This window comes from Arachis hypogaea, chromosome 17 (assembly GCF_003086295.3).
Source record: "Arachis hypogaea cultivar Tifrunner chromosome 17, arahy.Tifrunner.gnm2.J5K5, whole genome shotgun sequence".
In the NCBI taxonomy this organism is placed as follows: Eukaryota; Viridiplantae; Streptophyta; class Magnoliopsida; order Fabales; family Fabaceae; genus Arachis; species Arachis hypogaea.
Genome location: NC_092052.1, coordinates 588,982 through 650,079, shown reverse-complemented (window position 1 = coordinate 650,079; position 61,098 = coordinate 588,982). Strand labels below are relative to the sequence as shown.

Here is a 61,098-nt window from a genome sequence, read left to right as displayed (position 1 = left end):
AAAGTGTATTTAGTAAACGGAAATGTTTGGTAACCAAACATAATTAGCCAAAAAGTTCTTAAACTTAATTTTTGTCATACATATTCATTATATGTTTTTTTTTTTTTTTTCAAAACAAATTGCATTGAATAGATACTCTCACTCCAACTCTTTTTCTCCTTTGACTCATTCAAAGACTAAAATGAAATCATTTTCTAACCCATCCATAACGCTATGTATTTTTATATGTAGTTTCCATTCATTGCATGCATGGATCTCTTTTGTCCTATGCCCATTAATTTCCACATATAACATTTTTGTATTATACATTGAGTTAGGTTTCAGCTTGTATTATAATAATAATATTACCGTCTTATATAATTTATTCCTTAGTCTTTGGAAGAAACACAGGAAACAAACATACAACTATTAACGTGAATTCTTGGACAAAACGCTCATTCAGTCAACCAAATTAGATTAGCCACAAAATATCTTCTATATATATATTATGAAAAATTATCTTCTCATTTATTTTATTCTTCTTTCTCCCCATATTTCAAAATATAAATCTTTCCCATTAAGACAAACTTGTGTTTTAAAATGAAAGAAGCATATTTTTTATTAACTAATTTTATAACAAGACTTATTTCTTTGCGAAAAAACAAACTTAGTTAGTTGAGTAATTAATTTACATGTCATTTAAGTAAGTGTTTGGAGTTTAAGTCACGTCTTATCCATGCAGCAATTTATTGACTAATAAAAAATCTTTAAACAAAATTTCGATAGCCTATTGAGATGTGAGATACGGTGAAAAATATAAATTGTTATTAAGAATATAGATTTTGGTAGTCTCTTATCTAATTATGTGATAACTTTGTGAATTAAAATTTAAATAATATATTAAATTAATAAAATATCGTATTGTAAATATAAGAGTAAATATAGTTGCATAAAAAAATCTGAAAATTATGTAATTATTAAAAAAAATAAAAAAAATTTAATCTACTCTTTTCATCTCGCTAACAGAAAATGTATCAATTTTTTCTCCTCCATGTCCATTATCCACAAACACCATAGCTTCAAGTCCATCATCCTCTGTATCTTTATTCTTCTTCTTCAATATAACGCAGAGAACCAAGAACGGCTAAGCTAGTGAGTAAATAAGCCACCAAAGACAAACGATAAGTAGATTTAGGTTTTGATTTTTTAATTATTTTATTTTTAAATTTTGATTTGTTTTGATTTTAAAATATTTTAAAATTAAAAACAGAAAATCGGTTAATCGGGCTATAAAATCACAAAATCAATTGCAGATTTGCAGCCAACAAAAAGATTCGTTTCATAAACATCTAAATCGGGTCGGATTTGTTCGGATTCGTGACCGCTTTATTAAAATTCTGCATCGCAAGAAGACACGCCGTCGATACGCTTGTTTGACGTATCCATCGCGTGTTGGTATCGAATTCGCGTCCGACACGGATACGCTGGCACCATGAGCGAATTCGTGCTTCATAGATATTAAATAAGGGAATTAATTTTTTTTGTTAGTACCGGTTTGTTTGTTCAGCCCAAGACAAAAAATAATAATAATAACAGTAATAAATAAATTTAATTTACTTGATAATTTTTGATAATAAATTAACTTTAAAAAGTACTGCACTCCTTACTTTACCTAAAATGCACTAGCTTTTGCCATATATATGCGCCTTTGAATTCAAATTTCACTTAGTGAAACGCATGTATGATGTGCTTAGTGCTCACAATATTAATAATTTAATATTATATTATTGAAGTAAGTTTAAGCCTTAACCAGTTGCCTAAGCCTAAAAGTCAGCTACTTCTCATACACATCATGTTTGTTTGCCTTTTTCATATGCATGGACATCGTTATACTTTAGCATTACTACATATTAAACTCATTCATATAGGCCACATTTATTCAATTCAATCTATGCATATTTAATATGCATGGCAAATTTTGTAGTGCCTATAATTTTAATGTCAAAAATGTCGAATTTATTTTTTATGATAAATTTTAAATATTAAAAAATTATTTATTTTTATATTTTTTAATTTAAATATTAATTTTTATCTCTTTTTAATAAGTTAGATAAGTATACACCAAGAACATCGCATGCACCATTTAATATTTCATACACTAACTTTGGACTTTATTTCCGTCTTTTTTTGTTCGACAGCACGGTTAGCAACTTAGCATAGAGCAAAAATCGTGATACCCAAAACTATAACAGCGTGCACTTGCTAAGCCCAAGTTAAGCCCAAACATTGCATAGCCGAGCCCATCAAGCGTCTCATCTTTGATCTTTTCCATACCTATGGCTATTATGAACTTATGATATCTCTCTTCCTTTGCAACCCAGTAAGCCACTACACTAAGTCTATGTTTGGTTGAAAAGAAAGAAATAGAAATGAAAGAAAAGAAAAAAAAGAAATTAAATAAATTTTTATTTTTTTTAGATGTGTTTAGATGAAAAAAAAATAAGAAGATATATTATAAAAAGATAATTTTACCTTTATAATATAAAATACATTAAAAAAATGAAGAAGTAATATTGAAAGTGATGAGAGAAAAAAAGTTATTTCTCCCATTTCTTTCTAATATTGGAGAGAAAAAAAATTAATAGGTCCCACCAGTTTTTTTTCTATCCCTTTTCTTTCCTCTTTAATTTCTCTTCACAACCAAACAATGAAAAATAATCATTTTTCTTCCTCTTTTCTTTCTTCCTTTTTCTTTCCTTTCATTTTCTTTTCAAACAAATATAGCATAAGGTTTCCACAAGCATGTGTGAAATTTAGAAAAGAGGAAACCACCAAAAATTACGTTGAATTATCAAATTGTTGATAAAAACTAGTGTATATTTCCATATCCTGCACGGGATAATATATAAAATTATATAAAAAAATTTTATTAAAATTTAAATGAAAATTATATATATATATATATATTAATTATTAGTATTAATATTTATTTTAATCAATTTGAATTTATTAAATGGTCATCTTATTTGTCCGTTTAAAAAAGTATTTAGAGTTCGAATCTCGTCTTGTGTGTATAATAATTTATTAGTTAGTAATAAATAGAGCATCAATATGTGGTGAATTAGTCCTCGATTTGCCGAGTTAGAAAATTCGTAGAAAAAAATTGTATTTGTCTTTAAAATAGATTAATTTTTTATTAATAACAATACTTATAGACTTTTGTCTTTGTTAAAATTTACTTGAGACAATTTTATTTGTTGGTATCATATTCATTCTTGAAGTTAAAACAATATGATCAACATTGTTATTTGTTAAAACTTCACATTTTATGAAATGAATTTTAAATTTTTAAATTTATAAACCTATGTCATTACAAAAGTTATTAGATCGATTAATATTTTTTGGTAACATGGTGCACCGAAACACCATCGTTAAGTATTAGTTAGTGTGAAGAGAAATTAATAACAACTTTTATTATTCAATATATAATTTATTCTATTGAAAGATAAATTAATATTTCCTAAACTTGTAAATACATTTTCTTTTAATTTCTTACATAATTTTATTTGACAATATTTACCATTAAAAAAATAACGAATGACCATACTATCCTACAATATATATGATGTATAAAGTAATTTCTTATCTTGAAATTAATTTTAGTTAGTGAGATAAAATTTAAAGTTTTTTTCTATTTTCTTACTCAAATTTAAATTTAAATTTAAATTTGATTAACAACTCAACTTTTTTAATTTCAACAAAAAAATTAATTAGTTAGATACAAAATATTCATCATTTAATAATTTTAATCATTTAAATTTTAATTATAAAAAATTGGGTTAAAATTAATTATAAACTTAATATCCAATGTATTGATTTTTTTTTTGACAAAATTAATGTATAATGTATTGAGAATTGATTTATTATCCAAATTTTTTTTATAAACTTTGTAATATGTAAAAATAGTGATCTTATTTTTTATTATTATTTAAAAATTTCTTTATAATTTTTTAATTATGTAATTAACTTAATTAATAACCTTTATTATTGCTTTTATATTAAAATATATCAATTTATACTATTTATATATTTTTTCACTACTAATAAATAAATAAGTATTTGTACTATTATATTTATTATCCTAGATGATGACTTAAGTTATTTATTTTACATGTTAAATTTATTAAATATTAAGATGAAAAAATTATTCAATAAATTATATAAATAATCATTACAGAAAAGAAAAAAATATATATCATATATAATAATCCTTGATATATATAGTGTCATATATATATATATATATATATATATATATATATATATATATATATATATATATATATATATATATATATATATATATATATATATATATATTAAGATGATCTATTTTAATAATGTGAGTAATTATTGTTATTTTTATTTTTTCGTTACATTAGAAAATAATATTTAAAACTAAAAAGCGATAATTAATTTTTTAATTTGAATTAAAAAATGTCTTATAATATATCCAACTTTTACATATATTAAGTGTTATAATATTAAATAGTATAATATTTTCTATAACAATGACTCAAAATATTAATCTAAAATATATTTGGGTCTAGTAAGACCTCAATGCAAGCAAGATCAACTAAAATTCATTGTTAAGGTGCCTAATCCGACTTAGTTTCATTACCTTAAAGGCCGAATGCAGATGAAGTCCATGCGTCATCTCTTAAATCGGCTCAGATTAGATCTCCGTCGTTTGTTAGATATGGTAATGAGTACTTAGAGGAGAGTGAGAAGCCCCCTTCTCATCTCTTACTCCTATTTAAAAAAAAAATCTACATTCTTTTTCTGTCATTGCAAGTTCCTGTTTAATTACTGCTTAGGAAATGCAGATCTCCTCGGATATCTACAAATATTCTTTGAAATTTAAAAAAAAATTAACACAAAAAGACATAATATAATAATCATAAAATAATCAATTCATCAATATAATTTAACATAATTTATAACATATTCGTTATGAAAAATAATATTTCAAAAGGAGAAAACATAAAAACATATTCCAACATAATAACATATCATAATTTTTTAGATACTGAATGACGTAGTGACAGACTTGAGAGGCAAAGAAAGTGAGTTAGAGAGAGAGGATCTAGGCTGAGAATGAGTTTGAAAGAAAAAGGAATAATTCGAATTGAAGGCAGAAATTAGAGTTACTAAATTCAAGAAATGGATTTATGTATAAATAAATTAGGATAAATTAATAATTTTATATTCGCGTATATTTAATAGGTTTCATGGGGTGAATACTTATGTCCGTGTTTCCATTAGAGGTGGCAAACGAAAAAATCCACCTTGTCTTACCAAAAACCCACCATCTGGTAGGTTGGCCCACCCCCCGCCTAGTAAGACGATCTTGAATTTCTCTCCCGCTCCCCCTAATGGTAGGCTGACGGGTTGGCAGATTCTCCATTTTTTTATAAACCATTAAATATTAAATAATATATATAATTTCACAATAATTTCAATAAATTTATAATTTCTAAAAATATTAAAAAATTATAATTTTTAAATTCACGTACATTAAAGTTTTATAATTATAAATATGTAATAAACATAATTATAAACCAAATTTTTTGAAACAAAATAATAAAATCAATATTGTCCAAAACAAAACAAATATTATCTAAAATATATAGTTAAACATCTTCAAGTTTATAATTAATCAACCATAAAACATAATCCAAAATATAACTTAGAACATCTTCAATTATCATCTTTATCCTCTTGTAGATCAATAACATCATAGAAATTTATAAAAAAAAAATTGTCCTGACAAAATAAAAGTTTGGCCCAGCGGAGAAGTCTGCCCCGCCCCGCCAAAACTCATTTATTAGGCGGTGTAGGGTAGGCGAATTTTTTAAGTTTGACGGTTTCAAATTTCCAACCAAAGCCGTCTTTTTTTGGCTGATTATGCGGGCCAACCTGACGGATGTCGGCCTGTTTGCTATTTCTATAAGAATCTATTCTATTATTAATATATATTTAATAATTTACTTCTAATTTTTAATTATAGTAAAAATGTAAGATATGATACCAAAAAAACGGTTAAAGCGACATAAATTTTTTACTAATAAAAAAATATATCTTTTTTTATTTTTTAGACACGTATCTATTCTTTTAAGTTATACATTTTAATTTATATAAATTAATGTCAATTAAATATACAAAAATATACTAATTAATAAAGAAATAAAATTTAAGATAAACATGTCCTGAACAAATTGAAATAAAATAAAGGCTTTTAATTATGATCATTAATTATAATTACATATATTTATTTCAAAATTTATACTTCGAAAATTCAGTATATTAATATTTTGTATTTTTATTTCTTAATTTTAGACTATCACAAATATTAGTTACTCTCTAATAATGACAATGCTTAAAAAAAAACATAATTAAATAATCTTAAAATTATATAATAATCTTCAAAAAACAAAAAAATATACAATTACCTAAAATATAATATTTGTGTAGTAACTGAAATTTAATTTCTAATATAAAAGTAACATATAATATCATTTCATAATCAAATAAGTGTTTAATCAAATAGTTTAATATTTATATAATAATATGACAAAATAAATTAAAGTTTGAGTTTAACCATAACAAGTGCTCAAATTTAAATTTTTATAAATTAATTTATTTTTGTTAAAGTGAATTTTGCAATAAAAATTCATAAAAAAAATTTATATATTAAAGTAGAAAATAATTTATTTATAAATTCAAAATTAAAAATAATTATTCTTAAAAGTTAAATATGCAGATAAAAAAATAAACTATAACTTGCAAAAATTATCTCTAAAATTTATTACAATAAATAATAAAACTGTAAAAGTTATGTATCTATATAAATTAAATTATATTAAATTATAGGATATTTAGATATTTAATCAACCTAATTAATTAGTTTGTAATTGATTTAATTTAATCATTTAAAAAAATTTGAATAACCCTTTTTAGAAATATTACAATCTAAATAATATAGATTGAAGATTAGAAAAATATAACTAAATTATATAATACAACATAAGATTTCTAAAAATTTGTTTTATAGCAGATCTAATGTCAAGATATTTATCATCATTTGTGGTATAATCTAATTTCACAATTATTTAAACGTTATTTTTATGAAAAATTGCATTATTTATTTTGAACAAAAATATTTACTTACTATTATAATTTAAATAGAATATAAAATAGATATAAACCAATTTCTTTTAATAATTACTCAATCACAAATATCCATCAAGGACATGAGATTTAAGAGCATATAAAGTAAATATAATACCTATAACTTTTATAAATTAAACAGAACATATAATAATAAACAAATAATTAAATCAAAAAAAGTTATAGAACACCTATTATACACTACAACTGTTAGTATTGAGAAAGTTTTAACCATTTATTCTTTTTATTGGCTACCTTTTTATCTACTCTATACTTCATCTACGAATATGTTAAGGACTAAATTTATACTTCGCAAACTTTTAAAATCCTATATATTCTTACCAAATACAATATTATTATGCCTTTTTTTATAGAAATCATTGAGTGGAAGAACCGTTGATGAGAAAATGAGGTTCTCTTATAATATGTCTGACTTTTTATGATAATAAAATAAAAATAAAAGGCATGAAATAATATTGTGTATATTTAAGTTAATTTTAGTCTTTTTTAATAACTAAATTTGTCATAATGTAATGGATAAACGATGACAGTTAATACAGATTGGATATGTTTTAAGTATGCTATACATTTTATGATTTTGTACGAAACAATATTAATTTTAATTTATATATTTATTATTGGATATTAAAAAAAAGTATTTGTATTATTAGCATCTTTCAAATATTTCTCAACTCTGACCGTGATTAGGCCTAAAAGATCACCTATCTCGTTGGAAATAAATGTAATCTAATCAATTTTCATCTGATAGTACTATACATTCACATAATCATAGGAGAATTAACTTTAGCGAAATAACAATATGGTATTTAATTACCACATGAGTATTTTTATATATAGAATTATCAATCAATTATGTATGACTTCTATAAAAATAATATATTTAATATGAATATTGTTTGTTATGTCAAAGATAACAAATTGGCAAAAAAAATTAATTATAATGGATATATTCATTTTAAAAAATATTTTTTTATGTAATACTATAATAAAAAATATCATGGTCATCCTGAATTATTACAGGTTCAACTAGTGGTAGAATGCTTAAATTGAGCCATCTTCAGACTATAATATTTGTCAAACAAATACTTAATGAAACACTCATCCATACCTTCTCATTTTGAGTACATTTATAAATAAAAAAAAGAGTTAAAATAGAAAAAGCGATAAAAATGATAATTTTTATAATTTTGTGTGACTATCTATTTAAAGAAGACCATAAGACCATGATTGTCTACCAAAATTAATTTTATTTATTGCATTTAATTTGAATAAGTAAAAAATTATCTTATTTTAGTTTGGTCTTTAATTCACATGATTTAAATTTAGCTCAATATATATTATTTAATTTGATTTAATTATTAGTGAAAAAATTTTGAGAACCTATTTTATTCATATATTTATTATTTGAATGATTAATTAATCTAATTAATTAATTAATTAATTAATATAGATAATTATTATAATTAATTTGGTTTAATAAATTAAAAAAAATTAAAAAATACTAAGAGAACATTAAAAGAAATAAATTAAAAAATACTACCAAATCAAATTAATATAAATTATAATAAATTATGTGATATTTAAATATCTAATCAAATTAATTAGTTGATATAGTTAATTTATCATAATAAGTTGTATTTAATGAGTTAAAAGAAACAAATCGCTAAACAGTCTCATAAGTATGTCACGTCAACTCCATCATTAAGTGCAGAAATATGATTTTTATATAAGAATAGATAATAAATAGAATATATGAGAATATAATATGTGACATATTTTAATTATAAAATTAGTATTATATAATAGATTTTTTCTGAATCCCTATTCCTTGTTTGTTGCTAATTTTTACGTAATTACTTAATATATAATTTTTGCCTATAAAACTATCAACTCCTTAATATTATGATTTAATTAATAAGAATGATGACATTAATATTTTTACATAAGTCTTGTTATTATTTATAATTAGGAAATAGCTATAAATAAATTTATTTCCTTAACGAATGTTAATTTTATTATCAAATTCTATATTACCTTTAAAATTTTAGCGTAATTGAGTCTAATTTCTATATTTTAAAATGAATTTACTCAACAAAATTAATATGTAAATCACATTATTATTACAAAATTACCTTTTTAACATAATTAGTGGTGCTTGTTTGAACCATTAAATTTAGCTTCTAATGATATTAACGTCAACCTATTTTATTATCTTGTACCTTTAAAGAATTTACACGACTAATATAAAAGTATAACAATTGAAATTTTTTTTATTACAATAGGAATATTCATTTTAACAAATATTCTTCTATCTAATGCTATAAAAAAATACACCGGGCACTTTGAACTACTATTGGTCAACCTTCATTAGGATGCCTAAATTGAGATATACAAACAATCAATAACACACTCATCCTTACTTTTTTTATTTTGGATACATTTATACATAAAAGAAATTATATATAAAGAAACAAAGAAGAAGAAAAGAAGAGTTGAAATAGCAAGAGCGATACAAATCACAATTTTTATAATTTTGTGTGGCCATCTATATATAGTAGACTAGACAACTATGATTATCTAACAAAATTAATTTATATTTATTGCACTCAACTTGAATAAGTAAGAAATTATCTTATTTTAATTTAGTTCTTAATTCACATTATTTGAATTTAGCTCAATATATATGATTTAATTTGATTTGATTATTAGTTGAAAATATCTTAATTGTCTATTTTATTCATAAATTTATTATTTTATTGATTAATAAATTAATCAAATTAATTAATTAGTACACACAATAAATTTAGTTTAATAAATTAAAAGAAATAATTAAAAATACTAACAAATATTAAAATAAATAAATTAAAAAATACTAATAAATCAAGTTGATATAAATTATAATAAATTATACAATATTTAAATATCTAATCAAATCAATTAGTTGATATAATTAGTTTATCGTATAACTTATATTTAATGAGTTAAAAGAAATAAATTGGAAAATACTCTCAGAAACATGCCACATCAACTTCATCATTAAATACAGAAATTCGATTTTTATATAATAGAATAGATAGATAGATAGATATTATTCAAATTTGTTAACAATAAAAATAATCTAAAATAGGATAAGATAAATATATATATATTCAAAAAGACTTTAGTTATAAAATTTTGATCGGTTATTTTCCAAGTATAATAATAAAAAAAAAGATCATTTTAAAGGAAAGTACATATGATACCGTGCTAGGAACCCATCCAACGTGTGGACTTAGAATTGGAGAGATGAGGTGCACCGCCCAATGAAAGGGTGACACATAAGAAATACCTAAACTAGCTGAACGACGACGTTTTCAGTTCAACTTAAACAGTAACACGACACTTCACAACTCCGAGGTAGAATCGCAAGCTCAACGTTGTTGCCTCTCAAACAGAGACTAAAATCCTTCTTCTCTCTCTCTCTCTCTCTCTCTCTCTCTCTCTCTCTTCTCTCTCTCTCTCTTTCTCTCTAAGGTATATCGCTTTTTTCAACCCTCTCTCTTTTAAATGTATTTATATTTATTGTAGATTGGTGTTTTTGAAATCAAATTAGGATTATGAACTGATTGAAGGGGAACTTGATTGTTGGATGCAGATGGGGTTATGGCATGTAATGGTGTTGGCGCTAATTATGGCGTTTTGGAACCTAAAGGGTTCAGAAGGGATCCGATTCGTTATAGACAGGGAAGAGTGCTTCTCCCACGATGTCAAATACGAGGGTGACACCGTTCATGTTTCCTTCGTTGTTATTAAGGCTGATTCTCCCTGGCATTACGGTAACGACGGTGTTGATCTCGTGGTATGTTTCTTTTACTACCTCAATGTTTCTTAGGCATCAATTTCTCATTCGAATTCTCTCTAGTTTAGGGTTCTATTGGAACACATAGTCACTCATCACTAATGCTTTCTCTTAACTACGCCTGTTGATCCTAGTTAGCAGTTGATTTTCAGGGACTCAAACACTTTAACTTACTTTTATTAAGCAAATAAGGCATACTTTAGAGCATTATGTGTTGGACTTTTGATGTTAGATGGTGTATATTGAGGTAACTATATATGTTTTATAGGGTTTGAATCTTGTTACATATACCATAATGTTTGAATTTTCAGATAAAGGGACCTTCTGGTGAACAAATTCATGATTACCGTGACAAGATCAGTGAAAAGTTTGAGTTTGTGGCTCACAAATCAGGTGTCCACAAATTCTGCTTCAACAACAAGTCTCCTTATCACGAAACCATCGATTTCGATGTACATGTCGGACACTTCTCTTACTTTGAGCAACATGCCAAGGATGGTAAGTGCCTCTGCTATTGGGTTCACTCATTTTTACTTGTTAGTTGTAAAACGCCACTAGTTAAAAGCGAGGGATTTGTCATGGAAACTGCTGTGATTCCTTGCAGAACATTTCAACCCTTTGCTGGAGCAGATACAAAAGTTGGAGGAAGCTCTTTACAACATTCAGTTTGAACAGCATTGGTTGGAGGCACAGACTGACCGCCAAGCAATAGGTATTGTTTTCATTTTCAGTATATAACAAGCTTTGTAATTCCATTCAACAATCAAACCATAGTAGTTAGAATCTCGATTTAACTCTTAAAATCTTTCGATATTACTATTTTAAATGAGAGAATCGATTTTACAAAATTTGTACTAGGTCTGACGATTTTACGATTTAAATCTTGTTAAGATTTTACGACTTTACGTTTTACGTACTTAATATACTTTTTCGATTTCACGTAACATCTCGATTTTCTCTACCTTGAATCAAACCATAGAATAGACCACATTGTTATTTAGGCTAATGAATGAATGAGAACCACATTAATGTTGCTCTTTCCGTTCCCTCCTATGTTTATATCCATATGGCATCGATTCAACGATGTACTAGAAAGTGATCGCGAAAGATAATAATATTATGTTGGTGCAAGATATCATGTTCCCTGATGTTTTTTATTGGAATGTAGTGAATGATGCAATGAGCAGAAGAGCAGTACACAAAGCAATTTTTGAATCAGCAGCACTAATTGGGGCAAGTGCACTACAAGTCTACCTTCTGCAGCGATTATTTGAACGAAAGCTTGGAACCTCCAGAGTTTAAAACTAAGATAGGATATATCGTTTTGGACCCTGTAATATTAGAAATGAACACCTTTTATTTTGTTCCATCTTATGGATATTTCTATTTCTAGATATTCACTTCCTCTTAATACTTTGGAAACATGTTATTTATTTTTATCAATACAGTAGATTCTTTGCAAAATTACGAATGACAATCGTCGACGCTCCTTTCCAATACACAATAATACCCTTATCTATGTTCATCACTTGCTACTCACTTTCAGACTTGAGGTGTTCGTATTTTAACATTTGTTCTCTCCGAGTTGTTCAGAATGATATTACATCCTGACACTGCTATTAGTAATCAAATACTTCTCAACTTGTTTTTTGTTTTAATAAAGAAACTGATATTATTGTTATTGAAATAATAATAACCAAATGAATAACATTCAACAAGTAGTGTAACAATTGGAAATGGAAACTGATGAGAGGTTTATTGATAACTAAACATGAAACACAAAACAGAAGGGTTCAATAAATAAGGTTACACACACCACCAAGTATTGAACAGATACGATATATTATTGATTTGTTCTTATTGGTATTGTCTCTCAACCATAACATGCAGAGATGATGTTACTCTTATTCAGAAGAGTTTATGCAGCACAACCATTTTCTATTCTGCAAGGGGAAACAAAGAGAGTTAATGAAAGAAAGGAAATGAATGAGAGTATAGATAGGGAAGAAAACATACAGGATGGGGCTTTCCAAGAACAACATGATGAGGGGGTTTGGGAGAAGAGAGGGATTTGGGAGCAGTAGCAGCCTTCTTCTCGTTCCTTGCTTTGTTGAAGATAACAGTGAAACCATCGGCAGATGCTGGGTCGTTCACATCCCATTCTCCGAACTTGGGCAATGCCCTTCCACCTTCCTCTGAATCCTGGATATCAAATGTTATCAATTGGATCATCAAAACAACACCACAATAATAAGATCAAAGGGATAGCGTACCGCCATGCGTGAAAAATCTTGAAAGGAAGAAGAGGAGATTGACAAGAAATTGTTAATTGAGTAGTGGGTACCGTATACTATTAGTATTAGGATACCACACACTTTCCAGCTATTAAACACCCTTTTTTTTTATTTTATTTCATTTTTTCTATTATTTTTATCCAGCAATAAAATTTTAAGATAAGATGTTATTACTTTCATCATGGTTTGGCTTAATTAAAAAGGTGTTTTGATGATTCGATGGAAGGAACATATGCGTTGCTTAAACAGAAATGAGGTTTGTTCCCCACATTGACATTGACCGGTTATTGAATTGGGAGAGACGGATCCATGTGATAAGATTTTCATTTTAATTATGGCCGATGTTCAAAAGCGTTGCATAAATGAAAGTTGATTGAAAAGAGAGATAATTAAAGGAATGTGAGATGTTACGTTATTGGATCTCAAAATACAACATACATACAAGAAACAAGTACAATTATGAATAATAGTTACACCAAAACCAATAGTTTGAGTGTGCAACTTAACAAGCAAGCACAACACAAAGAAAAGAATGACGGATTATAAGCATTTCAAACGTCGGCAGAAGCATTGTCTGGCTTGAAGTAAGGCGGAGGAACTGCACCGGCAGCGGCACCGGGGGGTGGAGTAGGCATCCCATAGACTTGAGGGTTGGTCTGGACGTCACGCCTTCCCCTGTGCCTTCCGAAGAAGTAACATCCAAAGCCAAGAATGAAGCAGAACAGAATAAGAGGCAGAGAAATCACCACCACCATACCCATTGTGTTACTATTTCTTCCTTCAACAACAGCTGGATAGAGAACTGAGAGTATGTATGACTATTTATTCAGCCACACAAGTGCTGCCGTGCTGGCATCGATCCCCTTAACGTTCAAGTTTCTAACGGTCGCATCTTCTTTGTCCCCACCATCCTATAAACAAATATGTTCCCTTTCTCTAATTCGCATTGTTTAACACTTCCTTCACTTTATCACTTATAGCTTCTACCCATCCACCTGCACCGAATCATATTCCCTTGCATTTATCTTTTTCTATCCAATTTAGTATTTACATTTCTTTTATTTCGGAAACAGAACAACTCTACTAGGGCTGCGTTTGTTTACAGAGACAACAAGGGACACAACTTATTTTTTATTTTTTCTTTTATTATTCTTGTTAATTTTTCATAATTATATTTTTTATTATTATATTTTTCATCTCAAATTTTTTTTAATGAAAAAAATGAGAATAAATTGGATTTTCATATACAAGAACACAAAATTTTGTGTCTCTGTCCATCACTGTCTTGTCCTGTCTTGTTCTTAGTGTCTTATCCCGTCCTGTTCTCAGAAACAAACGTAGTATAGTTCATGTGAACTCTACTAGCCTTTACATTTTAAAATTCATGTAAATTGACTCGTCAAGCTTTTTTCAATTCTCAATTTGATTTAAACTAAACATAATATATTCTTTCATCTTTAAGCCATATAAGCTCGATATTCATATCCTAAACCTAAACTATCTTAGATACATGCAAAGTTCAATTTTTAAATCTTTCTAAATATTAAAGTATACATTACTTTTAATTTTGGGTAAAGTATACTTTTTGTCCCTAAAGTTTGGCAAAAGTTTTAAAAATACCTCTAAATTTTATTTTATTTCAATTTTGTCCCAAAAATTTTAAATTTGTATCAAATATACCCTTGATGACTAAATTTTCAAAAAAATTTAAGACCAATCTAACAATAATGCATAAAAATTATACTTGATTAGCTTGTATTAAAGGTTGTTCTTATGAAATTGTTGTTGAATTGGTCTTAAATTTTTTTAAAAAATTAGCTGTTAGGGGTATGTTTGATGCAAATCGAAAACTTTTGAGACAAAATTAAAACAAAATAAAACTTAAGGGTATTTTTAAAACTTTTGTCAAACTTCAGAGACAAAAAATATACTTTACCCTTTAATTTTTAAGGGGAATATATTGTTTGGGCTAACTTCATCAGCTCAAATACAAGATAAACCATAGTTTTTCTCTCTTCACCAATGGCATAGCCAAAGGATTAAAACCAATAAAAATAAAAGCATATTTGCTACACATATTTGCTACGTTTACTTGGAAATTAAAATGGACTGAAAACTTTACCACTATTTAGGAAATCCTTTCTCATCCGTGCCTAAGCGATATGACTCGACAGTTTTCAAGGTTAAGAATCAAGATAAACCATCAAGAATTTATAACTTTTCTCCCTCATTTGTTTATGTGGTTATGTCCATCCCGTTCCCGTGTTTAGGACATCATTCTGAATATCTTTTGATATTAGAGCCTCGTACGAGTTTCGGGGTAGCATTAGTTACCAAGTATGATAGAAGATAACTAGAACAAATTACTACACTTATCAGCCATTTCAGTTCCAAACACATTCATGAGAAGTAGAAGCATCCATTGAATCTTAGGTATGAAGAATGATCACCCTAAAGCAAGATACACCAGAAACTTATTGCAGGAAAACAAAAAAGGTGGATACTACAATGAAGATGGCAAAAATATCTTCTCATGAAGATGCTTTGGTTAAAAGTGTGGTTTATTTATTTAGCCACACTTTAAACAAAAACAACACTTTTATAAATATCAAAATCTAACCATACAATCCATCATCCAAAGGTCAAAAAGAAATATACTCATATGAAGACAATTATGCCATCTTCATTGTAGTATCCACCAACAAAAAATGTAGATAACGTTGCTCCCTATTCTACTTTGCCACAAACATAACTTAAATTTCACACTAAACAAACATTTTTTTAGCTAAATTTTGCTCCACTCTATGCTTTGTGTTCTGGTGGTCAGTTTGAAACTTGCGTGTACCCTTGCTAAAGAGGAAGTAATAGTTTGTAGAACTGTGCTCAAATGCTGGCTCTAAAAGGACATATACTGAACCTGCAAAATGGTTTATAGAAGCTCCACAACAAGGGCGGATCCACCACCACCTCCATTGCAAATGCCACCAACTCCGTATTTCCCATTTTTCTGCTTCAGTACCTGCATGCAGAGTGCATTTAGACCAACTGAATTCTGAAAAACAATATCAAATGATGTTATAAACAGAAGCATACCCCCAAAAGTGTCACCAGAATACGGGCACCACTGCAACCTAGAGGATGACCCAAAGCCACAGCTCCACCGTGAACATTTATCTTATCCTGCAAAATAGTAGTTACGTGAGCAACTGCAAGAAACATTCAGAGTTGGCTACAACGAAGGCAAATTATGGACTACAATGTATCATCTTCGACACTGTAAAGAGGGTGTGCTACAAAGACGTGAAAGAATTACTATCTTTACATTATAACAAGGGGTAATAAGTAATAACTCACCGAAGGAATCCCAAGAAGCTTCTGATTTGCAAGAGCCACAACCTAAACCCAACAACGTGAAGAATTAAATTTAAAGCAACAAGAGTTGGTAAGCATAATAAGATTGAATACAGTCATGAAATCCTACCGAGAAGGCTTCATTGATTTCATAAAAATCAATTTGTGATGCCTCCAACCCCGCTCTTGAAATAGCTTTGGGAATTGCAAGGGCAGGAGCTGTTGTAAACAACTCTGGTGCCTGCACAGATCAACCTCGTATGAGCATTAAGTTATACTCGTAATATACAAAATACAACAAGAGACAAAGTAAATACCACAAGTTTTTGGCCAAAAGGTCTAGTTCATATTTACAAATATATTTTTTTATGTACCTGAGCAGCATCAGCATATCCGGCTACCTTTGCAATAACTTGAAGTCCAAGCTTCAGTGCCTTCTCTCCACTAACCAAAACTAATGCAGCAGCACCATCACTGTAAGCAAGAGCAATCGCATTTTTATTAGGAACCAAGGCTCAAATCATACTAGAGCTTTCAAGACACGTATGTGATATTTCAGTTAAACAGTTAATAGCAACTGGTAGCTTAAGCTAGGGAAAAAATCAAGCTTTAGCGGATTAATACTCAAGGAAGCATATAATATTAAACAAGTCAGTATTACAACTTTGTAACAGGCTTCAAGCTTCAAACGGTAGTGTCCAATGGAATAACTTGTGGTTCAAAGATGATATAGGCAGAAAATTTTCTATATCAGTTTCTGGTTCCTTTATATTCCCTGCTATATATCACCTGAGTCTAAATGGCAATCAAATCATTACAGTAAACTTTCCTGAAGATAATGGATTTTTTCCCAAAATATAATTGGCAAGGAACCCAAATCATAGTACGTATAGGAAATGAAGCAGGAAAGAGTTCAAAAAAGAATTCAGATAATAATATTAACCTTATGCTGGAGGCATTTCCAGGGGTAACAGAACCTCCACTCTCCTTGAAACTTGGTCTGAGTTTGCGTAACTTGTCAGCATCAAACTGGCATCATAAGAGGAAATAAATAACGATATATTGGTTTACATTCAAATGAATATTGATGAAATTAATGACTAGATGATTAAATAGATTAGCAGCTAGAATGATCATGGACAGAAAGTGTTCTGTATGTGAGATAAAACAAAACTACAAATTCCAACCCTGACTTCTCTTGATGAATTGTTCACATGCATATCACTCTGCTTAGAAACCCTATATTCTTCTAACAAGATTTTAATGACAGGAAAATAAGAAATGTTTGCAGATACAAATATATCTACAGACATGTATTTCATAAGTTCCTATCAGTATACAAGGAATATTACCATTGCTCAAGTAATTTGGATAATTACCTTTCCTGGTCCTTCATCCTTATCGACAAGGGTTGATGGTTTCCCCCTTCCACCAGGGACTTCAACTGGAACAATTTCCCATGTAAAGGCACCACTTTGTTGGGAAGCAATTGCCCTTTCAAAACTCTGAACTGCATGGTTATCCTGAGGAAAAGACAAAGCCATCAGAACAAATAGAAAAGGCTCCTATAATTATGACCTGATGAAACCTGTCTGAAGAGTGATCGGCTATAAATTACCATTTCCTCTCTTGTTATTGAATGGTTCTCTGCACAGAGTTCGGCACAGGATCCCATGTGAACATCCTTATAGACATCCCATAAACCATCCTTTATCATTCCGTCAACAACTGTATCATGTCCAAGGCGGGACCCTTTCCTGAATTTACAGTATTGAATCAGTTGAATCCAGAGGCAAGAAAATTCAAATAAAAAGGCAATAGGTAGTACCTTGCTTCTGTCAAATACTTAGGTGCATTAGACATGCTTTCCATACCACCAGCTACAACAACATCGTTTAAGCCTAATTGAATACTCTGTGCAGCAAGCATTACAGCTGCAATAGGCAGAAGAATTTTTTTAATATCCATGTTGTATTGTCTTTGCATGTAGTTTGGACAGGGAAAGGAGAGCACAGAGACAAAGAAACAAACAGAATGCATGCACCTTTCATTCCGGAGGCACAAACTTTGTTGACAGCGGTGCAGACAACTGAATTGGGTATTCCTGCTCCTAAGGCTGCTTGTCTTGCAGGAGCTTGCCCCACATTAGCACTAATAACATTCCCAAAGAAGACTTCTTCCACAAGTGATGGATCAACATTGGCCCTTTTCAGAGCACCTACACATGTGTTGTTCCAATTCAGTTTCTAACAAGACAGATATAGAGAGAGAGGTTTTCCTTGCTACATACCTTGAATAGCAATCGAGCCAAGCTTGGTGGCAGAGAAAGAAGAGAGGTTACCAACAAAGGCGCCCATTGGTGTGCGAGCAACACCAACAATGCAAACATCTACACAGAGGAACCATATTCAATCAAATTCAGATCTCTCCATTATATCTATCAATCAATCAAATATATAAGTTAAACAGAGGCTGACCTCTGGCCTTTATAGACTCTGCAGATGCGGGAGCCATTTTTGATTGAACTGAAATATGCAACTGATAACATAAAGAGAAGAGAAAATAAATATGAATTTTTGTTTTGCGCAGATCTAATCCGATCTGATCTGAGCTAAAGAGGAATGGATGGATGGGTTACCTTGGTCAGTTACGGGGAAGAAAGAACCAGACGAGTGTTCACAGCACACAGCATGTCCCGGATTCTTCTCTCTTTCTCTCTCTTTATATATACATGGCACTTCCCTCAGCTGTATCAGCCACCGCACGAGGTGCACGCACATTCCTACCTCTATTTCATTTTTTCATTTTATATTCACACACTTTTCATGCCCAATCACTAGTAAATTAGATTATTTTTTTTACATTCCCGTATAATTAGGAACATTTTGCTATAATGAATATTAATTCGTTTTATAAAAGTGGTTAGACTTTGGTGAACATGAGCATTGAGCAGGTTTAGGCCTTTAGGGTACTGTGACAAAGAGTCAGAGAAATATAAATAAATAAATAATGCAAAGTCATGTGCATGCACAAGCATAATCCCAATCGATTTGTGATTTACACATCTAATCTAACTATTTCTAGCCCGTGAAGCAGGGAATTATTTTCTTAATAATTTATAATAATCTTTATATGACCAGCCGGCTGCTATATAGTATGGTCCTTTTTCTTTGGAGTCTGCTATGTTTATATATCATGTCGTATTAATTCATATCCATAGCCATTTACTCCTTATTTATTAGCTTTTAGTAAATTGGTTAACGGCAAAGATAGTTGGGGATGGTTGGATGTATCAACATTTTCAAAATATCTAATCTAATTTTTTTAAGAGTAAACAAACTCAACATACTAAGTAGAATATATAAGACACAAAACTAAAACAACACTTATGCTATTTTCGTCATAGTCATTAATAACATGGGTTATTTTTGCATTATTTCTTAGAATAATAAAACGATCTAGCAATATAATCCACTATATTTCTTAACTTGTTCTGAAAAATTAACTCGTTCTTACACAGTCAGATATTTCATATAACTGAGAAGAACTTTATTAACCATGTTTTCTGTGCGTCTTTCCTCAAAAGCATTGTTCTCCAGTTCTCAAAGTGCTCTTTTATGGACCTTGGGATACTCCATACACGATCCACATAAGTAATCCACGCGCACCACACTTGCTATGCATACTCACACATAAGTACATAACAAACAAATGTTGTACAGTTTCAATTTCTTTTTTACACATAATACAGATATTATCACTTTGTTAAATGATACCCAATCTACTCAATCAATCATTTGTATTAACTCGACCTACAAGTACAAACCAAGTAAACAACTCTACTCGAGGGGCACTAATCCTTTTCAGATTATATTTGTAAACTTGTTGCTGAGAATATCTTCTGTCACAGTCTGTACCTGCAACACCTGCACAAATGAGTTAGTAGTATAAACGCATTCCTTATCAAATTTTCACACCACTCTATCTTGTACGCCTTCTATCAATCTCACAGCTTGCAAGATATCTAGAAGTTGGTTCAAACTGTCAGTCTCCCATTGGCGGAGTTCCCTCCTCCACTGAAAGTTCCATTACCCACTCTATTGATAAACGATTTATCATGCCGATATAGAATTCAATAATGGATATAATCGTGAGTATAGTCTAATCGACATTCAAACTTCGCATCAAACAATCCTACAATCTATAACCGAGAGTACTAGTCTCCCGAGTCGTCCTCCCTTGGAATTGCTAGAGAATGCATCTTATTGATTAGGAAGCCTTATTATGATTTTTTGAAGGTTTAGCAAAATAGATGACAAACAATTTAGAAAGCTTGGCCTAGGGTTGGCATTAGAAATTCTATCCTTATAGTTCCTCAAAATGGGGTTTATCACTATCCCATCCTAAAATCCACAGTCCCCAATCACGGATCATTTGTTATTTGAAATCAAGTAGAGCCTCGGAAAGGAGTCTTTTAGCTTTTCCAACTGCAGCCAAGTATCTTCCCAAAATCTGGTTGATCTGCCATCACCTACTTCCATAGCCAGACCGTCAATCATCTTTTATCTGAAATGTTGCTCTTTAATTTGCAAGTGACAAATATCTCTCCACGGGCTTCTTTTTGCTGGTATAGTTCAAGTAGACAATAACTGTCCAATATTCAGATTATTGCAGGACTACACAACCTTCTTCCACAAAGGGCAATCCTCCTTAGAAAATCTCCACCACAACTTAAACAATAAAGCGGTATTACGAATCATCGCATCTCTCACACCCAACCCTCCTAATTTCTTCGGTGCCTGTATCAACTCCCACTTTACAAGAGCCAGCCTAGGGCGCCCATCATCCTTCCCCCAAAAGAACCTCCTTTGCAATGAAATTATTTTTTTGCCACCACAGCCGGCATTTTATACAAACTCAAATAGTAAGTAGGCAAACTATTGATCACTGATTTGATGAGGACCAACTTCCCTGTTCTGCTGAGCACCTTTGCTTTCCACAAACTAAGTTTCTCCTCTACTTTATCTATTACTGGCTTCCATGTTTTAACTAACCTGAACCTCGGGTTTGCTCCTAACTCAATGCCCAGGTACTTCACTGGTAGACTTGTCGCCTGGCACCCTAATAATTTGCACATCCGACCAACCCACTCTTGACTACAATTTACCGATATCAAACTGGACTTATCAAAGGTAATACTCAACCCGGACATCACTTCAAAGCACCTCAACAGTCTCTTGTAATTTCTGACTGTCTCTTCCTCCGGCAAACAGAACAACATAGTATCATCAGCAAATTGAAGGTGTGATAGTTCTATATTATCCTTATCGACTAAAAGAAGGGTTATTCTCCTATTTCTTATCGCCTCCCCGATCATCCTGTTCAATATGTCTACAACCAGCATGAATAGAAATGGTGATAACGGGTCACCTTGCCTGAGCCTCCTTTCCATCTTAAATGGTTTTGATGGTGTCCTGTTAACCATTATGGAGATAGATGCTGATCTAATGCATTCAGTGATCCATGCCCTCCATCTTGTACTAAATCCCATCTTTTCTAGCACCATATCAATAAAATTCCATTTGACTTTGTCATAGGCTTTCTGAAAGTCCAGTTTGATGATTGCCGATGCCTTCTTCTTCAGTTTTAGCCATTGTACAGTCTCACATGCTATTAGCACTCCATCATGTATCATTCTTTCCTTTGACAAATGCACTATGTGCTTCCCCAACTAACACTGGCATTACACGCCTCATCCTTCTTGTCAACACTTTTGATATGACCTTGTAGACGCACCTAACCATACTAATTGGTCTAAGATTTTTTATTTCCATTGCGCTCACAAACTTCGCTATTCAGGTAATATTGGAGTCTGTTGGTAACCTTGTTGTCTCAAAGAAACTCATCACAGTTTTAGTAAATTCCACTCCAATCTCATGCCAGCACTTTTTGTTGAAGTTCATGTTATATCTATCATTTCTCGGAGCCTTAGATGATTCGCATTCCTAAATTGCTTCCTTTATTTTTTTCCTCTGACGGTAACACCTTTAGTGCTTGAACTTCTTCTAACTCCAACCGATTTATTAGGCCGTCTAAAAAATTAATGTTTGGCGAGACTTCCTAGTAGTATAGGTTTTTGTAGAAATTTTTGATGGCTACCTTAATTTTTGTATGATTTTTTACTAACTTTTCATTGATCACTAAAGAGTCAATCCAATTGTTTTAATCTAATTAAACCTGATAAAGACTTGGTGTTGGTTATATGAACTGGTCCTGTGAGTAACAGGAGTATAAGACTCTTAAAGTTTTAAGGTTAAAAAAAAATAATACAAGTAAGAATAAAATAAAATAAAATGAAATGGGAAAAGAAAACGGCCATATTCGTTGCACCAAATCGAAACTTCGCAATCTTAACATTTTTGGAAGGGCAAACTTGATTTGGTATCATTCTCATTTCCAAAAAGCCCAATGACCTTTAAATTGATGCCCAATTTTAGTCTCCGTTTGGGTCTTGTAATGCCATTTGTTCATCCAATATTTCCGTATATCGTCAGGACAAGCATGAATTCGTACACGTTATCTTTCCATATAGCTGTCGAGGGTTAGTTTTTGCACACAAATTGTGCCAGTGTTTAAATTTTTTAATTATAATTACATTTTTTAAACACTCTTCAGGATATAGCTATTTTTTAAAATAGAAAATAAAACAGGATTATCATTTATCGTACATGAGAGATTTTGTCTATCAATTTTTTCCTATAATACCATTTATGATACATAATTCATGAAAAAAAATATGTTTCGCTTTCTTTATTATTGCTTAGAGAATAATATATTTATGATCTTGTTTAATCTCGTTTAATATTATTATTGTTAACGTTATTATTATTATTATATTTATTTTATAAAACGTGAATTAATAACCAATTTTTTTCAATATATAAATATTTATAATGAATAATAGAAAAATATTTAATATTTAATATTTTCATATTATTTTTTTATACGCTTTGCTATATGTATAAAAAAATTTTTATTATTCTCCTAAGCTATACATCTTCCTCCAGTGCTTTAAATTTTTGGATTTTTCGCTGTTCATTATCCTAATAAATTGATATTTCAGCTTCAGTCGAACCTTAAATTCTTCTAGTAATGCTATACCAAGATTAAAAAAATAATGAGAATTTATCTTGTTTAATATTTATTAGTTGTTAAAGGTAATTTTAATTATTAAAATCAATTAATAAAAACTAAAAAAAATAGTGTGGATTATTTTAGGTTAATTGTTTTTTTGGATACACTATGTTTCTAAAATTTCTCAAAACCCAAAAGGTCATTATCAACATATGAAAACTTAATTTCGACATGAGTCCATCGCGCCTCTTCCTACGCATCGCATGGAGCAGGGTGCTATCAAACTCATTTCAATTTACTGTTGCAGCGCACTAAATGCTACGATTTGCGCATTCAATATGGTCTTGGAGAATGTCACTCTTTCACTAATTAGAGTAAGGCAATAGCGTGATGAGGTATTACTTTGGAAAATATCAACTGTCAAGACTTTATCATTGTCACTGTTACAAGAGGCATTTAGCTGATAGATTAAGCTATGACATGATAGTGGTGCTAATCATCCAGGTGCATTAATTGCGCATATTTTACCATTCAAGATACAAACCATCCTCTTTAAGCATCGTATGAAGGCGGACTTGCAAAAACAACTGAGTTCCATGCTAAAATCATGAGCATCACTAACGTAGCGTTTGTTTTGAGGTACTAAGACTGAGAGATTGAGACTCAGTATTGTGTTTGTTAGTTCAGAGACTGATACTAAAATTTTTATTTTTGTCTCTAAAATTTCAGTATTTCAGTACCTCCAAAAAATAGGGACACAGGAGACTGAAATTTTTAGAGATGAAGACTGAAACTTTAATAATATTTTATACCTAAAATACTTTTATTTCAATTAATTAATTCCAATGTGCAAATTAAATTATAGTTTCATTCTTGTTTCAATTCCTGTCTCCCATTTTACACCAAACAGAATACTGAAATTTATTTTAATCCCTGTCTCTGTCTCTCAGTTTCAGTCTCAATCTTTCCATCTCTGTTTCTCCAAAGTCATTTTAATTACTCTCACAAGATCACCAATAGTTTGACACTAAATACGACATCAAATAAATTATTTTATTCAATAAATTATTGACAAAAAATTTTATTTACTTATTCAACTTATGTTACTTATTAACATAATAATTTATTTTTTTATTTTAATGTGTCTTAATTATCTTTCATCTAACCAATAACTATGAAGAAACACGAACTATATAAATCTCAAAACTCTAGTCTAATGATTTGTAACCAGTAACATATTTAAACGGAATAGCATCATAGTGATAGACATTACGTGAACAAAATAAATCACAAGAAAGGAAGATACATAAAAAGAATTTACCAAAAAAAGAAACATGTCGGTAGAGATTAATTATGTGTGAAATAGACGATATGAAATTCTCAGTACAATCGCAAGAACACGGGAAGGATTAACAAACGTATATTACAAAAATATTTAAATATGATAAAACAAATATAATGCTATTTTTCTTATGGCATATGAGAAGAAAACTGTTGCTCTAGAAATAAACGACTCATTTTTATTGTTTTATGTGTTGATCTTGTTTTTTTATATAATTTAAATAAAAAAATATTTTTTTGTTTTGTCCGAATAAACTTAAAAATATTTTTATATATAAATTATTTTTAAAAAATATATCCAAATATTAAATAATTTTTTTATTAAAAAAATCTAAAAAATTAATAAGTTAACATTTTTATTTTTAAAACTCAATTCAAACTGATTCTATAATTATTCTGATTAACAACAGATTTAGTGTGATATATATGCATTATTTATATAAATGAGTTGTGTTATTTATTTTTTATAACTGATTCGATTTAATTTTTTCTTTACAATAAATTTGTTGACGTATATTATATTCAATTGTGTTATAGGGTAGTACTCAAACTCTCAAAATATGAAATTAGTTGAGAGTTGAGACAATTAGGACAATTAATATTCAAAGTATCTTTTTCTCGTTCCTTTCATCTAGAACCAATCGCGTTTCAAGAATGGACAAGCAAACCAATCTGTTGCCATCACCGCTGCCGCAGCAGCCGCCGGTGGCAGAGAGGTATGAATGAGGTTGGGTTTTATAGAAGGGTAGAAATGAAAAGGCATACAAGATCGAATCACTCTAAATGCGAGGTATAGCTCATTTTTCTGATGATTGGACTCGTTTCTTTTTGGATAAGAAGGATGGATAAGAAGGATGATACACGCTTAAGTTAGTAAGAGTAGAAGATAAATATGAGTTATTTTTCAGAATGAATAACGTACCTCTTTTATGCCAGAAGTGAATGTATTTATAGAATTGTTGTGCTACATAACGATTACTTAATAGGTCTAATATTGTGGAGCTATTATTGAGTGGGTCTAATTATGTGATAACTGCTCTTTAGTGAGCTTGTTTAGAGAGATTTGCGGAGATATTTCTGTGTCTATCTAGGTTAACACGTAGTTATTTGATGTTATAGGATAAATCCGTTAAAAGAGCAAAACACATATTCTCTACGTACTCTCCACGTACTCCTCATATAATATGTGTGTTTTTAGTTTTAACCAGATTTCAATTTATAGTTTTACCTGAGTCGAATTATAGTTAACGGACAAATCAAGAAAAAAAAATCTTATTGTTCACGAATCAGAGGTAATTCTTTTATTTTCTTTTCCTTGCGATCCGAAAATTTTTTCTAATATTTTCTTTCTCTTATTTTACTTTTTTTCTCTTTCAGTGTATTTACATAGAAGAACTCCGATCGAGGCCTGTGGAAGAGAGACACAGATGTGTGTATCGTAAAGGCATATACAATCATAAGAAAAACTTAGAAGACCATGCACGAAAGAAGCACAGGACTGTAAATTTTCTTGCTGTTGCGGCAATGTATTTGAGAAGGCAAAGGATCTTAGTCATCATTAACGTAAGGTACTTTTCTTTATCTTCTTTTCGATGATTGAAAGTTTTATTTTTTAACTTCTTTTCTTTTTTCGCTTTTTAATTTAGATATAAAAGAGAGAATGGTGTATAAGCTAATTATGAAGTGTATGGATATTTTATGCAGTTGTGATGTCAAAAGTTAAAATCGGATCCTCTAATTTGTGTTTGAAAAATTTAAAAAATTTAGAGTACATAAATAAAAATGTACTCCAAATTTTTTTTATTTTTTTAATTGAAAGACCTGATTTATGTATTTTAAATTTTTAAAATTTTTTAAACACAAATTTAACTCTTTAATTTGTATATATTTTATAATTTTAAAAAATATCCAAAATTATAATAATAAAATATATCACACATATCATTTTTATATTTAAATTTTTTATCCTCTTTCTTTTAGTGTTTTTATTATGGCTTGCAAGAATCTCAAAGCAACACAAAAAGCGGAACTACTACTACACGGATTCAGAAGTTTCGGACATATAATTGGGTAGGTAGAAAGATAATTCATTGTTTCATATAATCTTGGGCATATAATTAGGAACATTTTGCCATAATGAATATTAGTTCGTTTTATAAAAGTTGTTAGATTTTGGTGAAAATGAGCATTGACCAAGTGGTCTAGGTACTGTGATGAAGAGTCCAAAAAATATATTTTTCCATATAAATAAATAAATAAATGCAAAGTCATGTGCATGCACGAGCATAATCCCAATCAATTTGTGAGTTAGACATTTAATCTAACTATTTCTAGCCTGCGAAGCAAGGGATTAGTTTTTTAATAATTTGCAATAATCTTTATATGACCAGTCGGCTGCTATATAGTATGGTCCTTTTTCTTTGGGATCTGCTATGTTATATATCATGTCATATTAATTTATATGTGTAGTCATATACTCTTTATTTATTAGCATTTTTTTTATGGATTGGACAACTCTTCATTTTAGGATACAATTTATTAGCTTTTAGTGAATTAGTTAACGCAAAAGTAGTTGGGAATGATTGGACATATCAACATTTTCAAAACATCTAATCTATGTTTTTTTTGTCATATCTAATCTTTTTTTTGGTATAAAGACGGGACTAGCAAAACCCAAACTAAAAGACAACTTATATACGGGAGTGGATCTTCTCCAGTGGAAAAAAAATTGGATGGTAACCAGTGGAAGATCTCACCATTTATTGCATTTTCTCTTTCATTTATTTCTGGTCCCACTTGTAGAATTGAAGGTAGGAGATTACACTTTATTCTCTCCAGTGACAAAAAAAATAAAGAGGATCCATTTTCACTTATATACAGATTGAGGTAATGAAGCTCCTGTATAATCCTTTTGGATGATTCTAGCTAACTCTGGAGATGGTGTATCCCAAAACAAAAAATCATCACCAGTTTCTAGACTTTTTCTAGCTAAATAGTCAACACATCTATTGGCCTCTCTGTAAATTTGTACAAAAAATATTCTCAAGTCATTCTTTTTCAGTGCAGCAATTCTTTTGACTAGAGAATTGAGATGTTTCTCCATATTTCTTTCACTATTGAACTGCTTAACAACAGCTGCACTCCACAATGATTCTCTTCATTCTCATAGCCCAGGCTAATTTCAAGCCTTCCATGACACCCCATAGCTCTGCTATGAAAGCTGTGCAGCTGCCAATCCTCCAGATAAATCCAGCAACCCATCTTCCGTCCTCATTTCTCACCAAACCGCCGCAGTCAGTGCATCTCATGTTCCCCTGTGAAGACCCGTCTGTGTTAAGTTTTACCCATCCTTCTGGCGGTGGCACCCTCTGACGTGAATCTTCTGTTTCATCTTCAATCCTTTAATCAGGTAATTCCTCTCCAGAGCTCGTTTAATTTCCTGAACTTGATTCATGATTTCGATATGAGGTTAGTACGATCTTTCTATAATTGTCATCTTTAATTTTCTTATTTCCCCAATACCACATTCTCCAACAGGCTACCATAAAAATATCTTTCCAATCATAATTCCTGATAAAGACTTGGTATTGGTTATATGAACTGGTCCTGTGAGCAACAGGAGTATAAGACTCTAGGTAAGTTTTAAGGTTAAAAAGCAAAAACAAATAATCCAAGTAAGAACAAAAAATAAAATGGGAATGGAAAACGGCCATATTCGTTGCACCAAATGGAAACTTCGCAATCTTAACCTTTTTGGAAGGGCAAACTTGATTTGGACATCATTCCAATTTCCAAAAAGCCCAATGACCTTTAAATTGATGCCCAATTTTAGTCTCCGTCTGGGTCTTGTAATGCCATTTGTTCATCCTTTAGGCTTTGTTTGGATATAGAAAAAAAAAATGAAAGGAAAGAAAATAAGAGAAAAGAAAATGAGTGGAAAGAAAATAGAAAGAAAAGTAGAGTTATTTATATGTTGTTTGGATTAAGAGAAAATGGATAGAAAGAAAATAGAGAGAAAATTTTCTTTTGTTTGGATGGAAAGAAAAGTGAGAAGAAAGAAAATCATAATAGTATAAAATTACATTAATACCCTTATATATATTATATGTAAATTATAATTTATTAATGATAAGGGTAAATGTGTAATTTTATTCATATTGCTCCTATTTCTCTTCATTTTCTTCTCATTTGTGGAGAGAAAATAATTTAATGGGTCCCACACTATTTTTTTCTTTCCTCTCTATTTTGTCTTCTCATCCAAACAACAAAAAACTTCTTTTTCCATTCATTTTCTTTCCTCCCATTTTCTTTCCCTTCAAAATCCCTCAATCCAAACAATGTGTTAATCAACGTTAATATTTTCGAATAGGAAAAGTATAGGTAACCAACAATATTTTTGAACAATGTGTAAACAATGTGAATTAATAGGGTTAAAATAATAAATTTAATTAATAACATTAAATTAAGGTGTAGTGTATTTTCATTTGATTGGTGGTTGTTCATGTTGTTCAAAATAGTCATTGTTTACCTAACATTTCCCGAATAGGAAAATCGTCAGGACAAGCATGACTTCGTACACGTTTTCTTTCCAAAAAGCAAAAATATATAGAAGCTCGTTTGCTTGATGAAGCTTTTATTATGAAGCTCTACTGCCAAGTTGTCCATGATCCCCTGCTCTTATTTCTTAAAATGCTTAGGTTGTGAGTTCCAAGTTCCAACCAAATGGCTGGAAATTTGAAAGTCAAAGATTGAACCTTATCAACAATATATTTGTTATACAAAGACTATTTGTGATGGTTCGTGTTATATAGCTTGGCAGGCATGCGTGTGTAAAATTTATTTGAAAGTTGAAAAAAATTGAATGTTGTATATAAGAAAATGGAGACCAAGCAAACTTTGCATTAGCCGAAAGAATGGAATGTGTTGGTAAAATAGGAAGCAGTAATCATATCATTTTCTCAAACTTTTCAAGCTTCTTCGCCCTCTGCATGGATCTCAGAAATAGTGTCATGAAAACACCTGCATAATATGAGAAAGTTGATACGAATCAGACACATGATTGATTTGGTGATTTGAACAATAATGTATAATATACAATGAAAGTGACCTGCACCGATGAATGATCCATTTGCAATAGCCCCATTGCCTTGGCTGCTTAAAGTGACTCCAAGGTTGAGCAGTGTACCTCCAAATACAGTATACATAGTAGCCATTTGTAAAATTGTTGCTTTCCTAGCTGCTCTTTCAGACTGCCATATCAAGTTTAAGAAATCAGCATAACCGTCTACCTCCTAATTACAAATACTTCTTCAAACTGTGTCATTAATTTGCTGACCTCGAGCACCCGCACTCGCAGTTTAAGATCCCCAGTCTCAAGTTGGTTTGTAAACTCTTCTATCTTTTGAACTCTGTATGGCATTGACATGGTGTAGGATCTTGCCTGCAGATATTTCAAAAGCCTCATCATTATCAATTTAAAACTGATGAACAATGGCATTATAAATTAAAATGCTTCACATCATATGAGAGTGGTTGCAAGTAAGATGTGATACATCATCTGCTTGCTTCCTTATCTGCTCCACGATTTGTGGCCCGGTTTGCCGCCTCTGCCTTAAATCTAGAAGTTCCTGTGCATAGGGTGCAGCAATCTTTGCAAACGAGAAATCTGGATTCAGTGTGTACCCTATGCCTGTCACAAACTTCCAAAGTGAACTAACTATTTAAAAAAACCAAAGCTATCATTCACTAAGGTCCAGTTTGGGTAACCAACTTAATTAAACTCCTTTTGATAGAATAACTTAAACAATAAATGACTCTGTTAAAAGTAACTTATAAATAAGTTATTTTGTATTTGGATTTTTAAAGTGTTTATTTTATAGAAATGTGATGAAAAGTAGAAGTATTATGAGAGAAGTCATTTTTTTTAACTTCTCTATAAACTCTTAAATAGCTTCTTAGAAAGTCACAATTTGGTTTTGAAAATTGTACCAGACATTAATACTACTACTTTTCATAAGTCAAAAGTTAAAAAAAATTACTTCTAAAATTTTCCAAACGGGCCTAAGAGATGTATGATTATAAAACAAAGGAAAAAAAAAAACCTTCAAGTGTTGAAAAGGCCCTGAGAACAAAGGTGAAGGTAGATGGAAAACGGAATGGCTGGTCTTGTGCTATAGCAAATAGATCCTGCCACAGAAATATAATTTTGATTTCGAATAACCGAGTAAGAACAATTATTTTTGCATCAATAAAACAATCAGCTGAAGGAATAATATAATATTGAGATACAAACCTCACCAATGGCAGAAAAAGTCTGTGCCTGATCTGGTGTCTGGTTAAGCAGATTGTTCAAGAAAAACTGGACAGATCTTCTTACCTGCAAGCCAAATGCAATTATATGAACCATAACGTACACCTCAATTGCTTGTTAAACTAAATAATCAACTTAAGGTTCTTACTGATGATAAGTCCCCTGTAGGTTGAAGTGCTCCTAGGTCTATGAGGCTTTGCATTACCTGCATCACATATATGTCAGATTCTATTTTCTTCTTGGTGAAGAAAGAGCATCACCGGACAACAAGTACAAGAGTTCAAGACCTTTTTGGCGTCTTTTTCGTAAACTGCATAGAAAAGTTCTAGCAGTCTCTCTCGAGTAAAGGATTTTATCTCCCCCATCATCCCAAAATCATAATAAATAAGTGCTTCATCCACATCAATAGCCAGATTTCCTGGATGAGGATCCGCATGGAAAAAACCAGTCTTCAGTATCTGCAACACAAAACTGATGATTCATTCCCTCATTAATCAAAGCCAGTTTAGAAAAAGGGTGAAGATTATGAACCTGAATTAAGTATGCCTCAATAGCACGTGATGAGATCCTTATCGGATCACAGCCACGCGAAGTTAACACATCCACTTGATTTATCTTGATGCCTGTCCCACAAGTAACAGTGTCATAAAAACCAATTTCATTTGACTTAAAGAAAAGAAGCCAGAGGTCAAGATAAAAACCTGGTACATACTCCAGTGTCAGCACCTTTTTGGCAGTGTAATCCCAATATACCAACTACAAAGGAGAAACGTGGTCAAGTTAAGAGAATTTGATTACTAGTTATTTTTAAGTCTTTAGTGTTGCTGCAAGAAACATACAGGTACTCGAACCCACTTCACGTTCCGAAAATCTCTGCGGAACTTGTCTGCATTCTTCCCTTCGTTTATGTAATCAATTTCTTGATACAGAATACTGCAAAGTTAACATGTTCTACAGATTATATGCATTACATAAAGTGATGAAGGAAAAAGGCAAAATGCTTCTTCTGTAATTGAAGCCGAGTATTTGTTGTACTAGGTGAAATATTGTTGATAATAATATCTGTCCCTCCAAGATTACTACTTACGTTGAACATTCTTCATATATACCAACCCAATCTCTAGTTGGACCCCCTAGAGTCTCACTTCTCTGAAAATACTCTGCTATCAGCTTCAAGTTTTCTGAACAGAACAAGAGAACTTATCAAAATAGAAAACTAAGCAATGCACTAGAGAGTAGAAACTCCATTACTGTGTTTTACCAATTGACATTGTACAAACAATTAAAATCAGGACAACTTACGCAAATCAATGTCGAAAAGCTTCTTCAGACCAGGCCTTTGAACTTTGATGACTACTTTTTCTCCATTATGCAGGATAGCACGATGAACCTAAACAGCATTAAGATCATTACTTGTTCATATCAATCCTCAGAGAAAGTAAGCAGCAGGCTGATCTTATGCTACCTGACCAAGACTAGCCGCGGCTATTGGCCGATCTTCAAACTCCCTAAACAGTAAGCTAATGGGAGCTCCCAATTCACTCTCAATGAAGATTTTTGCTTTCTTTGGAGAGAAGGCAGGGACCTTGTCCTGTCAACAACAATCTTATATTCAGAATACATTGATCTAAGCATCAACACTTACCATTTCTTATCAAAGAATCTATACCTGCAACTTTGCTAGCTCATCCACAAATTCACGTGGAAATAGATCTGACCTTGTTGATGATAACTGCCCAAGCTTGATGAAAGTTGGACCAAGCTGCAACACACGCTCCCTTAACCACGACGCTGTTTTCCTCCTTCTGCTTTTCTAAATAAAAATGTAACCAAACAAATTCCAATCAGCGAAAAACAGTCTTATGTCTGAATCTGAGTGCTGCAAGAAAGTTAAAATTGGTTTTCTAGGAGCACTGATTAATGAAGTGTAAGAACCAACCTGTTTATCTTCTGTGAAGCCTCCCACATATGCCCATTTTGCATTGTCCAATAGAACCCGAATACGCAAAGAAATCACAAAAGACCAAACATCAATAGATCTCTGCCAAGAACTGTAATTCTCATTAGCCCAACTGAAGCCTTCGTCAGAGGGCAAAACCTTGAGCTCCTCCAGGGGTGGAAGTTCTTGAGAGGTTCTTGATTTCACTGCCTTGGTCAAGGGTGGGCTAACATCTCTTTTTACAATAGTTGCTGCTCCATTAACTTTTTGTTTTGCACCATTCACTGTCTTCACCTTATTATCTGACAGTGTGCTTCTCTTCACTACCTCACTTGAGGGTACCATTCTAACAGCTTTTCCATTGGTACCATACTTTGAATTTGATGCAGGCAATTCTGTCTGACGCATTACAACCAGGAACCTAGGATATGCATCATTCTCTGATGAATCACGCTGTCCCCTTTTATTCTTTGGAAACTTGGGATTCGAAATGGAGGATGAGAAGCTGAAAGAGTCTGGTGTTCTTCTATGATTTGTCAACTTTATATGGTGACAATAGCAACCATGCAAAGCCATTCTTATTGATGAATTAACCCTTCAAGAAGCATCAGTATAAACAAACAAGACTTAAAGGATGATTAGGTGAATGCATCAAAATCAAAATCCAAAATAATTTAACAGGACAGAATTTATCATTAGCTGAATTTGGATAGCATATTTTTATTCAGTGTCGCAGCAACAAGCTTTGTACAATTTAATTGGGGTGAACATAATTTTGGGGTTATAAGATAGAACATGTAATCAAATAACAAAAAATAAAAACTGACTTATTACTTAACTAAACTAATATACCATTACTATTTGATAATAATAAAATAAGGTTACTCACGTTGACTAAAATGTTAACATAAGATACATGTGTCCACATCTTAATAACATGATACATAACAGCTATTGATTTATTTAGAATCAAGCAATGGTGTTTACCAGAACAGCCTTTGGATCTGAGTGAAGACGGGCTTAACAGGCAGGTGCAGAAAGGAAAAGGTTGCTCAATTTGCAGAATGGCACTGAAACTTGATCATTTGTGTTGACTGCTATATACGTGGGCAGAGGCAGACGAAGAAGAAACAGTGACAATTACTAGGAAGTTGTTGCTTCAAAGTTTCAACGCCAGCAACAAGAAGTGGGGGAACTGATATTATTTTTTCTCAAATTTCGGTGGTGAGTGGTAACGACAAAGAGGAAAGGTGGGGTCTCAACTACTACCAGTCATGACCCTTGCTGCGTGTAAAACTCTTACACCATTTCCTTCCACCGTCTTTCGTGCAAATCTAGCCACTCTTTTGCCAAATTATTCTATTTTCTTTTATTGACTCAGAAACAATATCAGCTCAGTTTTTTGTTTCATTTAAAATATGTATTATACTATTATTTATTTATATGGTTTTGCTAGAAACCTTTTTTTTTAATTAACAATCTGTCAATAAAATAATAAATAAATAAAAGTAAATATTAATTATTTAAAAAATATTCCTTTTTTTCTTTTTTGTACTACGTGGCCTGCAGTTAATCAGAGATTGAAGCAAATCCAAACAGGAGGTAAGAAGTTAAGAGAAACAGAAAACATAGGAAACAATTATCTAGTATGTAGTAGTACTAGGAATCTAAGATATTTTTGTTTGTCAGGGTATTACTATGACATTCTACTGACTACTAGCTCTAGCAGGGCCGAATCATGGGCCTGGGCTTTAAAAAGTGAACAGAGAGTGTAAGGCTGATATGCAAAGGGAAGTGGTTGTAAACTCCAGATTCCAGAAATCCACGTGCGGCTTAAAATGATTAGTATGAGTATTGTGTAGAAGAATACTAGAATGTGTTCATTGTGTTGTGAAGATAGATAGTCCTGACTCCTGAGCATTAGTCTCATGTTATGAATGGTATGCAATTGGAAACTCTCTGACTCAATGCTGTTGGTGTAGAGCTCTCAGGACTCAACCATGATTACCACTGCTGCACCAACCACTACTATTCCCCACCAGCAACCACCACCAAATTCCATACCCTTCAAACGCAAGAGACTGATACCTCTCACCTGCTTCTTTTCTCTTCTTACCCCTTCCAAATCCTCCTTTCCTTTCTCATTCTTTCATCCCATACTCTTTCAATATGCCAATGCTCACCCCATCTTTTCTCACTCTTTCCCTTCTCTTCCCCATCACAGCCCTTGCTCAAAACAATGCAGAAACTACCTGCCAGAATACAAATTATCAGATTTTCCTCCCTCCACCATACCAAAATATATCCTCTACCATATGCAAGCCTGTTTGGAATACCTATGAAATGAGGGTCAGTTCATCTTCCATTCCAATTTTAATTTTTTTTCTTTTTCTTTCTTTTTCATCTAACCAAGTATATATACTCGTTTATTTTACACCTTAGCTGTGATTCATGATGAGCCAATTCTTTTTACCTGATTTCAGAATGTAGCAATAATTTGTTTCATTTAAATGTTGACTGGGTTATACAGTACACCAAGAATGGTGATATCACAACTATCATACTATCTGCTCCCTACACCGTTGGGTGGGTGGGAATTGGATTTTCCAGAAATAGTTCCATGGTTGGTTCAAGCGCAATGGTGGGATGGATTAACAAGCATGGTCACACTAAAATCAAGCAGTTTTATCTAAAGGGTAAGAAGCAATCAGAAGTCATAGCAGGCAAAGGCGAACTACCTCTAAATACTGTGTCTCCTGCTGTTGCCACAAATGGAGCTGAAATTTATTTGGCATTTCAGCTTAAAACGGAGATTCCATATGGAAAGCAGCCGATTTTATTGGCCTTTAGTACTAAGACTCCACAAAATCACCACCTCTCAAACCATGATGACAGAACATCCATCATATTTGATTTTTCTTCAGGTGCAATACATTTCTCTTTCACTCTACCAGATAATCATACATTAGGAATCATAGTGAAGAACTATTTGACATAGAATTGAATTAGCCACTATCTTGATATGACCTATAAAATTGTGTAGCATATCCTGTGCAATAACTTTGAAGTAGAAACTTGATCAGAAACTATATATACTAGTGGCAGGTCCACAAGATCCAGCATCAGATGGGTTGATTCAGATGAGGAGGAACCATGGAATAGTGGGAATAATAGGATGGGGACTAATCCTTCCAGTAGGGGCAATTGTTGCCAGATACTTGAGGCACAAAGATCCCCTTTGGTTTTATCTCCATTCAGTTATTCAGTTTGTTGGATTTGCATTTACACTAGGCACAGTCCTTCTTGGAATACAGCTCTACAACAACATGCATGCTCACATACCAGCTCACAGAGGAATAGGCATCTTTGTCCTTGTGCTAACTATTCTTCAGGTCTGCTACTCATACACAATAATACTCAATGTTTAGTCCTCTGTATCTATTACTGTTACTAATTGCTATGTGAGTTCAGATACTGGCCTTCTTCTTGAGGCCAAACAAGGATTCCAAGTATCGGAATCTTTGGAATTTGTACCACAGTTGGTCTGGAAGAATGGCACTTTTCTTTGCATCCTTGAACATAGTACTGGGAATGCAAGCGGCTGGGGCAGGGAGTGATTGGAAGATAGGTTATGGATTCCTTGTTAGTATCATAATCATTGCAATTGTGGTTTTGGAAGTATTGGCATATTTGAAAAGGTCAGAGAAGCGTTCACTTCATGCGAGTTTCCAAATGGACTCAGTTCCAGATCCTTCCTTTCCAAATAACTTTTCCAAAGGTATGTTCTTCCCTTGCTTGAGACATGTAACTGAAATCTCTGCTAAAGAACAATCATGTTAGTTCTTTTGTTCTCTATATCTTATACCACTTTGATGAAGCAGGGTGAATGAATCCTTTACTTGCAGTGTCAAATGTTCCCATTCAAGCACAAGCAGGCTATGGAATATGATCAATGGTCTGTAATTGTTGACCTATTCTTGATGTATATATTCAAACAGCTACAAGTTTGACAAGGTGCAGCAATGTTAGGCTTCCTCACTTGAATTTGGTTTGTTTTTGTGATTGAGTTTTCTGCTATTGCTTGGTCAGAAATGTAATATTGTGTTTACAAAGATCTTTTGGCTTTTTTTGGGATGTAAACATAGTACAACTTAAGAAGCAGATTGGTCAGTGATAATGTATAATCATTGTTCGGAAGCAATAACATATATTGCTTTTGTTTTGTTGAAAACCTTTCCTCTAAACAATTGGGGAATTATGTAGTTCCGATGCTGCATTAAGAAATGACGAATTTGATTACCATGTATCATCCATCACACGGTGTGTATGTAAGATTATTAAACCGTTTGCTCCTTATAATTAACTAGTATTTTTACTTCTGAACTTATGATAAAAGAACACTATATGACGCATTTTAATTGTAAATTAGTATAATACAATAGATACAATGGATTTGAAGGTACCCACACACAAACATTTACCATTATATTTTCTTGAAAAGAAGCTACGGTACAAAAAAATGGTGTGTAAGCCGGCTATTTTTTTTTTCTATGGAAGTGGGATAAGAGATGTACTCAAACATTATAATTTTTGGTATTTTTAGGAGGAATCACTTAGATAAAAATATTGAAAACGTTTTTTTTTAAATATATTTTTATTAATTAAAATTTAGTACATATAATCGATTAAATTGTATTATTTTTATTAAAATTATAACACAAAAATTAATTTGATCAAAAAAATGGTGAATCAAATTTTGAACCGATTTAAATTAATATTATCTTTTTTATAAAAAAATAATTACAATGTCCTTGTTATAAAAAATTACTAAAATACTCCAATGATATATATATATATATATATATATATATATATATATATATATATATATATATATATATATATATATATATATAAATTTTGAAAATTCTAAATTCTAACTCTATAATAACAGATAAGTAAAGGACTAGAATTTAAGATTCTTAAAATTATATATATATATATATATATAAAATAAGAGTATTTTAATTATTTTTTATAATAAGGGTATTGTAGTAATTTTCTATAAAAAATATTAATTCAGATCCGTTTAAGATTTGATTTATTATCTTTTCGGTTAAATTAATTTGTTTGGCCTAATTTTGACAAAAATAACATGAATTAATTGGATTATATGTGTTAAATTTTAATTACTATAAAATATCTTTAAAAAAGACATTTTAGACATCTTTATTTGAGTGACTCTCTTCTTAAAATTGTGAAAAGCACACAAATTTAAAGAATTTAATTTCTATACCTTAAATTTTTTAATTTTTTAAAAATAAAAATTAGATAGTCTGATTTCAGAAGTCGAATGGTCTGATTTATGTACCTACAAAATTTAAACTTTCATATTTCTTTACTATCAAAAATGGAACCTCCAATTTCAAAAATAAAAAGTGGTATAAGCTAGGTGTGTTATAGATTTTACATTTAGATAAATAAATAAGTGTAATTATTCGTGCATGATAAAATTAAAATTATAATTTTAAGTTGTTTTGTTAAAATTAATTTAAATTATAATATTTTGACTAATAAAAAAAAGTAATGAGTTATGCATTGTTTGTTTTTTCTTAATTTAGTGTTAATTGTATTAACTCTAAAATAGTTATTAATCGGTTTTAGTAATTTACTTTTTTCAATAAATCAGACATATATATTGTATGTGACCATAAATAATCTAGTAATACTTAAATCCACCAACAAATTGTTATATGTATAAGAAGGAAGAACATATCAAAATCAGCTGAAAATAAACAACAAATTATTAGAGAATTCTAATACAAAAAGTTCTTCAATAAACAATAAATAATTTAATTAAACCCATTAAATAACAACTCAACACTATCATTTGATGCCTGCAAAATATATATCCGAAACAATACTATATCAATGTTAGTATACAAAATTATATAATTAACGTAATTATAAAATTGTTTATTAGGAAAATAAAATAATACGAATTTTCATGATAATTATAATATTTTCGAGTTATAAATGTACAATAAAAATGCATTATCCATTAGCATCTAGAATTTTTCTATTTTTTAAATTGATAATAATAAATTTTAATAAATTAATAAATTTAATTAAGAGATTTCGTTATTATCTTTTCATTATAAGTTCTAAAAAACTTTTCTATATACCACATTTATTTATCGTGCAGTTAAGTATCCGTGATCTTACAATAGCATTCGCAGATCATCTTTACTCGTGATAATCAACGTATGACTTATATATTTACTATTTCACATCATATGACTTATACAATGGTGCTCTTAATTATTGTAGTTAAAGAAGTCATTATTATTTTTGATTTGAAATTAAATGAGAATAAATTTAGAGATATTATTTTATTTGGGTTTTAGAGTTTAATGGGTGCCACACTCAAATATAAATAGTAACTTCAAGGCTTTAGTCTCTAACACATCAAAGTCGCCTCCGTAGCTTTTTTTTCCATCCTTATCAAGGATATAGAAGATTTTGATTAAAGAAAATTAAAGAACCAAATTATCTCAATTATACTCATAAATTCAGGTACTGTTCTGTGTTCTCAAGTATTTTTTTTTAATAATTTACCATAGATAGGCTTTGAGTTAAAGAAACCACAAATTTTGAATACTAGTTACTACTGCCAAAAAAAGACTTATATTTTTGTATTTTAATTAATATTTTTTTTGGAGCACTTCAACAAAATGAAAAATCCTAGATTTGAGGTTATCAAAAGTGACGGAACAAAAAAATTTTAATTTTTTAAGAGTGAGGACAAAAATATATACACTAAAATAAATTTTATCGAACATTATTAATTATATAAAAATATAAAAGTTAAAAAAATTAATAAATACTTTTATTTTTAAAATATTATTTATTATATATAATTTCTAAAAAATATATTTTTATTTTTAAATTTAAATTTAAAATATTTTAATTAAATTATAGGTAACTTGGAACAACCTACACAACCTTTATTATAAATTTATTGATTCAATAGTAAAGGAGTAATTCTTGCGAAATTCTCATTTTAGATGAAAATGGTGTATAAGACACAAATATAATATATATATATATTGATTTGGTAAAAAATGTAACGTGAGGGAAGCCATTTAAAAACTGAAAATGCATAGAAATTTGATTGGAGGTGGATGTGATAGTATTCATAAAATAAGAGAACAAAACGCGGGAGTATTGGGGTGTTGTATGAAGCTTGAGATTATTTAAGAAAGAAAGAGAGAGGCAGCTAAAATGAAACGGGAAAAGGCATTCAATTTCATTGATGATGGTAGCTCTTTTAATATTGTGGTTGGTGGTCATTCATTTCGACGCTGTTTCATCTTCATCTGTTCACCAAAACGTGTCCTTCTCTTCCTCTCCCCTTCATTCTAATCTTCAATTTCATTTACACGTAGATACACAGGTTTTTCACCAAATTACCCTTTCCTTATATGACTATCTCATCTTATAATAATAATATTCATTTTTTCAGCAACTTCAGTGCTTTTTCACCGCGCCTTCAATTCTTCCACCGAGGAACCTTCTTGGCTCTGAACCTCAACCACCAGCCCCCGGAGCAGGTTAGTCTTATTCAACTGTCGTGTCAACGGTCTTCATTTTCCATTATTCTTCATCGTATATAAAAAGGTAATTTTGCATTTAAGGTGTGTTCATTCCAACAACACAATCTCAGAAAATGGGAGAAGGAGGCATTGAATTGCTTAAAGCAGAAGAGGATAAACACGGCGGAGTTGTTGTCAACGTGGAAGTGGAGGACCCTATAGAGCCTCTGAATTTCAGTTCTTGGTTGCAAGCTTCAATCTCGAATTGGAGCCAACAGGGAAAGAAGGGCGTGTGGATTAAGCTTCCCATAAAACATTCAAATCTTGTTGACACTGCGGTCAAGGCTGGATTCAGATACCACCATGCTGAACCAGATCACCTCATGCTTGTATACTGGATTCCTCATTCTCCTGATACCATCCCACAGAATGCTTCACACCGTGTTGGTATTGGTGCTTTTGTCATCAACAACAACAGGGAGGTACTAACAATCTTTCTTTATCTTTCTTTTCCACTTTTGCATTTTCTGGATTCCTCTTGACTTGGTCCATTCAAACTTCAAACTTCTATCTAAAAGACCATAAATTATGTTGGTCCTTCTCCTTTCAATTATGTCACTACAAGCTGACACGTAAGCGTGTGTACTTGTCAAAATTATGCGGCAGGGTCTATCTAAGTCTTGTATTTGAAGTGGTAACCTATATATGTTGTACTTTATTTTCTGAATAAATTGTCCTGTTTCATTTGAATAGATGCTTGTGGTTCAAGAAACTGGTGGCAGATTCAAAGGCACCGGTATATGGAAGATGCCTACAGGAACTGTTAATGAAGTAAAACAAAATGATTATTCATGTAATCATGAAATTTTTTAAAGTGTGTTTGTACTTTTCTTAATACATTTTAATTTTATTTGCAGGGTGAGGACATATGTGCAGCTGCAATTAGAGAAGTGAAAGAAGAGACAGGGGTAAGCAACATAGCACACAAATTAAATTTGAGAAATGTTAGCATATAATTAGGATCAATTAGCATTATTTAGCATATCTGAATATTTATTATAGAATATTACGTTTTTATTATTTTGATTCTCTAGCACTTATATACACCCTTGTACATTGTACCTTTCCAAACAAAATCCTACAATAAATACACAAATATGCTATATAAATATAAGTAGTCACCAAAAAAAATTATAAGTGATACTAACGGATCCTAATTATACGCTAACAAGAAACAAAAGTACTCACTATTCAGTAATTTAATGTGGTTTACTAGCATACAAAAACTATGAGGCTTGCTTTTGCTTACCATGTCCATGTTGACAAACTTCAATGGAATCCTAATGCCACTGATTTTTATCATCCTTTCAGATAGAGACAGAATTTGTCGAAATCTTAGCATTCAGGTAAGAAAATTAGACTTCATCAACCAGCATCTGCATGTTCATACCATTTTGCTGTCCAAAAACTTAATTTGATGATATGTATGGCGGCCTTCTTATTCGCTGTGTTTTTCTTTTTGGAATGATTACCAGGCAAAGCCACAAATCGTTCTTCCAAAAGTCAAATATGTTCTTTGTTTCCATGTTACGTCCTCTCTCCTTTGACATCCATAGTCAGGCTTCAGAAATTGTGGCATCTAAGGTATATATATGCTTTGGTCAATTGAAATGAAATTCATTTTCAGTGGAGTTCACAATTTAAACACTCTAATGTTACTTTTCTTTCTTTGAATTCAGTGGATGCCTATTGAAGAATATGCAGCCCAGTCTTTTGTGCAAGAACATGATCTCTTTCGCTTTATTGCAGAGATATGTTTATCAAAGTTGGATGGAAAGTACACTGGTTTTTCTAACCTGCTTACTACTACATCCTCCGGTAAAAATACCTATCTGTACTTCAATGGCCATGATGCTAGCAACTTGGTAGATTCCAAGAATCAGCAAGCTTGATTAGCTTCAAATTACTCTCACATAATGACTTTAGCCTTCACTTATTAGTGACCTTTTACTTCAAGTTAGAGACGTGCCTGATACTTACAATGCAGACTTTCTGAATGTTCAAATCTAGCTTTAGTCATCATATTCAAAATATACATTTGTCCATCAATCTATATTCTTTCACGTTACTTTCTCTGCATTATTGTTTATGGTCTGTGGAGGATTGATTTGTTTGTTTACTTCTTAGATAAAGAAACAAATAATTGAAGTGGCAACCTTTTACGTACAACTTGGGATTTTTATAATTGAATGCATGTTATTATAGCCAAGAGCTCATTAATGCTAAAGAAAATTCATTGTAAGGCCAATTATGCACATAAATGGAACTTCAAATATACAATACATTCAAATTACTAAAAGAAAAAGTCTAGGGGTCAGCAATTTTATCAAATTCTGGCCAGCATGTAACCATCAAAGAAGAGTGAGCCATTGGATGAAATCTCACATTAATCTCACACCATTAAAAGCCTTATTGATGGCTATTTGATGGCTATAAATCCCAAATATTGCTGGCCCTCTAGTATTTTTCTTAATAAAATTAGTAACCTTAAAAGAGAGATGAAAAAATAAGTATTTTTGAAAAATTTTCAAGTGTACTAGTATATCGGTGTTTTAGTTATTTTTAACTGTTGATCTTAATTATAAAAGTTATATATAATATATATAATCAAGATCAACGATTAAAAATTACTGAAACACCAGTGTATCAGTATACTTGAAAACTTTTCGGTATTTTTATGTTGCATCACAACACAACACAATTCTAAGATTTCTACCCTGCAACAAAAAGCAGTACAAGTACGGCAGGTAGAATTGAATATGCTAGGCACAGAACATAACAAAATGGAAAGATTTTCAAGTGTATCGTCGTACTGGTGTATTAGTGATTTTTAACCGTTGATCTTAATTATATATTATATATATTTTTTATAATTAAGATCAACAGTTAAAAATTACTAAAACACCGGTATGACCGTACACTTAATTTTCCAACAGAATGCTGCAGTAATACATGGAGGCTACCTTATCAAGATTATTGTTTGCCTCAACTCATGTTCGCGTTCTTGGAACAACATTGGATTACAGTCCCAGTCATCTCCCTATTTTTTTTGTTTTCTTCCTGCCTAATAGATCACTTTCGTTATTTGAACTTGGCTAGAGCCTAAAAAGTTCACACCATTTCAGTTATCATTCTTCTGTACTTTTGTCTTTATTTACCTTCTATATTGTTTATCAATGCTTTGATTAATTATGATGCAGTTAAAGTCACTTAAAAGTCTAAAACTAAAAGAGATCCCAAAGTTCAAATGCATGAGAGGCCATGGAAAGTGACTACAATGACTCCTCATTAGTGTATGAAGGGTTTCATATACTAATTAATTAGTATACGCTTAATAACCCCTTCCAATAATGATAGCAAATTCTTAAGTTCTAGTAGAATATATTTTTGAATTTCTTTTTAAAAAAAGGAATACTTGTTAATCAATAATCGTGATGATTACTTTAACATAGCTGGAGTCTCCAAAGTCAAAAGCATGGGAGATCCTAATAATGATGATTGCTTGGTGTATCTAAAACGACATAATCACCTAATAATTTGACATTTTTTTATAGCGTTTAATTAACTACTCTGCTTTTCTATTTCTTTACTCCATATTATTTTTCTCCTTTTGTTATGAAATGGTAGAATATAATGCATGGCGTATTGGTATACTATGACGATGTCTTTTGACTATATTAGAATGAATTTATGGCAAAGCTAGAAGTTAGTGTTGTGTGCAAAGGCAACAGGTAAAAGGCATTAAAAATTAAAATAAAAAAAACTTTGTAAATGTTTATATTCATACATCCCAGCTGGCAGCTAGCACAAACTGGATCTACCCACACACAAAAGGACCAATTAAATAAAAATCATAAAAACAAACAAATATAAACCTAAGAAAAAAAAGAAGAAGAAAGAAAAGGAAAAGGACAGTGCCTCTCAAACATGTGGGTATCACTGTTTTATTTCCTTCACAAATAATATAAAATTAAAAAAAGAAAAAAGGAAAAGAAAAGAATCTTTCTCACATTGACATGGGGGCTTGGAAGCTGCCGACACTCCATTATGCAAAATGCAAATAATAATTAATTAATTAACTATAGAACCAAATTTGCAATAATTAAACTGAAAAACAGCATGCCGAATCTGGCAGCATTGCTGTCAGCAGCGTTATCATCGGCAGCCTTCTGATCTTCCGAATCGGACTCTGGCCCATCTGCCGGGGCATCAGCCGCCGGCGACGCCTTCTTCTTCTTGCCCTTCTTGGAGGCCTTAGGGGACTCTGCCGGCGCATCGCTCTCCTCCTCCTGAATCCCCTTGAAGAGTTCCCTCGGCATCAGAACCTTGCTGATCTTGTACGCAACAAAGGGATCTTGGTCAATCAGTGTCCCTACTATGCTCGCCGTATCAACCTTGGTCTCAAGCTTCACATCTTCGCCGTCATTCTGCACCGTGAAGTCGAACTTGTTCGCTCCTTCTGTCGCCAAAGTGTTCATAACCCCGTTGTTTGACTTCAGCATCTGCAGCGACTGGTACACGGGCACTCCGTGGTACAGCAGCACCGATATCTTCTGCGCATCCGTGAGGTTCTTGTACTTGGGCATGAAACCGCTGACGGCGGTGTCCGTGGGGCAGAACACGGTCAAGCCACCGTCCACGCTGTCCTGAAAAGTTGGAAGAGCCTTGGAAGGTCTGAGCAAGTCTGCGAATGACTTGCAACCTTGCTTGGACATGATGTTGATGATGTTGATCTGGCTGGGGGCGGCGGTGGGTGCTTCTGCTTCGGCGGAGCTCAATGCGCTGCTGATTTCGAGGATGGAGATGTTGTAGGGGATTTCTTGGACGGACTTCACGTAGAAGGAGTGGAGTCCGTCGTTGTCTTCGGAGGCGAAGCCTACTTTACCGCCCTTGAGGTTGGTGATGTTGACGTAGCCGGCAGTTCCGGCGGCAGTGCCAGTGGCCTGGAACATGGAGGAGACGAGGGTGGTGCCGTTGGTGATCTGGTGGAGCTTCTTGGCGCCGAAGTAGTCGACGAGGACGTGGAGGGAGAGGACATTCTTGAGGGTGCCGATGGAGAGGTGCTTGTCGAGGAGGGAGGACATGGCGGAATTGTCGAGGGCGAGGACGGTGATGGTCTGGCGGCGGTTGATCTCGGCGGCGAGGTGTGTGAGTGTGAGGTAGTGGTTGAATGTGGAGAGGCTGGGGTGGGATGCCAGAATGCGTGTGATGTTGTGGCCATTGGCCGTCGAAGAAAGCAGGGAGAAGAGCAGCACTGTGACTGTGAGGGAGAAGAAGAACACTCTTCCTTGCTTCTCCATTTTGGAAGTGAAGAAGATTCAGGAATTGAAGTGGTGTGTGGTGTATATAAGAAATAAAGAAGCTAAGATTAGTGATGACTGATGAGTGAGTGACTATGTACTGACAAGCATTGCCAGCTTGCCATTAATTAGGTCCTACATGGACATGCTTCACATTCACATTGCACCCTTCTTCTAATTACCATTACCAAATAATGACGTGTCTAGCCTCTCACATTTTACGTGTAGTATGTATTTCGCTAATCATGAAATTCAATAATTCAATATATATCATTTAAAAACTTTTAGATTTAAATATAGAATTGATAGATGAATAAAAATGGAGAAGAAGAACTAACTAACGTTCCCTCCACCGACGCTCTTAGACACCTACCCCACACCCGGCCCGCGTAATGCTCTAGATAGCAGCATCTAGCTGTGACATATTCTTTTTCTTTGTTTTGCCTGCATTATTCAATTTGTAACCAACCAACCTTATTAATATAATTCTTTTACTCCTTAGCTTAGCTACAATTACCGAACCATGCATGGTTTTCTGTACCTTTCAGAATTTTATTATATTTGCTGCAAGTATTCTCAGGGTTTTCATTTTCATCTTGAGATTTTTAGTAATTTCGGTTTTAGACCACAAACTAGCTCGTGAGTCGTGACCTATTTATTATTATTGCACCCAGCCAACCAACCAACCAGTTAATATTTGTTATAGATTATGACAAATGAATCAATTATGTTTTTTTATTTTTCATATGGACTTTAACGAAGTAGTTCAAACGTACACAGCAGAAAGAAATTTATCATTCTTGTTCAGGCCTAATATTATGTTATACTATTAGCAAGGGGATCATAATAATACATTTGAAGTTTGTGATAAAACAAAAAGGAAAGTTTTATGAGAAAGAATCGGATAGAACATTTTCAACTTGCTGCTGTTAAAATGAAAGTAACATGCATTTGTGCAGATTCAGTTAATTATGTGTTGAACATGTTAAAAGCATTTATACTCATGTTGTGTTGGCGACAAAATCATCTCCGGGGACCGACATCTTTTGCCAGCTGGGATAAGTTTGGGTCAAATTTGATGAATAATAATAAATAAAAGACTAAACTTGAGTGAATGAGATGGACAGCATCAATAATTGTTCAAATATATATAGAGAGAGATAATTAAGTTGGTTGATGCATGGTTGTCATGGTCATGGAGCCACCACATGTGGAATACAAAACCATCCAATGGCACGAGTGTGGGACCCTCATAATTGTACTGGTGTCTCAGACTATTCAATAGTGAGCAATAGAGTAAACACTTAAACAGAGTATGACCCAAGAAAGTAGCAAAAAGCTTAACCCAAGGCAAGAACAAGTGACCTAGATCAGATAGATAGACGATGCGTTTCTTTGTTTAGGGTTTTGGGATAAATAATGAAATGTAAAATGAGGTGCTGCAACTGCAAAAATGTCAGCCAAAAGAGATAAGGTGGTTAGGATTTAATAAAGTTTGATGACTGCAACAAGGCAACTGCCTCTCACTAAAATACACATGAAACTTGTGACCTACATCTATCTAGCTTTCATCACTTTGCAAAATGCGCTTAACTTGCTTTCACATTATCTGAATAAAGGGATCCTTTTATGTTTTTTTGGACATTGTTACATAAATTGAATTTGACTAAAGCCTTTTTTTTTTGTCAGGGGACCAAAGCCTTGACCGAAGCCTGGAAGAACGATTTTTCTATGTAACGAAGTATTTTGTTTTTTTTTTTTTTTCGTTCATAACGCACTTTTCGATGTAAGACCAAAGTGGGCCGGCAATGGCAAAATTAGAATTTAAAAGCACCGGCCCGATTGGTTCGGTACATAAGCTTAGATAATTTGGGCTTGTAGTCCATTGTTTCACTAATATATTATTTTTACATGGGTTAAGCACCCACATCCCAGTCCATAAAAAAAAGCACACAAATAAAAAAATCATTTTTTTCAGCTACGTCCTATTGGTTAATGTTGATTTATATTGTAGCTTAAAAAATAGTATTCTATGAAAAATATATTTAGGGTGGCAACGGGATGGGTAGGGACGAGTTTTTTGCTCTATTCGATCTCGTCCCGTCGTACAACAACTTGCATAAAACCCGCCCCACTTCTACCCGCGAATAGTAAAACGTTGAACCTTAACCGGCGGGTATCCGTTCCGCTCCTACCCGCCTCTATAATTATTAAAATTCAATAAATAAAATTTATTTTCAAAATTTATATAACCATCCTCACATACATAACATAAATTAAAGTAAAAATTTAAATATGATACAATATTATTAATCATTTATTAATCATTTTACATATATTATATATATGACGGGGCAGGTAGAGACGGGTATTACCTAAACTCGACCGATCCCGCCCCTCCTGAAAACCTGCCTCGCTCAAAACCCGCCTCCGATGCGGGGCGGGTAATTACCCGCCTCGAATGGGTAGAGATGGGTGAGTACCCGCGGATTCGAGTAGTATTGCGTTCCCTAAATATATTATATAGATTGCTTATGTCTGTATACAAATATTATTTTAAAAGACCTCCAAAAGTGGTATTTTTATTTGGTAAATATACTCTAGCTATCCCTCCATTAACCGTTTTATATGTGCATGTGAGGAAGACAAGTAGTAAGAATTAGGGTTTTGAGTAGATGAATGAATATATGAATTTAAGCTAGAAAAGGGTGAATCCATAGGTAAAGGCAAGTTTGTAAGAGGAGTAGTATTAACCTATTTGTAAATCCTTTAGAATATAATTTAGAGAAAAGCTGCAAGGTGGTCAAATGCTGAGAAGATTGTCGATCAGATATATATATGGGAACTACTTTAAATTTAGACATAGTTGTGGTGTTTTCAGTTTTCACACCATCATTGTGACAAGTGTAAGTGTAAAACCATCTCATCAAAAGTCTCAAGTACCCGGATTTAATGTTTCCCTCCAAAATCCAACATATATATCGTAACTTATTAATTAAATAACAGGAAATAATTAACTAATTAACTAACTAAATCATCAACCAAATCCAGGATTAGGTACTAGCTAGCCCTGCCGTTAGCACCGGCATCATGCATGATGATGATGATTAGTTGGATAAACTTGGCCAGCAGGAGCAGCTTGGTTAGCATAGTGGCCCATCATCATGATGTTCATATTGCAGTAGAAGAAGGTTGCGCGTTGGTTTTGAGGGCACGACACGTGCTGGGTTAGGAAGTATCTGTAACTGTATCTGTTTCCTTTCCTTTCTTGGGTGCAAATAACTTAACAGCTAAGCCAAGCCAAGTAGATAAAAGGCATGAATAATCTGGTTGTGCTAAGTTTTAAAAGCGGATATTTATTGTTTTAATCAATACATGAGTTTATGGAGCGATTTGTTACTGTAGCACTAATTTAGGGAGTAAAAATAGTAGTGAATATGTTTAGGAAACGAGATGATTGAAAAGGAATGAGCTGGAAGGCAGGTTCGATCACTCACTCCTTTTGAGGATTCCCCCTTTTTCTTGCAGTGATACAGGGAGAAGCATACAAGTACGTACGTCTAGAATGTTTCAAATAGAAATTTCATGATATGCTGTCTAACAACTAATTGCATCTCATACATATGTGATATGTGGTATCTGATTCTTGCTGTATATCTGTCATTCACAAACTCATTGAATTCATTCATTCCCATCAATTAGGAACAACATACATTGCCTCTTTCAGTTATTACTATAATATTACTTGCCATTATAAACAAGCTAATTAAGACCGTGCTTTAATTTAATTCGTATCCAAGTTTTGTGTGGCGCAAAAGTAGCTCACAGTAGTGTATATATATAACAACATTAAAACTTATATATAGTATAGTAAGTATTACACTGCAAATGGAACCAAATATATCCACCGGGTGAATATATAAAAAAAGAAAAAAGAAAAAGTAGTAGTAAAAACAGCTATTCAAGTTTGAAGAGTATATTAAACTTGATCAGGCTTTAATTTCAAACCTGGAGGAGTACTTAATGGAACCCATGGATATGTCAATCTCTATCAAGTTTTCTTCCTCACTCACGTCATTGTTAAGTTCAGATAAGAACTCCATTAGACTCTGATGATGGCTGAAAAGGGCCTCAGCTGCTGATAGCTCCCTCCTCTTCTGCTGCAAACTGTAGTAGTTCCTACTGTACAGTGGTTCTTCTTTGTGAAGCGCAATTTCTATGAGGCTGTCCTCATCAGAGATTGATCCATCTGAGCACCAATCCACTTCTTCAGAGTCCTCACAAGTTGGCACCTCTTGTTCTTGTATCTCATCAGCATCTTCTTCAGGAGGAGGAGGAGGACTAATAAGAACCTTTTCTTCCACTACTACTGGTTTGTGCCTTGAGAATAGTAGAGTGTAGAAAAGAGTAGAAGAGAAAAGCAGTACTAGAGATGTGTAGAGGATAGAAAAATATCCAAATGACAGCAGCACCAACAGATAGCTGGAAAAAAGCAGCGAAAAAGCAATAAGGATCGCCATCCATGAGGGAGCAGTAGTACTACTCTTGTTGAGTATAGAGCAACAAGAAGATAGCATTTGATTGCTCATATGATGCACAAAATTAAAAGCCTATTACTCTTTAAAGATAAAGGAAAGAAACAAATAGTAATATGAAAGCTAAGGCACTTTAACCAACTTAGATTAATCAGTGGGATCAGATCAAAAGATAGAGAAGTGGGTATAACTATCCTATTAAATGTTCCTGAACATCAAGCATGGCCTCGTTAGGGTACTCCCTAGCTACTAGTTGGAATGATCTATCTACTTTACACTACTCTATTTGATCTTCCAAACTGGTGCTATGGACATATATAGCTAGGGCTACCAAACACTGCACTTTAGTGTATGTTGTATAGAATTGAATATGGAATTGAAAGCTGAGGATCAGAAACACAAAAGAGGGCTAATTAAGCACATCTACTAATACTGAAATACTATGCAATATTGTATTGGTGTTTAGGAGGTTGGAATGTGAGAAGCCATGTGCTAACATCTGAGCTCACCACATGGCATCTCTTCTCCATATTCCAATGCCACAAATTAAAATGTAACCTAATCTTCTGCAACCCAATTAGCTAGCTAGCTAGAAATTACTATTATAAGGGTTGCAAATGGTGACATAGTTGCATCTCCAATACTCTCTGTCGTCTCTTCAATTTCCATCAAGTAAGGGAATATATACTTCTTCTTTTTCCCAAGATATTAAAAACAAGTTTTATTGATATTTTTGCATTAGTTTCATCGTCCATGATAAAACAGAAATGGATTTAAAATGTTTAGGGTTTAGTTGATGATTGGATAGTTAATGAAAGTTGAAGCATAGCTATAGTACTAATGCTTCTCTTTATTGCAGCATAGTACAACCAGCAACCTCCGCTTTGGATGGCACCACAAAATAAAAAATGTTTTTTTTACGGGGACCTTGCCTCCTCCTATAAATAAATGCGAGTTTTTGTCCACTCCCTACTCAATATTACATCAAATGCTTTCCTGGGATTGGACCATATATCCAAACATTTAAGAGCGACTAAAGTAGAAAATACATAAATGATTTATAAGTACTACGTACATACAGCTAGCTACTTGCTTAATGAATAATTCGATGAGATAGGTTTATTCATTATTCTTGGAAAAGGCAAGAGATTGCAAGTAGACTGGCTAGGGAATGTTTCCTAGTAATTCATTGTGACTTTCAATTCCATTCATTACAAGCTTAGCTTATATATATGAGGGGACCATACTATAATCAAAATAATAATAATAATGCTCCATGCCTCTCTGCATTGATCAACGTTTCCTTTCACCCTTCCCTCTAATACTCGTTTTTGAATTCAGAGCTGACACATGTAATCCTGTATAATAAAATCAATAACAACCATATATCTTCCTTTTTTAGCATTTGCAATTATAATGACAGTAGTGCAGTGGAGCCAGTGGATCGGAAGCGAGCAATGCAAGTTAATATACTGTTTATATATATTTCTCTGCCAACCTTTATAAATACTTATCAGGACTATACTCATCATGTATATTAGTATATACTATAGAATATACTATATATGGCTGTTGCTCTCTTCTTCTTGCAAGAGGTCAATTATATGTGTTATGAAAAAGTATAGGTCGAGAATAAAAATGTAAATAATGGATATATCGGATGTTCATTTCACTAGTTGTGCGGATGATTATTCTAATATTAAGATTTAGGTAGGTAATTTGGAAGTATAGTGTGTTTTGATTTGATTGGTGGTTATTCATATTATTCAAAAAAGTCATTAGTTATCTAGCATAACTCTTTGTGTTAACACTTGCTGCTTCTAAAATATATCTATTATATATTATTAATTTTACAACTAAAATATATCATATATTATTCTTTCATTGCAATTAAAATTAAATCTTTTTCTCTAAAATTAATAATTTTTCTCCTCTCTCTCTCCCTATCTCTCTCGTTCTTTTACCTACTCTAACTCTCTTATATATCATTATTAATAGCTAATTAATAATTATAAATTTAACAATTAAAATATGTAACATGACATTCTCTTATGTTAATTAAAATTAAAATTAAAATATTTAAAATTAAAATTGCAATACAATTATATTATATCATTAATTTAATTAATAATCAAGATATGTTATATGACACTCTGATCTCTTATTAAAAAGTTGAAATATTTTTTTTCAAAACCAATAAACTTTCTTTATCCATCATCTTATCTACCTTAGCTCTCTCTCATTCTCTATTTTTCTCTATCATTCCCACTCTATATATAACTTATAATTTAATAAACTAAAATATGTCACGAAATATTTTTTATTAGAATTAAAATAAAATATTTCTCTCCAAAATTAACAAATTCGCTCTCTCGCTCTCCTTCTTCTTCTTTATCTTTCTCTCTCTCTTTTCTCTCTCATTTTCTATCTCTCTCTACATTTTTATTATATCAAAAATAAAATAATATAATTTAAATAAATTCATAAAATTCTAAAAAATACATTAAATTTATATTTAAATATAATTAAAAAATATCTCATAATATTATTTTACATAAAAAATGTATTATTATATATATACATATTTTTTTAATTTTTATATTTAGTTTCAAATTTTTATTACTTATCTTTTTAATTTATATTTTCACTTCTCTTCCTTCAAATATTTATTACATATAATTTGGGGAGAATACTAATATTGTGATTAATAATTAGAATTAAGATTCAATTACTTCAAAAAAAATTAATTTTAAATTAATTTTATAACTATTAATATTAATTTTTTATACTAAAATCTATATATATATATATATATATATATATATATATATATATATATATATATATATATATATATAAAGAAAACATATATATTTTAAATAATAAGAATAAAAATTAATTATTTTTATTTATATAATATAATTAATATTTAATTAAATATAAAAATATAAACATTAAATTCTTTCAAGATTAGATAATAAATATTAAAATTATTTTTGAATAAAAAATTAAATTCTTTCATATAAAAATAATAATTAAAAATTATTATTTAGTATTTTTACCTACAAAAATCCTATTTTTTTTAGCTTTTGTCTCCTACAACTTTAGTCGGTTCATCTTGGATAAAGTTTTATGAATCCTTTTATTTATTTATATTGCTTAGAGGATTGATAATATAATAAAATCTTTTTATGTATATCTGATCTCTAATGTTAGCATTATTTTATGCGAATATTTTTTACAGTAATAGTTTGTGTGAGTGGGGGTCCTATATATATACGGACCAGCTCCAGCTATCACACTGGCCCAACAAAGGGCCACACCAATAAAATCAAATCATACCCCATAATAATAAAAGAGAATATGAGAAATTAGTCAAATTACCAAAAAAAAAAAAAGAGGATATGATAGTAATACCAAAATAAATAAATAAATAAAAGAGGATATGATAAAAAAAAATTTACTGAAAGGCTATAAATAGTGCGGTAAGAGCCTCCAAAGTTATTTTTAACCTTAACCACAGTATTCCTTTAGATTTTAGAGTTTCTATAAATATATCTTTTTCTCTCATTGGAGTCAGAGATTATAACTAATCAGTGGCTCTTCAACTCAATTCCTCAATTCTACTATAAATAATTCTATTTCAGAAAAAGAAAAACACACACATATATATAAGCTAATATGATTCTGCATTGTTTACCTTGGAGATAACAATGAAGTAGATTGTTAGAGAAAACTGATCACTAACCATACAACCGTTCTAAGAGGGAAAAAAAAGTGTATATACAGTTATACATACACACATCTCAATATTAAAAAAAAGTGTATATACAGTTATACATACACACATCTCAATATTACATTCACACATGGACTGAAAATTCAAAGTAAAGAAAAAACATACTCTTCATTGATTTGGAGGTTAATTCTTATTTCTAATAAGTGATAAATAATGTTGAAAATACTAAGAAGAAATAGGATAGCCAATGGTAGAGTAATACTATACACATAATAAAATAACCCTTGGGAGGGCTACGAGACAAGCATATATATGTATGGTTCTCAACTTGCTTGCTTCTTCATCTTATTCATATTCATATTTGTCTTGGCCATCGCAATCAGTGGGTTTCTTTTATTTGACCCATCCCATGGAGCAAAACCATATTTTATTTCGTGTCACATTTCTACCATATATATTTTTTCTTTACCATACAAATGCGCTTTGAAGACTTTAACAATAAACGAAAAGAGGAGGGAGAATATTTTAATAACAAAAGCCTTCATCACTTTGCCAGCAAACTGACAGCTACTTATTAAGCTGCTTATTCCTTAAGTTAAGATAGTGATGGCCTTACCCCATTTTTACCCTTTTTTATTTTAATTTTTATATCTTCTTATACTATCTAACATGCATCATCAGCCATAATATATATATATATACATATATTATTAGAGAAGAAAACCAAATTATCATCAGCCATAATATATATATATATACATATATTATTAGAGAAGAAAACCAAATTATAACTCTTCACTGATCGGGAAAACTTTAGGGAGGAATCAAACAAGAGAACATAAAATGAAAAGACAACACATCCAACTCAAAACCTTAAGGTGTCAATTTAACGGGTCTCTCATCTTATAAACTCTTCACTCTTCTTTGTTTTCTTTGATGTGGAACTAACTTTAACACTCCTCACACTTACAACACTAACACAAAGAACATATACATCAAACACCTATATATACCAACGGCTATGTGTAGTGATTCCTAGCCTCTTTGAATAATTTAATTTATTTATTAGCAGAGGAAGGAAATGAAGAGTGAGATTAGCAAAACATAATCTGGCTACCATCTGAATCACTTTGAGGGTTTGTTGTGATGATTGATTGGATGCTTAAAAGGAGATACCCACGCACTTGCTCCATAATTTGCTCTCACAAACTTTAGTGGACTAATAAGACAATGCTCAACTAGCACCTATTATGCTTGCTGACCCCCTTTCACAACAAATATAAAAAACAAACCACATGGGAACATTGAACATACAAAGAGAGATCTTTATTATTTGGGAGCTATGCTTATGCTAAAGTTGGGTCGAATAATTGATTAAGCCTTATTTGGAGCTACTTATGTGGCCTAAACAAGAATCTATCTTGCTTTAACTCTTTGCTTTTTCACGTGCTTGTTTTGGAATCTTGGGATGCTATTAATTCTTGCATCTTATATATGCTTCAAAAGGTCCATAAGTATCTCTGCTTTTCGTCGTTGGAGAATTTTTTTTTAATTTCAGTTTGGCACCACCTTCATTATTATGCCTATATGCTTGCTTCAGGACGGAGATATAACGCCGTTTATTACATTATTAGAGACTAAAAAAATTGTCAAAATAATATATCTTATTGGCATTTGAGTGAACTAACTAACAATAATAACATAGGATTACTAAAAGCTATCCTGATAATATTTCTTTGGTTGCGTGTCTTTGTCATCTTAATTATATAATTAATTGGCACAGCTACGAAATTCTAGAACATAAAAATGTGTCAAAGGAACTAATCTTTTTTCTTTAAATTACTATAATGTAACCGAAATTAGCCATAACATCCAACAAGGGATTTTGTCACCACCTGATGGCGCAAGTTCTTGTTGGTTTCATGGGAGCAGAGGCATAAGAGAAAAATTAAAGAATCCTCGATTAATTCGATAACACGAACCTAGTGTCTTGTATCAAAAGAAAGTCCTCTTGGTATGTTGTTGTTTATTTGACATGACGCCAAAGATAACATAAAATATAGTATAGGGTGGTATAAGTTATTGCCCGGTATCAAATGCTACTTATTTAAATAATAATCTCTGCTTTAATTTAATTTCAACCAAACCCTACAGCCATGAATATTGAATAGGAGATGCAGTGTGCCGCTTCTTGTTTGGTTTAGAGGTATCAGTCCCTTTCATTTCAACACAAAATATGCCTAACAAAGTATTTATTTTATATATAGAAGCAATGGAATTGAAGTTTCAAAATGAAATAATTGTTGATTACCATCTTTTAATGAATGGCCAAATTAGATGTATTCCTAATAATAGAACTCCAATTATGTCAACAGTTCAATTATATGACCAGACAAAAAAATAAAAAAAAAGCTTAGGATTTATAATACATAACAATTTTGTTAGGTAGTATTTATTGGTTGTTGAATTGCAGCAGTGTTGTTATTGGTAAAAGAAGTGCTGTAGCATTGAAAATCATTGAAGTTTAATAATAAGAAGAAAAAAGAGAGAGAGTAAGGACAAAGTTGAAGGCGTCAAAATCTAATTAACAACTCATGATTTCCTGTGTAGAGTGTAACCACAATGTTATTTTGAGAGTAATAGCTATTTTTTTTAGTGTGATCTCACCTTTTAGAGCAACCTTGCTTTGCTTTTCCTTTTGACTTCACCTTCCACTTGTTGGATGAAAAACAACTTCACTCACCTGCTGCACCCCCATCATCATGGTATATAAATTAAACCAATTTTATTTGTACCCTTTGATTTTTCTTTACAAAGACGAATGATGTGCACAGTTGATGACACAGTACAGTTTGTGGTTGTTAAGTTGTTCGTGATGGCAGGGGAACATTCTCCCCCTTAAACCAGGTCACAGTCCTGAGCAGAATCTTCCAAACTCATTGGAGAATATAACATTACATAACATAGACCTTGTCTATAGAGGGAGAGAGAGAGGTTGATGATCAAAGATTCAAAAGAAAAGTGGGTATGTATGTTGTGTAGGAAGAATGGCAGTTAGGGAGGTTGGGTTGCTTCTTGAAAGGGTTTGTTGTATGTTATGTAGACTGTAGGGAAATGGGTGTGAAAGTGACTATATATTGCTTTCTTATTGTTTGTTTGTTTGCTGTATCATGTATGCTATGATGTATCTAATGGATTCGATTCGTGCTGTGTGGCTGGCAGCTGTAGCTTCCTTTGATCATCTTGTTTACATCACTTCGATTGCAATCAACTTGTTCTGCTTTGGGTGATGGGAAGTCATGGCAAAGGAAAAGACGGCGAAGGCACTTCTGGACTTAAAGATGATGACAAGTATGAACCACAATTGAGATTCCATACCCCAACAGCAACAGCACCACAGGTCAGATGATCCCTTTTAAATCTGTGTCAGCTCTTGTTATTGTGTTTTGTGACAGGACAAAGGGATACTGCTTGCTCAAGTGTATGTTGCAGGGTGTTCAGTTATGATATGTTTAATTTTGTGATTGTTAGTTGATGTATGAAAAAATGAAATTAAAAAGCAAAGCTAAGCTAGTGTAACTGGTGGTGCATGGCCCAGCGGCAAATGCAAGATGGATATGTAGAAAGAGTGGTACATCAGAGATTGAAACGTGTGAATATTACTTGGAACCATCCAGTAAGCAGGGATGTTGCTGTTATAGGATCATGGGACAACTGGGAAACCAGAGACACCCTGCACTTGCAGTCTCCCCCTCATCCTCATGCTTATGCCATTGTTAAAGCACTCCCAACAGGTATCTATCATTACCGTTTCATTGTAGATGGATATCTCACCCATGCTCCAGAATTCCCCTGGGCTTTTGATCATTCTGGTTTCCCCTACAACATCTTGGATTTGCAGGTACTTCTTTTCTTTCCAATTCTTGTACACTTGTTGGACTACTTCTCCTCTAATATCTACTTAATGCTTAACCATATTTGCAGGATTATATTCCAGAAACGGCTGCAAGGTTAGGTGATGCCCAAGATCCTCCATCCCCACCATGGACTTATGATAACATGCTCTTAAACGACGATGAGTTTGGCAGGCCTCCGCCCGAGTTACCACCACAACTACCACTCACAACAAGAGATGACCCTTCTTCTTCATCCACGGTTCTTCCTAGACCCTCCCATCTGGAACTCAATCATCTATACATCCACAAAACCGATGGGGGTGACTTCGCCGCCCTGCGTTCCACGGAGAAGTTTGGACAGAAATATGTGAGCATGGTGTTGTACAAGTCCCTCCCAAGGGAAAGATGATAAAAGATTTTTGAGTTTGTGTATTGTGTTTGAACTATGCTGGGCTGATGGGACCATTTATTTGTTTGTTAAGGTCAGTAATGTAGTAAGTAGGTAATGAGCATTCAACAATCAGCAATGTATTCCCCTCTTAAAAACTGAAGGGAATATTATTTATTTATTTATAGGTGGGTACTCCCATGAAGATATTATAATTGTCTTCATGTGATGATTTTTCTTTTTGACCTTTAGATGATGGATTGTAGAGTTAGATTTTGATATGTTATAAAAGTGTTCGTTTTTATTTGAAGTGTGGCCAAATTAATAAATCACACTTTTATACAAAGCATCTTCATAAAAAGATGTTTTTTACATCTTCATTTGAGTAGCTCCCTTATTTATATACACAAATACAATACATATTCATCTCATGTTCTAGAATTGGCAATGGTTAAACGGCACATACACTGATGTTCAGCCTAATGCCTACTCCTCTCTTGCATAAACACCTATCAAGTGTCATCATCAAAACACTTTGTATGATTCATCTGTTACAATAAGAAAGGAATGAAAATATCTTGTTAATTTTACATGCTACAATTGGTTAGGAAGCAATCCAAGGGTTCTCAAGTGGTAGGAGTTTGTTGGCATACCAAAGACGATGATGTATTATATCAGCGCACGGAAGCTGTTTGCTGAAATGCCCCAAAGGAACACTGTTTCCTGGTCTTGTTTGATTTCAGGATATGCACAAATCACTATGCCATTGGTAGTGCCCTTCGAGCTTGCCAAGACGGAAAGCTTAAACTCGGCATGGATATTCATGCCTTAATTTCTAAGTCTCGATTCTCTTCAGACATGCCCATGTATGATGATGCTCCTCGTGTCACATCATGGAATTCTATTGCCATAGGGGGGGATCCAACTTCTTGTCTCGTGGAATTCTATGATCTCTGGCCTTGACCACAATGAACAATTTGAGGAAGCAGTTGCCTGTTTCAATACAATGAGGAGACATGGAATGGTGCCCTCAAATTTCTCAGTTATTAGCACTTTGAGTTCTTGTGCAAGCTTGGGTTGGATCATGTGCGGAACATGTATTCTTGGAATTCAATGATATCAGGCTATACACGTCAAGGGCAATTGCCAGATCAGGTATGGACTAGAGACTCGAATAGAGCACTTGTCTTGTATGGCAGACCTCCTTGGACGAGCGGGTGATGTTAACAAGCTAGATGACTTTATCAAAACAATGCCAATGGATGGAGAACAGTTTTAGGAGCATGTTGCCAAGATGCTTATTGAGCCCCAGAATGGTGTGAACTATGTTCTACTTTCAAAAATAAGGGATGCTGGATATGTGCCTGAAAGCAAATACGCACTCTATGATCTTGAACTTGAAAACAAACAAGAGCTGCTGAGCTATCATAGTGAAAAGTTGGCAATTGCTTTTGTTCTCACTCGAAAGTCTGAACTAGCAATCAGGAATTCAGGAAAATCAAGAACCTTTGGGTTTGTGGGGATTGTCACACTGCTTGAAGAAATATAGAAATAGGCAATAAGATGCCATTTTCGGAAACTTTGAGTAATAAGAAAGGAGAATGTCCTCAAGGACAGTTAACAGGTTATGCTTTCAGTTTCTATATCTAATTTGCTTACACCAATCTGTTGGTGGGGTAGGGACCATGAGTCCAAAATAAAAATGTTATTCGTTAACAATTTAAGCTAGAGAGTTAATAATATACTTTGATTTTGATTATTGGGAAACACACTATGCATGGGAATAACAAGGCCTAGAAATCAAAGTTGTTGGATGTCGCCGTCCTTTGAAGGATAATCAACTTCTGCCCTGAAAGCGATTCTTACTTATATGTTCCTGTTCGTGTCAAGGAGGAAAATGGACAGAGTGTAGGCCCACACATTCGTCCAGTGCGTCTGTGTGTGGTGACCTGGTCAATACGTAGTTGCTTCGTATGTCCCATTGCGAACAAAAAGGAAGATGCCACGTGACTCCGCGACGAATATTTCAACCTTATATATATTAATATATTTACTCTTGAATTTTGATAAAGGAAGCTACAAGGCAGGACTCTTCATTCTATTCCATGTTTGCAATAATATAATGTGCCTTCTTTTACTTTCTGAACA

At 32.1% G+C, this 61,098-nt stretch overlaps 9 protein-coding genes across 27 annotated transcripts; 4 read left to right on the top strand and 5 right to left on the bottom strand.

Moving 5' to 3' along the window:
• Positions 1–10,454: 10,454 nt before the first annotated feature.
• LOC112765103 (transmembrane emp24 domain-containing protein p24beta2) lies at positions 10,455–12,532 on the top strand. Of its 2 annotated transcripts, XM_025810969.3 has the most exons (5): positions 10,455–10,743; positions 10,865–11,068; positions 11,380–11,566; positions 11,673–11,780; positions 12,237–12,532. In XM_025810969.3, exons 2-5 carry the CDS (start codon positions 10,865–10,867, stop codon positions 12,368–12,370), a joined length of 633 nt encoding a protein of 210 aa, XP_025666754.1. In that variant the 5' UTR covers positions 10,455–10,743; the 3' UTR covers positions 12,371–12,532. The 2 variants fall into 2 exon arrangements, with proteins under 2 accessions (XP_025666754.1, XP_025666753.1); XM_025810968.2 differs by lacking the exon at positions 10,455–10,743 and having other exon boundaries at positions 10,859–11,068.
• Positions 12,533–12,798: 266 nt separating this feature from the next.
• On the bottom strand, positions 12,799–13,605 carry LOC112765104 (protein NOI4). The gene is made up of 3 exons (XM_025810970.3): positions 13,342–13,605; positions 13,085–13,270; positions 12,799–13,011 (listed from the first exon to the last, which is right to left on the bottom strand). Exons 1-3 carry the CDS (start codon positions 13,345–13,347, stop codon positions 12,973–12,975), a joined length of 231 nt encoding a protein of 76 aa, XP_025666755.1. The 5' UTR covers positions 13,348–13,605; the 3' UTR covers positions 12,799–12,972.
• A 146-nt stretch (positions 13,606–13,751) lies between these two features.
• Positions 13,752–14,248, bottom strand: LOC112765105 (uncharacterized). Its single transcript, XM_025810971.3, has one exon. It carries the CDS (start codon positions 14,121–14,123, stop codon positions 13,914–13,916), a length of 210 nt encoding a protein of 69 aa, XP_025666756.1. The 5' UTR covers positions 14,124–14,248; the 3' UTR covers positions 13,752–13,913.
• A 1,642-nt stretch (positions 14,249–15,890) lies between these two features.
• LOC112764757 (acetyl-CoA acetyltransferase 2) lies at positions 15,891–19,554 on the bottom strand. 2 transcript variants are annotated; one of them, XM_025810525.3, is made up of 13 exons: positions 19,352–19,554; positions 19,191–19,238; positions 19,004–19,102; positions 18,758–18,931; positions 18,542–18,647; positions 18,332–18,470; positions 18,093–18,236; positions 17,657–17,742; positions 17,088–17,187; positions 16,844–16,954; positions 16,717–16,758; positions 16,456–16,542; positions 15,891–16,381 (listed from the first exon to the last, which is right to left on the bottom strand). In XM_025810525.3, exons 1-13 carry the CDS (start codon positions 19,491–19,493, stop codon positions 16,292–16,294), a joined length of 1,368 nt encoding a protein of 455 aa, XP_025666310.1. In that variant the 5' UTR covers positions 19,494–19,554; the 3' UTR covers positions 15,891–16,291. The 2 variants fall into 2 exon arrangements, with proteins under 2 accessions (XP_025666310.1, XP_029150385.1); XM_029294552.2 differs by having other exon boundaries at positions 19,191–19,251; positions 19,352–19,529.
• A 10,291-nt stretch (positions 19,555–29,845) lies between these two features.
• LOC112764138 (protein ACTIVITY OF BC1 COMPLEX KINASE 7, chloroplastic) lies at positions 29,846–34,850 on the bottom strand. Its single transcript, XM_025809673.3, has 17 exons — positions 34,425–34,850; positions 33,438–34,032; positions 33,168–33,311; positions 32,964–33,089; positions 32,801–32,888; positions 32,586–32,679; positions 32,338–32,431; positions 32,200–32,254; positions 32,030–32,121; positions 31,786–31,956; positions 31,647–31,703; positions 31,481–31,564; positions 31,290–31,374; positions 30,741–30,877; positions 30,524–30,628; positions 30,296–30,437; positions 29,846–30,207 (listed from the first exon to the last, which is right to left on the bottom strand). The coding sequence occupies exons 2-17, from the start codon at positions 34,011–34,013 to the stop codon at positions 30,134–30,136; spliced, it is 2,124 nt and encodes a 707-aa protein (XP_025665458.1). The 5' UTR covers positions 34,014–34,032; positions 34,425–34,850; the 3' UTR covers positions 29,846–30,133.
• A 138-nt stretch (positions 34,851–34,988) lies between these two features.
• LOC112764139 (cytochrome b561 and DOMON domain-containing protein At3g61750) lies at positions 34,989–37,750 on the top strand. 8 transcript variants are annotated; one of them, XM_072223044.1, is made up of 5 exons: positions 34,989–35,786; positions 35,921–36,361; positions 36,537–36,829; positions 36,909–37,215; positions 37,319–37,750. In XM_072223044.1, the coding sequence occupies exons 2-5, from the start codon at positions 36,058–36,060 to the stop codon at positions 37,321–37,323; spliced, it is 909 nt and encodes a 302-aa protein (XP_072079145.1). In that variant the 5' UTR covers positions 34,989–35,786; positions 35,921–36,057; the 3' UTR covers positions 37,324–37,750. The 8 variants fall into 8 exon arrangements, with proteins under 8 accessions (XP_072079145.1, XP_072079143.1, XP_072079146.1 ...); XM_072223042.1 differs by having other exon boundaries at positions 35,016–35,786; positions 37,343–37,750; XM_072223045.1 differs by having other exon boundaries at positions 35,020–35,786; positions 36,543–36,829.
• A 2,818-nt stretch (positions 37,751–40,568) lies between these two features.
• LOC112766084 (nudix hydrolase 2) lies at positions 40,569–43,160 on the top strand. Of its 5 annotated transcripts, none has more exons than XM_072223039.1 (8): positions 40,569–40,830; positions 40,963–41,050; positions 41,135–41,514; positions 41,786–41,863; positions 41,950–42,000; positions 42,404–42,438; positions 42,568–42,676; positions 42,772–43,160. In XM_072223039.1, exons 1-8 carry the CDS (start codon positions 40,753–40,755, stop codon positions 42,982–42,984), a joined length of 1,032 nt encoding a protein of 343 aa, XP_072079140.1. In that variant the 5' UTR covers positions 40,569–40,752; the 3' UTR covers positions 42,985–43,160. The 5 variants fall into 5 exon arrangements, with proteins under 5 accessions (XP_072079140.1, XP_025667724.1, XP_025667727.1 ...); XM_025811939.3 differs by having other exon boundaries at positions 40,610–40,893; XM_025811942.3 differs by having other exon boundaries at positions 40,619–40,778.
• A 1,680-nt stretch (positions 43,161–44,840) lies between these two features.
• On the bottom strand, positions 44,841–46,929 carry LOC112767328 (fasciclin-like arabinogalactan protein 2). The gene has a single exon (XM_025813194.3). It carries the CDS (start codon positions 46,390–46,392, stop codon positions 45,172–45,174), a length of 1,221 nt encoding a protein of 406 aa, XP_025668979.1. The 5' UTR covers positions 46,393–46,929; the 3' UTR covers positions 44,841–45,171.
• Positions 46,930–56,727: 9,798 nt separating this feature from the next.
• Positions 56,728–59,296, top strand: LOC112766283 (SNF1-related protein kinase regulatory subunit beta-2-like). Of its 6 annotated transcripts, XM_072223038.1 has the most exons (5): positions 57,321–57,431; positions 57,533–57,691; positions 57,889–58,066; positions 58,265–58,567; positions 58,651–59,296. In XM_072223038.1, the coding sequence occupies exons 3-5, from the start codon at positions 57,956–57,958 to the stop codon at positions 58,969–58,971; spliced, it is 735 nt and encodes a 244-aa protein (XP_072079139.1). In that variant the 5' UTR covers positions 57,321–57,431; positions 57,533–57,691; positions 57,889–57,955; the 3' UTR covers positions 58,972–59,296. The 6 variants fall into 6 exon arrangements, with proteins under 6 accessions (XP_025667978.1, XP_029150192.1, XP_025667976.1 ...); XM_025812193.3 differs by lacking the exons at positions 57,321–57,431; positions 57,533–57,691 and adding an exon at positions 56,728–56,872; XM_025812191.3 differs by lacking the exon at positions 57,533–57,691 and having other exon boundaries at positions 57,183–57,431.
• Positions 59,297–61,098: the final 1,802 nt, after the last annotated feature.

What these genes read in the sequence shown, in the direction of transcription:
- LOC112767328 (XM_025813194.3), bottom strand. Translation starts at nt 46,392, where the DNA reads ATGGAGAAGCAAGGAAGAGTGTTCTTCTTCTCCCTCACAGTCACAGTG.
- LOC112766084 (XM_025811939.3), top strand. Translation starts at nt 40,753, where the DNA reads ATGATGGTAGCTCTTTTAATATTGTGGTTGGTGGTCATTCATTTCGAC. An exon ending in ACCACCAGCCCCCGGAGCAG is followed by an intron (nt 41,051 to 41,134) that starts GTTAGTCTTATT and finishes TTTGCATTTAAG; the next exon opens with GTGTGTTCATTCCAACAACA. An exon ending in GTCGAAATCTTAGCATTCAG is followed by an intron (nt 42,439 to 42,567) that starts GTAAGAAAATTA and finishes AATGATTACCAG; the next exon opens with GCAAAGCCACAAATCGTTCT.
- LOC112765104 (XM_025810970.3), bottom strand. An exon ending in TTCTTGGAAAGCCCCATCCT is followed by an intron (nt 13,012 to 13,084) that starts GTATGTTTTCTT and finishes TTCCCCTTGCAG; the next exon opens with AATAGAAAATGGTTGTGCTG.
- LOC112765103 (XM_025810968.2), top strand. Translation starts at nt 10,859, where the DNA reads ATGCAGATGGGGTTATGGCATGTAATGGTGTTGGCGCTAATTATGGCG. An exon ending in TGAGCAACATGCCAAGGATG is followed by an intron (nt 11,567 to 11,672) that starts GTAAGTGCCTCT and finishes GATTCCTTGCAG; the next exon opens with AACATTTCAACCCTTTGCTG. An exon ending in GACTGACCGCCAAGCAATAG is followed by an intron (nt 11,781 to 12,236) that starts GTATTGTTTTCA and finishes ATTGGAATGTAG; the next exon opens with TGAATGATGCAATGAGCAGA.
- LOC112764138 (XM_025809673.3), bottom strand. Translation starts at nt 34,013, where the DNA reads ATGGCTTTGCATGGTTGCTATTGTCACCATATAAAGTTGACAAATCAT. An exon ending in TTGAGGCATACTTAATTCAG is followed by an intron (nt 31,957 to 32,029) that starts GTTCATAATCTT and finishes TTTGTGTTGCAG; the next exon opens with ATACTGAAGACTGGTTTTTT. An exon ending in ACGAAAAAGACGCCAAAAAG is followed by an intron (nt 31,704 to 31,785) that starts GTCTTGAACTCT and finishes TATGTGATGCAG; the next exon opens with GTAATGCAAAGCCTCATAGA.
- LOC112764757 (XM_025810525.3), bottom strand. Translation starts at nt 19,493, where the DNA reads ATGTGCGTGCACCTCGTGCGGTGGCTGATACAGCTGAGGGAAGTGCCA. An exon ending in CAATAACAAGAGAGGAAATG is followed by an intron (nt 18,237 to 18,331) that starts GTAATTTATAGC and finishes TCTTTTCCTCAG; the next exon opens with GATAACCATGCAGTTCAGAG. An exon ending in GGAAATGCCTCCAGCATAAG is followed by an intron (nt 17,188 to 17,656) that starts GTTAATATTATT and finishes TCTTGCTTACAG; the next exon opens with TGATGGTGCTGCTGCATTAG.
- LOC112764139 (XM_025809674.3), top strand. Translation starts at nt 35,607, where the DNA reads ATGCCAATGCTCACCCCATCTTTTCTCACTCTTTCCCTTCTCTTCCCC. An exon ending in CATATTTGATTTTTCTTCAG is followed by an intron (nt 36,362 to 36,536) that starts GTGCAATACATT and finishes TATATATACTAG; the next exon opens with TGGCAGGTCCACAAGATCCA. An exon ending in TCCAAATAACTTTTCCAAAG is followed by an intron (nt 37,216 to 37,342) that starts GTATGTTCTTCC and finishes CTTTACTTGCAG; the next exon opens with TGTCAAATGTTCCCATTCAA.
- LOC112766283 (XM_025812193.3), top strand. Translation starts at nt 57,956, where the DNA reads ATGGGAAGTCATGGCAAAGGAAAAGACGGCGAAGGCACTTCTGGACTT. An exon ending in CAACAGCAACAGCACCACAG is followed by an intron (nt 58,067 to 58,264) that starts GTCAGATGATCC and finishes TGCATGGCCCAG; the next exon opens with CGGCAAATGCAAGATGGATA. An exon ending in ACAACATCTTGGATTTGCAG is followed by an intron (nt 58,568 to 58,650) that starts GTACTTCTTTTC and finishes CCATATTTGCAG; the next exon opens with GATTATATTCCAGAAACGGC.
- LOC112765105 (XM_025810971.3), bottom strand. Translation starts at nt 14,123, where the DNA reads ATGGGTATGGTGGTGGTGATTTCTCTGCCTCTTATTCTGTTCTGCTTC.